Source organism: Schistocerca piceifrons, chromosome 4 (genome assembly GCF_021461385.2).
Source record: "Schistocerca piceifrons isolate TAMUIC-IGC-003096 chromosome 4, iqSchPice1.1, whole genome shotgun sequence".
In the NCBI taxonomy this organism is placed as follows: Eukaryota; Metazoa; Arthropoda; class Insecta; order Orthoptera; family Acrididae; genus Schistocerca; species Schistocerca piceifrons.
Genome location: NC_060141.1, coordinates 256,676,305 through 256,748,393, shown reverse-complemented (window position 1 = coordinate 256,748,393; position 72,089 = coordinate 256,676,305).

Sequence of the window (72,089 nt, the reverse complement as noted above, 5' to 3'; positions counted from 1 at the left end):
TACTCTCACAGAAAGCTGGACATCACGTGGTGTAAATTATGCTGCTCCCACAACACACAGGATGGTTGAAATAAAAGACAAAGGTGGTATTTCTTATTGACAAAAATGTGGAGGGCACCACAACGTGTGAAAACTGAAAGAGTTTCTGGCATCGTGGAGCATTTCCAAACAGCTGTCCAAAGGTGACGACCTTTTCATTTAATCTCATCTTCCACAGTGACAAGGTACAGATGTCTAGATGTTCCGTTTTGAAAAGACTAAGAGCATTCATTCCTCATACTGCAACCATGCACGCAACAATTGTTTCGGTGCTGACCATCCCCAGAAGGTGTTGCTCCCACCAAGTATCTCTCAAGCTCAGACAAGTGGTGTTAGTCAGTCATTATGTGGTAATAAACAGTGTACCATTGGATGGATTAGATGGAAAAGACACCGTCGATATGGGGCGATGTACTGTAATAAGCACTGCAGTTGATGGTTCAATCAATTTTCGCTATTTTACCAGTTTTTCTGTAATTTCAACACTGACCAATGACACGACAGGAAGCTTTCCAGTTTCTGTATTATTGCTAAACCACCCCTCCACTACTTTGCATGTACCATGTACTAGACTGCAAATGTGGATAGATGACTGTGCAGTACAGCCATTCATGGTTAATTCATGGACATATGCAAAGAAGTATACCAGATAGTGTCCTATATGGACACAGTTAGGAAAGCATCAAATACAGCAATCAACTTGCATGTGTCACTATTACCTCAACAGATATACAGTAGAATGTTCTTAAAAAAAAAAAAAAAACATGCAGCAATTGTTCTGTAACGTGCTTGGTTGTGATTGGTAGAGAGTGCAGCGAAGCACATTGTAAATACTGTTTTTAGGGTTTAAAACATGTAAACAGTCCTGCACAGTGTCTAACACATGATCCATTCTGTAATTGTATATTACAGTCCCCCAGCTGGTAATATAACGCTCCTTAGCTAAGGACACTTTATAAAAATCTATACGGTGATTGCCGATAACTTTAGGGTCATACCTGGGCTTGTGATCCAACATATATAAATTTATTACTCTACATATGGTGGTCATCCAAATTAATTATTCTATTGCAGCCGTCTTATCGCTGTCGACGAAAAATGTCTGTTTCCCTGTTTCCCAATATTTACATGTCAACATTTTCTCGTATTTCTCTTGCTGTCACATACTCATTCCCATGTAGAAGAACTGTTCTGCATCAAGCAGAAGACATACAAGTACTCCCTCATTGCCCCCACATTTTCCCTCAATTTATACATTTTTTCCACTAATTTTCATAATTTTATCAATTTTATGTCACTTCTGCCCTTGCGATAATGACATCACTTCTCACCACGTATTATAAAATTGCTTGTAAATGTAGTACAGTTGTTAACACGTAGCGCAAACACACTATTTTTCTGGTCAGACAGTATGGTACAGCACTGTACTCGAATGCATTCTCGGAATTGTTCATTCCATCGTCTAATGCTCTATGCTGTAGGAAGATCCACACCACATCTAGTGCGAAAGTCACGCTTAACAATTATTATTGACCTGCACTGCGCAAAACGTAGAACACAAAAAGCTTTCTGTTGTCCCGACGTCATTTTTACTAGAACTGAAGAGGGCGCGCACTACTGTTACCTAGTGGGAACCATGACAAATTCGAGCGTTCGCTCTTCCCAACAGTACGGTGTTCACGCACATATCTCAAATAACATAATAGTTATGATTTTTTTTAAATCGGATCATTGTTTTTGATACCCCCAGCATATCAAATACCAGTCCACATGTAACGAAGTGTAAATGGTAATGCACGATTTCTGTACAGGATTCTGTATGTCCGTATGTCTTTAATCACATATAAATGGCAAGTTATTTTTATAGATCATACATTTTATGAATTTGTAAACCCTATACATGCGATCGTATGTGTAAAGATACAGATTGCCTAATACACGTCAAATGATTCGACGACAAATATCAAGGTGCAGAGAACAAATGCAATCCAAATTAGGCCAAGATCGAGGTGCTACATACGCGATGGAGCATGGAGTAAGGTACATAACAGGTTAAGTGCTTCATACGAGAGAAGCACTTATTAAGATTATCATGCTTGACATCCCATTATGTATGTAACACGTACACCTTAAGCTACATTTGGATTATACACTGTCCAGTCGCATTAATGTTACCACCTCTGAAAAAAAAGCCTGAATAACAACATTTTCGGTCGCGGACCGCTGCGAGACGTGCAGTACAAGACTCAGTAAGGTTCTGAAAGGTACAGACAGAGTCGTGCAGCCATGCCGACTATAGTGCCGTGGGGACCTGCGGTAGGTTTCTCGGTTGAGGATCCATGGCATGAACAGCCGTTTTGAGGTGGCCTCGCAGATTCTAGATTGGGTTTTAATCCGGTAAGGTTGATGGTCAGAAGAGTACAGTGAACTCATCGTGGTACTCTTAGAACAACGCATTTAGATTGCGAGCTGAGAGACGCGTTGCCATCGAGCAGAGGGAAACAAACTGCATTTAGGTATCGATAGACGTGTACTTGTCTCTAGATCATAACGCTAGCGCCTCCAGCCTGGAGGCATCCGACGACTGTTGTGGGGTGCCTGCTTTCAGACGTTTCACGCCTAATACGATATACGCCAACGGCCATCTGTCCAATGTAGCATAAAACTTGATTCGTCTGTAAAGGCCATCTATCGGCATTCAGTGGTCGTCCATCTTCGGTACTGCAGTATAAATTCTGTCCTTCGTCGCCGATGAATAGCCTTCAGTATGGATACAATAATCAGGCCGCCGCTGCGGAGGTCCATATGCAGCAACGTTTGCTGAACGGTCATTGAGGATAAAATGATGGTAGCCTCTTGGTTCATTAGGGAGGTCAGTTGCTCAACAGCTGCACGCCAGTTCGCTTGTATACATCCTGCAGACATCGCTCACCCCTGTGGTTTATGTCCCGCAGTAGCACCACAGTTGCCTAGGTGCCGGTTTTGGATAGTATCATTTTGTCATGAACGGTATAATTAACCACGGCGGCATGGGAACAATTTAGAAACGTAGCCCTTTCGGAAATGCTTCTACTCATGCCCAGAAAGCCAACGAACATGCCCTTTTGGATGTACGATAAATCGTTCCGTCTCCGCATTACGACAACGACGTCGACATCGGATATCGGTGGTGATCACATTAATGTGACTGGACTCTGTATATTTTTCTACATCTTCTGGAGCCTGTTCTTCGGATATGACTGACTTTACGAACATGTATTGCAAAATAAGGAATTTTGTGCTTATTGTTAAACTTGTGCCTTGACATGTACAGTTTCTGCTATCAGGGTGCTATATTCTGTAGAAAATACTTAGGCATAAGGTACTATGATTATATCCATGAATTACGATTTTTGAAACCTGATATGATGTAACACAGAACGCCTTTAGATGTTATTCAATTATTTACTAGTTTACAACCATAGCCACATACAGTGCTGGTTATATTTGGCACCCGGACGTCACCAGTGGATGATGCTGCAAATGGACCTCTACAACAGGCGCATGGTCCATGCACCCACGGTGACTACTGCTTGTCGGCGATGAAGGCTGGAATTTGCACGCCAATAGCGAGGTATTACATCGCCTTAGCTATATGTTTGTTGATCGTTGATGATATTCATACTTTTCTGCATCCAAAAATATTATTCTTTTTGAATGGGAACTTTGTGTTACGTTTCTTCTCCTTCAGTATTTCCTGGTCTTGTACTACTCAACGAACACCTAACGTTCGGTATGTGTTTACTATAGACCTAGTGAATTGGAACGTAGTTTCCTCCATCTTATGTAATGTAAATCTACTAGAAGTTTCCAGATTGAGATTTTCATTCTGCAGCGGAGTGTGCGCTGATATGAAACTTCCTGGCAGATTAAAACTGTGTGCCGAACCGAGACTCGAACTCGGGAACTTTGCCTTCCGCGGGCAAGTGGTCTACCAACTGAGCTACCCAAGCACGACTCACGACCCTCCTCACAGCTGTACTTCCGCCAGTACCTCGTCTCCTACCTTTCAAACTTTACAGAAGCTCTCCTGCGAACCTAGCAGGACTCTGCAGAGTGAAAATCTCATTCTGGAAACGTCACCCAGGCTGTGGCTACGCCATGTCTCCGCAATATCCTTTCTTTCAGGTGCGCTAGTTCTGCTAGGTTCGCAGGGGATCTTCTGTAAAGTTTGGAAGGTAGGAGACGAGGTACTGGCGGAAGTAGAGCTGTGAGGACAGGTCGTGAGTCGTGCTTTGATAGCTCAGTTGGTAGAGCACTTGCTCGCGAAAGGCAAAGATCCCGAGTTCGAGTCTCGATCCGGCACACAGTTTTAATCTGCCAGGAAGTCTCTTACTGGAAGTTTCGTTATTTGCCATTCTTTGTCTTATTATACATTTATGACTTGATGAAAATAATCGGTTGATAGCGGGATCTGGCAGTGAGTGTTTTCGTGGAGTGATGGCTGCGTATCGTCCAGTTCTCTGACAGCCGAGTGCAGTCACTTGGGAATGATACATCTTGTTTACATCCGCATATGGACAAAGTAATTGTTACCGCTTTCAGTCACTTTGTACTGTCACACAAGTGTGGCAATATGAACACTGGATCTGCACTGATGAGCCAAAACAATACAACCACCTGCTTGATAGCTTGTTTGTCCGTCTTTGGAACGAAATACATCACTTAATCTGCATATTATTGGTAGGTTTGTGGAGGTATGTGGCATTACATGTCTATCAACAGGTCATGTAATTCGCATAAATAAAGGGCCGCTGATTTGCGTACTTGGTGATGGCCCCCGATAGCGACCAAGATGGGTCCCATAGGATTTACATCAGGCGAATTTGATCGCCGAGACGTCAACGTGAGTTCACTATAATGCTCCTCAAACCACTGTAGCATGGTTTTGGCTCCGAGACAAGTACAGTTATACTGCTGAAAGATGACATCTTCGTTGCGGAAGACGTAAGAATGCAGGTGGTTCAAAGCTGTCAGCGTGCCTTCGATTATTACCACAGATGCCATTCAAGCGCAGGAGACTATCTCCCATATCGTAATACTGCTCCCATCAACCTGCGTCGGTGGCACGCTGCACGTTTCGAGCAGCCATTCACCTCGGGGACGGCTTTTAAGGAGACGATCGTCTATCTAGTGCAGCAAGACTGTGATTAACTCGAATAGCTGACATGCTTCCCGTGGTGTCACCGCCAGACACCACACTTGCTAGGTGGTAGCCTTTAAATCGGCCGCGGTCCGTTAGTATACGTCGGACCCGCGTGTCGCCACTGTCAGTGATTGCAGACCGAGCGCCACCACACGGCAGGTCTAGAGAGACTTCCTAGCACTCGCCCAGTTGTACAGCAGAGTTTGCCAGAGATGGATCACTGACAATTACGCTCTCATTTGCCGAGACGATAGTTAGCATAGCCTTCAACTACGTCATTTGCTACGACCTAGCAAGGCTCCATTACCAGTTTATAGTGAGATTATAACATGTACCGTCAAGAGCGATGTACACCAATTGTGGATTAAAGTTAAGTATTATATCAACTACGTACTTTATTTGCTACTAAAAATTCCCTTAAATGTTCCAGACCTCACGCCAGTCTGCGTGAGCTAAAAGCGTGCATTTCGGCCTCCTCTAGCAACACGGTGTTGGCTCTTCTGCCAACACTTCACTTCCATTGATCGAAGTTCGAATCCCGATGGTCCTGTGCCCACTGCAATCGTAACTGACGATGTCGCTGGGTCAACATGTGAACATGTAGGTGTGGTCTGCTGCGGAGCTAAATGCGCAACAATGTGCAATGAACGGTGCCCCACGAAACGTGTGTGCACCAGTATAGTGTTCTTTCGGGAGATATGTCCTACTTTACAGAGCAGAGCAAACAAGCGTCCTAACCCTAGGTTCTGTGAAGAGTCGTGGACGTCCAGCCAATTAGCGCCTGGTGGTGATTTCACTGTCCTGTCTCTTTCCGTAGCACGACAGAAGCACGTGAACATTCGACCAGCTTCGCCGTTCTCGAGACACTTGTTCACAGGCTCTGCTAACAATAATCGCCCCTTTGTGAAAGTCGCTTATCTCAGTGGATTTCCTCGTTTGGAGCTCACATCTTCGCTAGAGTGATCCACCCTAGTAGTCTACCACGCCACGTGCCCGCACGCCACCATGAGGCATCCAACGTCGCGGTGGGCAATGGTCAAAATGTTTTGGCTTATCAGTAAACTCGTAAAAATTGTTTCTAAACAATGACAACCTTTTACTTTAGGTAAGATAACAATCTGATATCACTTACACAGCATAATTTTGTATGTCTTTATTTTAGTCATTATGTAATATTTTCCAGTAGGTACATGCATAGACGATCCTTCCCTTTAATAAAATTGATTCATCTCAACAAATAACAACGACGTGTAGTGGATGGTGGTTGATACATACTGAACTAAATAAGAATTTCATATTGGGAAGCCCAATACTAAATGTATCTCGTTATTGTTCACTTATTTTAAGGAATTTTCTGTATTGTAGATCTGAAGATAGCTCGTCAGTGAGTTGAAACTAGTTATCAATAAAGGTATTTTTGCTATCTTGACGTAGGATTTTTAATCCATAAAAAAATGGCTCTGAGCACTATGGGTCTTAACATCTATGGTCATCAGTCCCCTAGAACTTAGAACTACTTAAACCTAAATAACCTAAGGACATCACACAACACCCAGTCATCACGAGGCAGAGAAAATCCCTGACCCCGCCGGGAATCGAACCCCGGAACCCGGGCGCTGGAAGCGAGAACGCTACCGCACGACCACGAGCTGCTGACTTTAATCCACACATTTTAGCGCAACAGACCCCTTGTCTCCCTGTTTGACACTGTCAAATAACAACAAAACATTGTCTTTTATTAACTTGCTTATATGATCATTCCAAATCGTTGATCCCCTTTTAGAGTATTTCTTTTTCCTCATTCCTAATGCTTGCGTTATAATTTCTTTAATGGTATTACACAACTTAAATAGAGGTTGGAATACTATTAAAGCAATTATAACGTCCGCAGCCTCTGAAGAATTAGCAATGAGGGTTACCAATTTGGAATGACCGTATTAGCAAGTTAATAAAAGACGAAAGTGAAGCGTATCTAAAAACTTTGTTATCCCCTAATAATGTGAATTACAGAGAGGATTATAAAAGTAAATCAGCTTTAGTAAAGGAAGAAATACGAAAAATTGAACGGAGAAGTTGGGACCAATACGAGTGAAGTAGAACATGATATTCATGAAAGACAAAACAAAGCATACAAGATTTTGAAGCACTTGATTAAACAACAACGAGAGACTTAACAATTGAATGTAATACCTGAAAAAAATGGATAAATACTTCAAATGTCTGTGGACTGGTAATGAAGAAGAACCAGAACTAAGTACCAACATCAGTGACTCTGTACACCTGATAACAGTGGAAGATCTACAAAATGTGATCAAAGGCACAAAAATGAAACGACGCCTGGCACTAAGATATAAACATGGAGCTGATTAAAGATGCATCTGCTCAATTAAAACATAGACTCTTAAATTTTATGATTGATTGCTGTCTGATTGGACATATACCAGACGAATGGAATGTAGCTTTGCCCTATTTACAATAAAGACAATCAATCACAGTTGGCAAAATACCGTGGAATAAGTCTACTATATTCCTGTATAAACTATATACTAAAATTATAAACGAAAGATAATACAAGTAGCAATAGCGTGCTGGCTTTCAAAATAACTACGTACCCTCCGACTCAGTGTTGAAATATTAAAAGTTTTGGCTGGTTTCGGGGTTGGGATACGTAGTTGCCGCATTACAGGCCAAATACTGCTGCGTCTACAGTATACGATAAGAATACACACATGAATCGAATGGACGAAGGTTTCTATCACTCGGCAATTGTGAATTATGAATGTAACATATAAATTTATAAATGAAAGAATGCAATTAAATAAAATCTGCAAGTACTATCTTAATGACTTTCAATGATGAGTATGATCGTACAAGTACTTTTGAGAATGAAGTATATTTCTGCAAAACACTTATTGGTGTTGATGGTCTAGCAATTAAATAAAATATAAGCTGAATAACAGGGAAACAATAGATTCCTACTGCACGTAATTAGCCATGAACGTCGACCGCGGTGGCCGTGCGGTTCTCGGCGCTTCAGTCCGGATCCGCGTGACTGCTACGGTGGCAGGTTCGAATCCTGCCTCGGGCATGGATGTGTGTGATGTGCTTAGGTTAGTTAGGTTTAAGTAGTTCTAAGTTCTAGGGGACTGATGACCTGAGATGTTAAGTCCCATAGTGCTCAGAGCCATTTGAATCATTTTTTTTAGTCATGAACAACAACATAGCTCGTGAGATAGTCGCTTCTAAACGCATACTACGACTTCACTGCAGAAGCCACGGAAATCACACAAGAGCACGGGTCGGCACTCCGAAGTATTTGTATCTCTGGCGGCCACGCGCAAACCGCTCCGCACTCCAGGTCTCTCTCCGCCGACTCCGCGGCCGTCGCGCCCCGCGCCCAGCACATCCCGTGTCGTGCGCCGTACTTTCCCGGACTCCCGTGTCCTTTCCGGAAACCGTGCTCTCCTCCCACTTCCATCCAGTCTCCCCATTCACGAGCGCTGCGATTGGCTAGAGCGCTACCGCCATATCTTCAAGCGAACGCACATTCACAAACATAATGAAACACTTTCTAAATACTGGATTTACATTTAAATAACTTGAAATTAATTAAATATTCCTACGGCTGGACCATAAACACGTTCTAACACACATTGGATACATAAACAAATTAAATAAACATATGTCAAAGGGGTAGGACAAAAGGTAGGCCAGTAGCCTAATGTCTCTGTGCTTTCTGAAACACAGTAAATAATTGACCAGTTTCTTCACGAATAGTATATATCGGATAAAAACAAAGACACAGATGAAGAAATGTATTTATAAGCATGCTGCTACCATTTTGTTTTTTTCCGTGTAACTGTGGAGTGCTTATGGCCTGAAGCGATCGACAGTAATCGGTCACTTTGACCTCCAATAACTCTTCTACTACTCAAGTTACATGCCTGTAATTTATACCAATTTAGGTTTACACTCATAGCTTTTCTTAGACACGTCGATCGACGAAATCGGATGAAGAGTTTACATTTTGGAAATTCGTTGCTGGGTGTTACTTGTCTAATTTAGAGTCACATATTACACGTTAAACTAATAAAGATATTGAAAATCTGATTAGACCATCAGAATCGTCGTGCAAATAATTGTTCAAAAAATGGCTCTCAGCACTATGGGACTTAACTTCTGAGATCATCAGTCCCCTAGACCTTGGAACTACTTAAAACCTAACTAACCTAAGCACAGCAGACACATCCATGCCCGAGGCAGGATTCGAACCTGCGACCGTAGCGGTCGCGCAGTTCCAGACTGTAGCACCTAGAAGCGCTCGGCCACCTCGACCGGCCAAATAATAGTAATGTACATGTTTCTTTTTGAGGTGTCATGATTCATCTGGCTACTATTAATTTCTATACGCACTGTGAAATGTTTGCTATTATGGTTTCACAAAGTCCGCCATCTTTGGCACTCCCGGCGTGTCACCTTCACCGACTCAGCGTCACTATGGAATTCGCAGCCACGCGCCGGATGGACCACATGGTCTGGCCATTGTGCGGCGTCATGCGGTTACTAACGAGCCACGGCTTGCCCAGAGGCCCGAGCCGTGGCCGCTTTTTTAAATGACGCATTAAGAAGTGATAACTTTAAATTTATGATGAGGCCATCTGCTGATAAGATCATAACGGGAGGATGTGAAGAACAGTTTCAAATTTCAGTACACAAATTGAGGAAAATTGCCGCTAAATGCGGAGTGAGGATATCAAGAGATAAAACAAAAGTGTTGGCATTTCAAGGACTGGAGCCAAAGTTGTTGTAGATGGACAAATAATTGAACAAATAAAAGAATATAAATATTTCGCGTGCAATTTTAAATTTCCTAGGTCAGATGATGGAGATCTAAAATTGGCCAGATTTAGAACTATGTGGCTTACGTTAAAACACAGCATACGGGAAGAAACATTAATTAAATTCTATGAAGTAATGGCGTTACTTTTCCTGCTGTATGGTAACGAAGTTGGACCCTAACAACAAATCGATTACGACGAATCGAATCATTGGAGATGAAGTTCCGCAGGATATTCATTGCTGGACCATGAAAGGAATACCAATATGTTGTTGTTGTTGTGGTCTTCAGTCCTGAGACTGGTTTGATGCAGCTCTCCATGCTACTCTATCCTGTGCAAGCTTCTTCATCTCCCAGTACTTACTGCAGCCTACATCCTCCTGGATCTGCTTAGTGTATTCATCTCTGGGTCTCCCTCTACGATGTTTACCCTCCACGCTGCCCTCCAATACTAAATTGGTGGTCCCTCGATGTCTCAGAACATGTCCTACCAACCGATCCCTTCTTCTAGTAAAGTTGTGCCACAAGCTTCTCTTCTCCCCAATTCTATTCAATACCTCCTCATCAGTTATGTGATCTACCCATCTAATCTTCAGCATTCTTCAGTAACACCACATTTTGAAAGCTTCTATTCTCTTCTTGTCTAAACTATTTATCGTCCACGAATACCAATATAGAAAAGAACTAAATGTTCAATCTATTACAAATAGAGTGAAGAAAGCTTGAAGAGTCGTATTGCAAACATGATTGAAAAATATTGACTGAACTGGAAAGGCCGTGTCCAGTGCATGTCTAATGATAGAATAACTGAAGCGGCAGTGCAGTATAACCCACCCGGTGGGAGGAACGTTGGATGTCCGTTGAAGAGATGGCGTGAACGATACTGAGGGGGAGCAGATCTAATCGCTGAAGATAATGATGATGACATTGCGTTTTTTCTCGCTTTTACAGATGTGGAAGTTTGTATATCCATATAGGATAGAAATATGAAGTAGACCCCAGATGTTCGTCGTTTCCTCTTGTAGTACAGAGGAAACTACAAAAGGGGAAGAAAAGCAGACTGGCTGCCGTTTGGTGTCTTATTGCAATAACTTCCTCAATAAAGTTAGCGTCTCCGCCCGTCTCTGCGGCGGCAACAAGATAGCAACAACGGACGCAGCAGTTCGCACTGACTAGCCCTGCCGGAGCAGAAACAAGCAAGTTGGTGCCGGCTGCGCCAGTTCACACTGCAGCCGTTATTACAGATAAGAGGGCCTCCAGTCTTGCAGACGCGCTAACTTACCGGCGCGGGCTGCGAACGCATCAGAGTTGCTGTATATTGGAGAAAAGAGGTACGTAATGTTCCGCACATCGTCGAAAATTACCGAAAATTTTGTGAACCGTTAACTCGAGAGCCTGCACGTGATGTTTTAATTACTCCTTTTCCAAGTAATCAGTACTAAATTGCAGTGCCACAGAAAATTAATTTAGTACTACTTTTTCGATGTGAAACTGCCGGACAGGTGCGATAGTTCACAACTGCGTGCAGTCTCCGAACGAACGTAGTCGTACTTGAAGTTACACTAGCCCGTGATTCAGGTTAGCATTAATTGTACGATCGTGCTGTAATATATGTGCACCCTGCGTCGAAGATAAGTATAAGCTTCAAATTTGTGCGATTTTTAATTAGTTGTTAAAAGTTTTACTTCGCAGAAAATTACTATTGTTTGAACTGTATTAACTTTCGGTACTTGGTCAAACATCAATTATTGCATTAAAACAACTTTTCTATGTAACTACTTACCAAACTTTTATTTTTGAAAGAACAAGATAGTAAGCTCATTTTCTAGCAACACAAGTAAGGCTGCTGTTGCAGTATTTTAGTATGTAAAAACAAATTAGGTGTTAAGCGTATTGTGTGCTTTATAAGAAAACGAAAATTTTAAAAACCAATATTAAACGTAAACGTTTATTGGTTGGTTGATAGATTTGGGGGAGGGGACCAAACAGCGAGGTCATCGGTCGCATAGGATTAGGGAAGGAGGGGAAGGAAGCAGGCCGTGCCCTTTCAAAGGAACCATCCCGACACTTGCCCGAAGCGATTTATGGAAATCACAGAAAACCTAAACCACGATGGCTGGACTCGGGTTTCGACCGTGGTCCTCCAGAATACTAGTCCAGTGTGCTAGCCACTGCGTCATTTCGCTCGGTAAATATTTAGATTAGGTAAGATTTTATTACAGAGTGGCACGATAATGACGTGGAAGTCCAAATTATGATCACAGTAATTCTATGGTTGTTCGTTAAAAATGATTCAAATGGCCACCTTTTGCAGCACGGATCGTTGCGAAATGTGCAGTAAGAACATCAGTGAGGAATGTACCCACAGGAATATAGAGCTATGAGCCATTCCGTCTCCTGTGCCATGGCCGGCTGTGCCAGATTTCTCGGTTGACGATCAAGTGGTTCAAATGGCTCTAAGTACTATGCGACTTAACATCTGAGGTCATCAGTCCTCTAGACTCAGAACTACTTAAACCTAACTAACCTAAGGACATCACAAATATCCATGCCCGAGGCAGGATTCGAACCTGCGACCGTAGCAGCAGCGCGGTTCTGGACTGAAGCGCCTAGAACCGCTCGACCACAGCGGCCAGCTGGTTGGTTGTTAACCCGGTATTATATTTTGCTGTTTTTAGTGCATCCACAAGTAGTCATTAAATGTTACGCATGGGTTCTGATGTACTCTGCAATATTGCCAGGTACTCCAATCAATCCAGGTTCTCTTTTCTCTCCCTGCAGCACAGCCATATGACTCATGGGAAAAGAATGAAGGATGGGCGACATAGGTCTTTTGTGGTGTATAAAAATTCAAGATGGTGGAAAATAGGTCACGTTTCTCGTGTATAAGTGGAGAAAAACTATTATTTTATCAGATAAACTAAAAAAAAGTACGTTATGTTCAAATGACAGGAGGATACAATTCCGCGAAGTTAAAAGGTCTGAGAACAAGTTAAGATGGCGAAAGTAGATAATATTTCCTATACAAAATGCAGCAATTTTCAATTTCGCGCAGAAAATTCTTAATTCATTCTAGATTAGACTGATTATGGTTTGACTTACGTTGAACATGTTCAAGTTTTGTGTTGAACTGATTAGGGACGTAGAAACGACGGTTCGCCCCCCCCCCCCCCCCCCGCGGACCCGCCCCCCCCTTTTTCACCCACCCCCCTCCCCGCCACCCCCCCGGGAACGTCTCACACCAGACGAGTGTAATCCCAAGTGTTTGCGTGGTAGAATAATTATGGTGTACACGTAGGTGGGGATAGTGTTTGCGCAGCAATAGCAGACATAGTGCAACTGAGGCGGAATAAGGGGAACCAGCCCGCATTCGCCGAGACAGATGGAAAACCGCCTTAAAAACTATCCACAGACTGACCGGCACACCGGACTTCGACACTAATCTGCCAGGCGGATTCGTGTCGGGGACCGGGCAAGCCGTCCCGCCCGGAAAGCAGTGCGTTAGACCGAACGGCTAACCGGGCGGGATAAGTTTCAAGGTACTCCAGACTAGCAGTAGTAATGAGAGAAAAATCTGACAAGAGATGTGACTGCATTAAGATATGCGAATATAATGCGGAGAGTTTTATTTTGTGCTGTAGGTCTCAAAGGAAACAGGCGACTTCATTTTAGATACATGAATGTGTTATGAATTACTACCGCTGTTCTTATTTACACTACTGTATTGAAATTTAACTCTTCTCGTGAATCATTATGTATGGCGGTTAGTCTGCAAACCGATAGGGAAAATACTGAAATATTGAGAACTCTCGACCAAATTGCAGAGTTGACGCTGTGTGAAGGTGATATCCTCAATGGAGACAATTTTTCTATTTAATTGTGCTGTATGCGCACGATCTAGATGAATTTTTGTAGATATTCTACTGAAAGAAATTGCAAATGATAGAACACAGAACTGCAAACGCTGATCAGTGATCGATAGTGAAAGGTGTTGTTGTTTACTATTGACAGAATTTTAAATCTGGAAAACAAAAAAATGGTTCAAATGGCTCTGAGCACTATGGGACTTGACATCTATGGTCATCAGTCCCCTAAAACTTAGAACTACTTAAACCTAACTAACCTAAGGACATCACACAACACCCAGTCATCACGAGGCAGAGAAAATCCCTGGCCCCGCCGGGAATCGAACCCGGGCGCGGGAAGCGAGAACGCTACCGCACGACCACGAGCTGCGGATCTGGAGAACAAGTCAGATGAATTCCTTACATATGAACACCGTATTTGCAACGTAAGAAGAAAACTGACAATTGAAGTAATTAGGATATACATTACACGAAAACTGTGAATGATCAACGCCGTTGAAAAAAGGGAAAACGGCACAAACTACCGCATTTTTCAGAGTGCATGAGATATTTTTGGAAGCATGGTGGCTCGCAAAGAATAGCTAACTTGGGTGGTCATGACTACATCTAAATATTTTTATACATATTTGTGTGCATTGGGCAGAGGTATATATATATATATATATATATATATATATATATATATATATATATATATATATATATATATGTGGTGGGACTAATAAAAGTGGCCCAAACGGGAGGATACGATGGAACGTGAATTTATGCATATATCTGAGGTGAAAAAATCTACAGTTATGGCCAACCTGATGGAGCAAATGCCTATACAACCAGCCGAACCTTGGGGCACATTTACACAATCTTCACGCCTGACAGGGTTTTTACAGAGGTCGGTCTCGTCGCGGCCCTATCTAGGTACCTTGGTCACCTGAGTTGTCACTGTGCAAAGAGCCCTCATGTCTAAGATGTATCATAACAATCCTCAGAATCTTCAAGAACTGCATCAGAACATTTCAGATGACATTGCAGCAATTCCAGCTGTCCAGCTTCGATCCGCCTTGAGAGACTTGCTGACCAGGGCCCAAAAATGCCAAGAGATGAATAATGATGTTCACTTTCAGCATTTGCCAAAGTTAGGTTCGTACTGCATTTCCTTTTCTCTGCTGCGTCCTCTTTGTTTCCCGGTACTCTGTTCTCTGGGCCACCCCCTTTCGTAGACTGTGTTTCTTTGCATCTTGGAACTATGTTCTCGGGACCACTTTCACTTACCCCATCCTCCTCTTCGTGTGTCTGTATGCTTATATATATACAATGAATACGTTCCACTATTTCTAGTGTAAGACCCCTACTATTATCATGGAGATGTAGAAGAGAGAATCGTTGTTTTCTGAAATGCTACGTTTTCATCGCAAAAGTAGGTACTGTCACGTTGTTTCAAAAGCAACTGATTCGCAAACCGTGGTGCATGCGACATGACATGCTTATGTAACTCGTATCAAATGTAGCACCAGCTGTTTGTTATAGAACCCAGGTAACAAGAGGGGGACGACGTTTCAAAGTGTCAAAGTTATTGGTCCACAGTCCAACTGGAATAATCCATATATCTGGCAAAATCAGCTTTCGCTAGAGAGTGAGTGAGGGGGAGAGAAATATAAGCCGCGTAAATACCGCGGCAGGGGTATCTGAACGGCTGCTTTTAGCGAGCGCTTATATTTAACAAATGTATGACAGCGAATAATGAAAAAATTAATAAATAAAATAAAATGCAGAACACTCTGGATGACAGTATGAAGGCTTTCACGACCGGATGACATATCTTCTGGTAAACCTTCCGAGGTTGTAAGGTCGTGGTCCATGAAACTCTTCAGCTCCTAACGTTTCGTCCAGAGCTGCGCTGGATATCTTCAGAGGGGTGTTTCTCCTCCGGTGAGTCTTGCCGATTGACGGGTCGGACGTCTGAGACAGTAGCACTACAGAATTGCTAGACAGTTTTATCCGTGACGAGATTACGATCGATAGTTAAGTTTTATCTCTGACAAAGATTATCTCTGCATATCACGTGTAACTCTGGTCACGCCCACTTTCTACGATATATAAGTCGCTCTCAGACGTCCGACCCGTCAGTCGGCAAGACTCACCGGAGGAGAAACACCCCTCTGAAGATGTCCAGCGCAGCTCTGGACGAAACGTTAGGAGCTGAAGAGTTTCATGGACCACGACCTTACATCCCGGAAGGTTTACCAGAAGATACTCTGGATGATAAACCAAAAACTGAAGTAATCCTCACTATAGCGCGGTGTTTCATTTTACAGGAGTCGAAGTACGCGTTACCGCCATGAGCGAGCTGTGACCACGATCTCCTACGGCTGATGTTAGTGTTGTATCCTTGGTTTGTAAGGTCGTTAGGCTAACTGGTGCCGTCCTGCTGGTACGTAGTCCTTAGACTATCGCAGAACCGAATTCAACTGGCAACAAATCATTTTCACATGTTTCCAAACAAATGTAATCCAGTTAGATTCTGACATCTACATAAATACTCCGCAAACCACTATACGGTGCGTGGTGGAGGGTACCTCGTACCACAACTAATATCTTCTCTCCCTGTTCCACTCCCAAACAGAACGAGGGAAAAATGACTGCCTGTTTGCCTCTGTACGAGCCTTAATCTCTGTTATCTTATCTTTGTGGTCTTTCCGCGAAATTCTCTAAATTTCCTCAGTAGCGATTCACGAAAAGAACGCCTCCTTTCCTCCAGAGACTCCCACCCGAACTCCTGAAGCATTTCCGTAACACTCGCGTGATGATCAAACCTACCAGTAACAAACCTAGCAGCCCGCCTCTGAATTTCTTCATCATTCACTTATTGCTGGCTCTATGATTATTTCAATGCGGAATCTTGAATTCCGACATCATTATGATTCATTTACTGTGGGCTCTATAATTATTTCAGTACGGAATCTTGATCCGCTAAACTTTGTACCGGAGTTGAGGTGTAGACAAGAAAGGCGCTGCTTTTTTCGACTGCAGGTATTACGTTAACAGACAATAAGAGTGCAAAGTAGATTTTATTCCACGAGTACCGTTCATTTCATGAACCTCGTTTTCCACTTCCAGAAAATGTAATTGTTAGAGTTCATCATGTGAGGTGTGTGTATATACGGGGTGATTCCATGATGATGTTACAAGCTTTCAAGGATGTTGGAGAAGGATAAATGTGTCAGTTTGAGGTAAGGATTCCTATACCCGGAAACGAACGAGTCGAAATTTACAAGCAAAAATCATTATGTTACCTTTGACAGTGGAACACATGTATCAGTACTATTGTTGTAAAGAATTTAGGGTATGCAACTTTCAAAGGTGGTAGTGTGGACCAGAAAAAGAAAAAAATCGTAGTAAACATGAGCTCTAAAATGCATACCTAAGCAGCTATGAGCGCTTGTTGATCTTCGCTAGCGTGAAACACATCTAGTCTGTCGAAGCTCTTAAGGTAAGTGTTGTAGTGTGGTCCAGGCCACCATCTCGAAAGTTGCCTACCCTACTATCTGAGCAACAACAGTACCAGCACATGTATTCCAATGGTAGAGGTATCAGAACGGCTTACTTTATAACTTCCGACTTTTTCGTTTCCGGCACAGGAATCCTTACCTGAAATTGATACGTTTATCCTCCATCATCCTTAAAAGTTTGTAACATCAGCACGGAATCGCCCTGTATGTACATACATTTACAGGCACTGAAACCTATAATTCGAGACTCTGTAGCGTCGTTGGATGACATTTCCAGACATGGATTCCTATTCAAAATATTATGTACTCACTTACCTCTGTAAGTTCTAGAAGTTTGTAACGGGAATTTCCGAACGATGGAATATACGATCGTGAAAGCGAGGAGTAGAAGATAATACTAACGTTGCTATTTTTCGCACATATTTCTAGTGCTTCATTGAAACAGTTAATGTATGGAATAAAACCTTTACGAATAATGAAGCGCAAAGGAAACAAGATGTTATTTAATCGGATGACAAACGTAAGACGTACTTACGCTAGTCAAATGGTTCTAATGGCTCTGAGCACTATGCGACTTAACTTCTGAGGTCATCAGTCGCCTAGAACTTAGAACTAATTAAACCTAACTGACCTAAGGACATCACACACATCTATGCCCGAGGCAGGATTCGAACCTGCGACCATAGCGGTCGCCGGGTTCCAGACTGTAGCGCCTAGAATCGCACGGCCACTCCGGCCGATCTTACGCTAGTCCGTGCTCTTGTTCGTCACTAATGTTATTTCCACCAAAGCAGTGCCCAGAAAAACGTGCGAAGCAGCGAGAATGATCCCGCCTTCTAAAGGTGGAAACGGTTTGCTTGGAATGAGCTCTCTCAGTAAGTCAGTACTTATAAGTTTTGCACTGACAAGACATAATGTGATGTCGACTCACGCAACACGTTTATTCGTCGTTAAATTGGGTGAGAGAGTAATCGTTTCCTAGTTTGATCTGTTACTCCCAAAACGATGACATGGCCTACGGCGTAATTAGCGTTTGGTACATTCAGGACACCGACAAGCTTCCTCTTACTCGGTTAGTCGTTTGCCAATGAATGGTTGCAGCTAACCATACCTGCTCTGTGTGCGTCTGACGCGGTACACATCGGGATCTTTAAGCCGTCGGCACACGGACCGTGCTGTCGAACGTCAACGTTGAGCGTGCTGAGTTCAACGTGCTGCCGAACGCTCAGGAACGACGCGACTTGTGCATACGGTACGTGGGCCCCAACGTGGTATACGCGATCACAACGTACTCCAGCGGCTGTTGCGGGATGTTTCTAGCTCGTAAATCACACTGTTTAACTCTATTACAACGCACACTTCCTCCATTGTCCATACGCGAGTCACGTTGTTCTATATGTAATATGTTATTGTTGTTGTGGTCTTCAGTCCTGAGACTGGTTTGATGCAGCTCTCCATGCTACTCTATCCTGTGCAAGCTTCTTCATCTCCCAGTACTTACTGCAACCTACATCCTTCTGAATCTGCTTAGAGTATTCATCTCTTGGTCTCCCTCTACGATTTTTACCCTCCACGCTACCCTCCAATGCTAAATTTGTGATCCCTTGAGCCTCAAAACATGTCCTACCAACCGGTCCCTTCTTTTTGTCAAGTTGTGCCACAAACTCCCTTTCTCCCCAATTCTATTCAATACCTCCTCATTAGTTATGTGACCTACCCATGTAATCTTCAGCGTTCTTCTGTAGCAGCACATTTCGAAAGCTTCTATTCTCTTCTTGTCCAAACTATTTATCGTCCATGTTTCACTTCCATACATGGCTACACTCCATACAAATACTTTCAGAAATGACTTCCTGACACTTAAATCTATACTCGATGTTAACAAATTTCTCTTCTTCAGAAACGATTTCCTTGCCATTGCCAGTCTACATTTTATATCCTCTCTACTTCGACCATCATCAGTTATTTTACTCCCTAAATAGCAAAACTCCTTTACTACTTTAAGTGCCTCATTTCCTAATCTAATTCTCTTAGCATCACCCGATTTAATTTGACTACATTCCATTATCCTCGTTTTGCTTTTGTTGATGTTCATCTTATATCCTCCTTTCAAGACACTGTCCATTCCGTTCAACTGCACTTTAAAATCCTTTGCTGTTTCTGACAGAATTACACTGTCATCAGCGAACCTCAAAGTTTTTATTTCTTCTCCATGAATTTTAATACCTACTCCGAATTTTTCTTTTGTTTCCTTTACTGCTTGCTCAATATACAGATTGAATAACATCGGGAAGAGGCTACAACCCTGTCTCACTCCCTTCCCAACCACTGCTTCCCTTTCATGCCCCTCGACTCTTATAACTGCCATCTGGTTTCTGTACAAATTGTAAATAGCCTTTCGCTCCCTGTATTTTACCTCTGCCACCTTCAGAATTTGAAAGAGAGTATTCCAGTTAACATTGTCAAAAGCTTTCTCTAAGTTTACAAATGCTAGAAACGTAGGTTTGCCTTTCCTTAATCTGGCTTCTAAGATAAGTCGTAAGGTTAGTATTGCCTCACGTGTTCCAACATTTCTACGGAATCCAAACTGATATTCCCCGAGGTCCGCTTCTACCAGTTTTTCCATTCGTCTGTAAAGAATTCGCGTTAGTATTTTGCAGCTGTGACTTATTAAACTGATAGTCCGGTAATTATCACATCTGTCAACACCTGTTTTCTTTGGGATTGGAATTATTATATTCTTCTTGTAGTCTGAGGGTATTTCGCCTGTCTCTCATCATGACTGGCTCTCCCAAACCCGTCAGTAGTTCTAATGGAATGTTGTCTACTCCCGGGGCCTTGTTTCGATTCAGGTCTTTCAGTGCTCTGTCAAACTCTTCACGCAGTATCGTATCTCCCATTTCGTCTTCATCTACATCCTCTTCCATTTCCATAATATTGTCCTCAAGTACATCGCCCTAGTATAGATCCTCTATATATTCCTTCCACCTTTCTGCTTTCCTTTCTTTGCTTAGAACTGGGTTTCCATCTGAGCTCTTGATACTCATACAAGTGGCTCTCTTTCCTCCAAAGGTCTCTTTAATTTTCCTGTAGGCAGTATCTATCTTACCCCTAGTGAGATAAGCCTCTATATCCTTACATTTGTCCTCTAGCCATCCCTGCTTAGCCATTTTGCACTTCCTGTCGATCTCATTTTTGAGACGTTTGTATTCCTTTTTGCCTGCTTCACTTACTGCATTTTTATATTTTCTCCTTTCATCAATTAAATTCAATATTTCTTCTGTTATCCAATGATTTCTGTTAGCCCTCGTCTTTTTACCTACTTGATCGTCTGCTGCCTTCACTACTTCATCCCTCAGAGCTACCCATTCTTCTTCTACTGTATTTCTTTCTCCCATTCCTGTCAATTGTTCCCTTATGCTCTCCCTGAAATATGTAATATACACAAATAAAAACTTCAATATCCATGTACATGTTTTAAGACGAAAAGGAAAGTACCAAGTCCAATCAATAAGGCCACAGTTATATTACAAACAGTGCGATACGAATTTGCAATACTTTTCCACATAAGATAAGCATTATTTCATCATTCCCGCATTTTAGTAAAACCCCAAGGTCATTCTTACTTGATCACTGTTCCTACCCAGTAGCAGAATCTTTGCAACGTGTGAATTACGAAACATAAAAGAGTAGCGCAAGCTGTCCTGTAGATTAAACCAATCGAACAAATTCACTCCTCACAAAAATGTGAACTTTTATTACATAACATCAAATACTATAGCATGTACTTATATTAAACTAGTAATAAAGCATCAGAACCCATTACGCGAATGTTTGGAAAAAGATTTAGACATGGCGAGACGCGAATCACCGTCATTTCATTCAGTTTGAGAGGAATCGGTAACGCTACTCACTATGCTAAACCGTCAACATCTGTTATTTACCCAATCCTACAATGTTGACAGTTGCTAAACTCTTTAATCGTGGCTATATTGCTAATTGAAATTTAATTATAACAAATTTTACCAAGAACAATGCGTTTTTGGTGGATTCAGTGTGTAGTTGCCTTCAGATAGCATACTCTCATAACACGCAAGTTACAATAATACTTTTGCCGCGAATGAGATGTTTCTCATTATTTTATTGCAACGAATCACACAGTTAATAACGGGGTTTCGAGTGATTCTCAATTTGCTGGTGCTCAGAAACGGCATATATACGTATAGGCTTGAAATAAATGCCAATATGACGCCTCACATCTTTGTGCTGAAGCGAGATGGCGTGCATGTGACGTAGGTGGCGTTGTGCCATCTCATTGGTCAACGCTCACACGCACGCTCAGAATATCTGACATGCTAGATATTGCCCTGCACGTTCGGAAAGAACGTGCTTTTCCACGCTATGACGTCAGAAATTCGGCACGTTCAACGCTCAACGTTCGGATGCACGGTCCCTGTGCCGACGGCTTTAGAGGGCGCCTCACACCAAGTACTAACAGCGTGGCTCGTCACATACGACTCCTGAATGGTGCACATACCAAGAACTAATTTGCACTTCCGCACAAGACTTTGAAATAGGCCAGTCGTCCAACGATAATGGCGCCTGCCAACAAAGAGAGTGCTGAAGCTCTGAACTATTTGATACATCCTCCAAATAGGTCACAGTATGACACTCATACGCTGAGCGGATGATTTAAGCGACCACACGCCGACACTCGGCCGGTTACTACCCAGTTCCCGCTCACTTATCGGCCAGTTCCAGCAGTTATCACCCAGTTCCAGTTCTTCAGTTCTACAGCCGCGCGCAAGTTACCTACAGCGCCCATCAATCGAGCCATAGGACTGCTGACGCCGAGTATCTAACACTATTCGAAGTGATAGTCAAAATGTTTAATTATTGAGAGACTGAACTTAACCTCTCTAAAACTGTAGTCGATATGAAACTTCAGTTAGTTTTGTTAGTAATCATCTACTGTATTAGCTTAGCTGCAGAACTCTGCATCAGTGCTATGTCTTCTCTAAAAGCCAAAGCTGTGTATACTTTGTTCTAACTCACTTCAATAAATGAGTATATTTGTTTCTCGTGTACTGCCTAGTGTTGCCTAGTTGCCTGTGTTTCCCTATTTTAGAGATGTTGCCCTGTGAAGAGTTAGTAGTTAACATGCCAACAAGGTACTTCCATTTGTCAGAGGGTTCGCTTAGTGCTACTTTTAATTTGGCTACCTACCTTTAGTGAACACAACAACGTCGGCTTCAAGCAAAAGACACTATCGTGCGGGAAGTTTTTCGTAGCTCGATACAGCTACTCTGCGCTACTGTAACGTAAGAAGCTCGTAGAGTCAATATGGAAGATAAGGCCATTCTCTGCAATATATTAAAACTGATGCAACTGCGGTATCAAAATCCAGAGCAGGAAATGTAGGCAGCGAACAAACCATAAAAATAACGGTCATGCAGGGCTGCTGAGAGCCAGGACTGCGGCCGGGGCAGGATACGTAGTTGGGCTCCACGTCCAAATATAGCAATCCAATTTTATTGTTATTTTAAAGAATGTTTGAAATGATGTAAACCCTAACACAGTTTCGGCATATTAAAAAAAAACACAAAAAGTCCTCACAGGGATGAAATAAAGAGTAAATTCAATAATTTATTATTAAACACCAAACATATTACAACAATGTATCCATTTTACGGGATGCTGAGCTCCGTGGTCTTGATTTATATTATTTTAGTAAACGCAGCAAACAGTCACTTAGTTATGCATTTTTATTTCAGCTAATACGCGTTTAGGGCTTCCCATCTTCAATTAGCGCAGTACATATTTGAATCTTCAGTCAGTACGTATTTACAACATCGACAGAAAATTCGATGCAGCAGCTGTCCTTGTGCAAAATAACAATTTTATTTAGCTACTAGATATCGCGAGCTGTATAATTACGATTTACTGCTTTTTAGGTTACTACAAGCAGAGTAGAAAGTAAGTACAGTTGGAAAGCAACATATCGCAGATACACAACTCGCGAAGTGTAGTAGCTAAACAAATTGTTATCTTGCACAAGGACAGCAGCAGCATCCAATTTTCTGTCGGTGTTGTAACTATCTACTGACTGAAGACTCAAATACACTACTCGACATTAAAATTGCTACACCAAGAAGAGATGCAGATGATAAACTGGTATTCAATGGACAAATATATTATACTAGAAGTGACATGTGATTACATTTTCACGCAATTTGGGTGCACACATCCTGAGAAATCAGTACCCAGAACCACCACCTCTGGCCGTAATAACGGCCATGATACGCCTGTGCATTGAGTCAAATAGAGTTTGGATGGTGTGTACAGGTACATCTGCCCATGCAGCTTCAACACGATACCACATTTCATCAAGAGCAGTGACGGCGTATTATGACGAGCCAGTTGCTTGGCCACCATTGACCAGACGTTTTCAATTGGTGAGAGATCTGCAGAATGTGCTGGCCAGGGCAGCAGTCGAACATTTTCTGTATCCAGAAAGGCCCGTACAGGACCTGCAACATGCAGTCCTGCATTATCCTGCTGAAATGTAGGGTTTCGCAGGGATCGAATGAAGGGTAAAGCCACGAGTCGTATCACATCTGAAATGCAATGTCCACTGTTCAAAGTGCCGTCAATACGAACAAGAGGGGACCGAGACGTGTAACCAGTGGCACCCCATACCATCACGCAGGGTGATGCGCCAGTATGGCGATGACGAATACACGCTTCCAATGTGCGTTCACCGCGATGTCGCCAAACACGGATCATGATGTAGTAAACAGAACCTGGATTCATCCGAAAAAATGACGTTTTGTCATTCGTGCACTCAGGTTCATCGTTGAGTACACCATCGCAGGCGCTCCTGTCTGCGATGCGGCGTCAAGGGTAACCGCAGCCATGGTCTCCGAGCTGATAGTCGATGCTGCTGCAAACGTGGTCGTACTGTTCGTGCAGATGGTTGTTGTCTTGCAAACGTCCCCATCTGTTGACTCAGGGATCGAGACGTGGCTGCACGACCGGTTCAGGCATGCGGATAAGATGCCTGTCCTCTCTACTGCTAGTGATACGAGGCCGTTGGGATCCAGCACCGCGTTCCCTATTACCCTCCTGAACCCACCGATTCCATATTCTGCTAACAGTAATTGGATCTCGACCAACGCAAGCAGCAGTGTCGCGATACGATAAACCGCAATCGCGATAGGCTACAATCCGACCTTTATCAAAGTCGGAAACGTGATGGTACGCATTTCTCCTCCTTACACGAGACATCACAACAACGTTTCACCAGGCAACGCCGGTCAACTGCTGTTTGTGTATGCGAAATCGGTTGGAAACTTTCCTCATGTCAGCACGTTGTAGGTGTCGCTACCGGCACCAACCTTGTGTGAATGCTCTGAAAAGCTAATCATTTGCATATCACAGCATCTTCTTCCTGTCGGTTAAATTTCGCGTATGTAGCACGTTATCTTCGTGGTGTAGCAATTTTAATGGCCAGTAGTGTATGTATGACGCTAAATAGAGATGGGTGAAGGACCGAAACGCGAATTAGCTTAAATAAAAATACGTAATAAAGTCGTTGGTTGCTGCATTTATTAAAATAACTGAACGTATATTCACAAATGCGATGTATACAATGACATTATAAACTGAGCCAGTATTTCCGGTGGAATTCGACCAAACTAAATGTTGTTCATAGCGCAAGTAATGGAATCAGAGCACGCGGTGTTATAACCACGTGTACCATCGATCAACTATTAACGGCATCAAGTTCGATTGTACTATGGATGCAGTGTTATCCTGTATTACAGAGGCTGTAAACTTTCAGGGAAACTACACAAACTGTGACATGTCATTGCGCTGATGAAGAACGATGGACCACCACAGCTAGTGTACTGGATAATAGCCTGACCGAGATTTGCATGGCAAAGAGAGAAAGCTGATACCTCTGATGAACTTCCAAGTTTGACTTCTGATGCCTCTCAGTAATGAATTACTGTAAGACGTGTGTACGCTACATTCAATTTAATTTTTTTAAAAATTGGTTTAATTTACTTTCACTTTACATTGAAACAAAAGGCTAGTTATTATAATGTTTTGTACACTGACGAACGTCTGGTGTCAGGAACACTGTTCTGTCTCCGCTCGTTGTCTGAGATGCCCATACATTTCAGTACAAAGACATCTACATTTTCATCTACACACTGTTACCCTATACCACTACTTGTCATTTCCTGTGCTGTTCCACTTGCAAATAGAGCGAGGAAAAACGACTGTCTGTATGCCTCCGTATGAGCCCTAATTTCTCGTATCTAATCTTTGTGGTCCGTACGCGCAGTGTATATTGGCGGCAACAGAATCATTCATCAGTCAGCTTCAAATGCCGGTTCTCTAAATTTTCTCAATAGTGGTTCTCGAAAAAAAAGAATAACGTCGCTTTCCCTCCAGGGATTCCAATTTGAGTTTGCGAAACATCACCGTAACACGTGTTGTTTGAACCTACCGGTAACAAAACTAGCAACCCGCCTCTGAATTGCATCTATGTTCCTACAATACAATCTGGTATGGATTCCGAGCACTCGAGCAGTAATCAAAACAGGTCGCACCAGCGTCCTATATGCGATCTCCTTTACAGGTGAACCACTCTCTCCTAAAGTTGTCCCAATAAACCGAAGTCGAGCATTCGCCTTCCCTGCCATAATTCTCACCTGCTCGTTCCACTTCATATCACTTTGCCACACTATACCCAGATATTTAAATGAATTGAATGTGTCAAACAGGACACTAGTAGTACTGTACCCGAACGTTACAGGTTTGATCTTCCTACTCATCCACGTTAACTTATATTTTTCCACATTTAGGATTGGCTACCATTCATCACATTTTATCTGAGTCGTCTTGTATCTTCCTACAATCACTCAACTTCGACACTTTACCGTACACCACGGGATTATCAGCAAACAACCTCAGATTGATGCCCACTCTGTCAGCCAAATTATTTATGTGTATAGAGAACAACAGTGGTCCTATAACACTTCCCTGCGGCACTCGTGATGACGTCAGCGAACTCGTTTGCAAACCGCAACGAATTGTGTAACAGGTAGCACACAGTAACTTAGTTACCTATAACCTGCAAATGGCACTTTGCGAGCCTTTCGTTCAACAAATTTTTGAATCACACCATCGAAGTGTACTTGGTTGTCAACTTATATCTAGTTGCCAAGGTCCCAAAATCTGAGAAACTTTGTTGGTGTACAGTTGATCTGAGACAGTTTTGAACACTAACCAGAGTTAGGAATCACCTTTCTGCTTCAGCTACAGCCGCAGAAGTGAGTAAAAGATGCGCACAGCTACACATACATTCAGAAAAAATTTGAAATTTTAAGCTCGTGCATCTTATTCAACAGGTCTAATTGTTCCAAAGCAATGTATTCAAAGTTTCAAGTATGAATAGTTCCCAAATATTTAATTTCTTCTTACAAATCTGTTGTGACTCCTTATGGTATTCATTCATTAATAACTCACATGCCTCAGCGACCTAATCTTCGGTCATATTTGAGTATTTCTGTGGTGTCACCGCCAGACACCACACTTGCTAGGTGGTAGCTTAAATCGGCCGCGGTCCATTTAGTACATGTCGGACCCGCGTGTCGCCACTGTGTAATCGCAGACCTAGCGCCACCACCAAGGCAGGTCTCGTGATACGAGAGAGCACTCGCCCCAGTTGTACGAGAACCTAGCTACCGACCAGATGTACGAAGCCTTTCTCTCTCATTAGCCGAGAGACAGAATAGCCATCAGCTAAGTTAATGGCTACGAACTAGCAAGGCGCCATTAGCCATACAGTGATTGTACTTAAAGTCTTCTGTGTATCGTCAAGATCGATGTACCACAAGGAATGAGTAAAGTTAAGTATTAAACCTGCTCCGTACTTTTCTTCCTAACATTAATTACGTATCCTGTTCCAGTACTTCACGCCCGTCTGCGTTAGTCTAGCTTGCCTTTTCAGCCATCTCCACTTCACGGTGTCGGCCCAGCTACCGACACAACATTGGCGACGATTTAAAGTGTTCTTTCTGATTGCTTACATTTAATTGTGTCATGGCTTCGCCACATTCTCCAGATGTACTGTCCGAATTTTATAGCTTGCAGAATCAGCAGACGCAGGCGTTACTGGATGCCCTTGGACAGCTCGTCCAGGGTCAACGTACCATTCAAACCGATGCGGCCGCCGCCGCTTCTTCGCTACCGCTGCCACTGAACGCTGTTGCACCTCCCTTTCGACCATACGTGGCAGCCGATGAGACCTGGCACGAGTGGTCTCGCCAGTTCAACTTTCATCTAGCAGCCTACAGAATTCAAGGTAAAGAGCGGCAGCCGTTTTTGCTTTCTTGTGTCGGTGTGTCCACATACCGTATGATAGTGAAATTGTTTCCCCGACGCGACGTAGCAACTCTGTCCTACGAGGAAATTTTGTCTGCATTAGATGCCTATTTCAAAGAAACAGTTAATGTGGTTGCCAAACGGTATACGTTCTTTCGTACAAAACGTACGGCCGGTCAAACTAATAGGGAGTGGGTAGCAACATTGCAAGGACTTACTAGGGACTGTGCCTTTGAATGTGACTGTGGTCTTTCTTATTCAGATACAATGGTGCGTGATGCAATTGCACAGAACGTTTCTGATGTTCGCATACGGGAGCAAATTTTGAAACTAGTTAATCCCTCCCTTCAACAAGTGATAGACATATTGGATAGACAGGACACACTTGCCTGTGCTCAGGAATCTTTTGAAACTTCGCCAGCCGTGTGTAACATTAACCGGCCCGCTGGACGCGCTGCGCGGCCCGGTAACCGGGCCTCGCGCACGTCCGCACAGCTGCCGCCGCGCGCTAAGCCACGTGTGCCGCGCCAGCCCACAACTGTAGTGAAATCGTGCCCGCGGTGTGCTACTAGACATTCGCGTGAACATTGCCCGTCACGCCAAGCTATTTGCTTTTTCTGCAATAAGAAAGGATATGTTCAGTGTTTGCCAGAAAAAGCTCAGATCAGACAATCACAATCATTCCAGGCCCTTTGCTTCGCGCCGGAATCGAACCCAGGACACTCAGGCTCGTGGACCTTCGCCTATGGACATTCATGTCGTTAATTCCACTTCGTCCAGTGACACTTTCTCTAACAGTAACTGTGTTCGTCCCACAAAAACTGTGCGTCGACGTCGCCGGAAATCACGTCAATTAGCAAGTGATTCTGTACCAGTGTCTGTTCCAATTGCACAAAACAGTCGCTCTTGTCGTCAGCAGAACAATAAACTTTTTGTGGACTTAGACTTTGAAGGCAAAGTGATACCATTCCAGCTCGATACCGGAGCTGCAGTTTCATTGCTCAATCATGACACGTACAAACAACTGGGCAAACCTCCGTTGCGTTCCGCAAATGTTAAGCTAACTACATATTCCGGACAGACAATTCCTGTGTTAGGACAGTGCAGCCTTCTTGCAACATACAAGGGACAAACAAAACTTGTGTCATTTTACGTTCTTCGTTCTTCTTCTGCAGTGAACTTGTTTGGTCTAGATTTATTTCAGTTGTTTAACATGTCTATTGTCAATCAGGTCCTATCAGTGAATCAGACTGTGCCTACAGACAGTGTTTCTCGGCTGTGTGATGAATTTGCAGACATTTTTGCACCGGGCTTAGGTTGCGCTAAAAACTATGAAGCACATTTAGAACTGAAGGTAAATGCGCAACCGAAATTTTTCAGGGCGCGCAATGTTCCCCACGCATTGCGTGATGAGGTCGCAAGAACGTTACACGATCTCGAATCACAGGGTGTAATTGAACGTGTGCAAGCTTCTCTCTGGGCCTCACCCTTAGTAATTTTGCCAAAACCTTCCGGAAAATTGAGACTTTGCGTGGACTTCAAGGCCACAGTGAATCCACAGCTAGTGACTGCTACTTTTCCTTTGCCCCGCCCGGAAGATCTTTTTGCTAAACTGTGCCCGGGAAAATATTTTTCAAAGTTGGACCTAGCCGATGCGTACTTGCAAATACCGGTGGACGACGAATCCCAGCGCGTATTGGTGGTTAACACGCATCTTGGATTGTACCGCTTCAAAAGACTGCCTTTCGGGTGTGCATCCGCCCCTGCCTTGTTTCAGCAATATTTACAAACTATTTGTGCGTCGGTCCCTACTGCAGCAAACTATCTGGACGATATAGTGATCTCCGGACAGACAGAAGAAGATCATCTTGCGAACTTACGAACATTATTTCAGGTCTTGCGGCAAAATGGTCTTCGCTTGAGGAAGGACAAATGTGTGTTTTTTGCTCGTGACTTACCATACCTGGGACATGTCATTAATGCCCAAGGCATACATCCGAGTCCAGAGCACCTCCGTGCCATACAAGAATTGCCTTCCCCTCAAAATGTGAAACAGCTACAGAGTGTGTTGGGTAAAATTAATTATTACCATAAATATGTGCGCAATGCCTCTTCCATTTCAGCTCCGCTTCATCGCTTACGCCGTAAAGGTGTTCCGTTCGTCTGGACGACGGAATGTGAACGCGCCTTTCGCCAGTTGAAATCGGCGTTGCTTTCTAATACTTGCCTTACGCCATTCGATCCCCAGAAACCCCTTTTGTTGATGGTAGATGCATCGGATTTCGGGATCGGTGCTGTGCTTGCGCACAAAGTTGGCTCGCATGATCGCCCTATTGCCTTTGCGTCCAAATTGCTCTCGTCTGCGCAAAGAAATTATTCACAAATAGAGAAAGAAGCTTTGGCTCTCGTGTTTGGTGTTACTAAGTTCCATGATTTCTTGTATGGTCGTCACTTTACCATCATCACAGACCACAAACCTTTGACATCGCTTTTTCATCCGACCAAGCCTGTACCTCCACGTACAGCGCAGAAATTCATTCGCTGGTCTATTTTCCTCTCGCAGTACCGCTACGATATCTTGTATCGGTCCACTGCTAAGCACGGAAACGCCGATGCGTTGTCCCGTTTGCCTGTTGCTGAGGATCAAGCATTCGATTCTTCCGAACTTGCTTGCATGTTCATTGATTCGGAAACCGATGAAGTGGTCGAATCGTTTCCGATTGATTTTCGTCGTGTCGCTACAGCCACAGCTGCTGACCCTGTCCTTGCTTCTGTTTTACGTTTTGTTGCTACGCAATGGCCTTTGTCAAAGTCTCGGATCGAGGATCCGTTGGTTCGCCGATTTTTTGCTCACAAGGAGAGACTTTTTGTTCGACGTGGTGTTTTGTTGTTGCGTTCTGATAATGATCAGTCCAGAATCGTGGTCCCACGTTCGTTACAGTCCTCTGTTTTACGGCTTCTTCACCAAGGACATTGGGGTATAGTGCGAACGAAACAACTTGCTCGTCAGCACTGTACTTGGTTCGGAATCGATGCTGCGATTACGAATATGTGTTCTTCTTGCATGGCGTGTGCCAAACAACAGTCCGCACCGCCGCGGAAAGTCTTTGCATGGCCAAAAGCCACTTCCCCTTGGCAACGCTTGCACATTGATTTTGCTGGTCCATTCTGGAATGCTCGATGGTTGGTTCTGGTCGATGCCTTCAGTAATTTTCCTTTTGTTGTCCGGATGTCTTCCACGACGTCCTCCGCCACCATCCAAGCGTTGTCTGCTATATTTTGCATTGAAGGTCTTCCGCAGACTATTGTTTCCGACAATGGCCCACAATTCATGTCCGCAGAATTTCAGTCATTCTGCAAGGCCAATGGTATTCAACATCTGACATCCGCGCCGTTTTCGCCTCAGTCCAACGGTGCCGCTGAACGATTGGTCCGGACTTTCAAGTCACAGATGTTGAAATTGAAAGAGTCGCATTCTCGGGAGGACGCATTGTTGCTCTTTTTGTCTTCGTATCGCTCTCAGCCCCGAGATGGTCGCTCGCCGGCTGAGTTGCTCCACGGTCGTCCTCATCGCACCTTGATGTCTTTGCTGCATCCGCCGCATCAGGTTCCTGTGCAGCGGCAGACTCCTGCTTTTGCTCCAGGCGACGTTGTATTTTATCGCAACTATCGAGGTTCACGGCGTTGGCTCGCAGGGCGCATTCTTCGCTGCCTCGGCCGCGCGATGTATGTGGTTTTGGGGGCCTCTGGTGAGGTGCGTCGGCATCTCAATCAGCTGCGCCTCTGTCGTCGCTCGGGTTCTGCCGCTCCCCGTCTGCTTTCAGCGACGGTGCCGTCCGGTCAGCGCCCTGGGGACCCATCTACTGGCTCGCCTCATCCCCAGGTGTTACCGACGATGCCTTCCATTTTGCCCCATGGCCACGCGCCGCCGCCGCTGCAGCAGCAGCAGCCGCCGCCGCCGCCGCTTGTTCTCCCGCCGGCGCCGCCCGCATTCGACGCTTCGTTGCAGCCGCCAAGCGCCTCCCAGGGTCACGCGCCGCCGATCGCTTCCCGTGACCAGCTGTCCTCCGCCATGGAACTCCCGCCCGCTCCGGACCACATGACGTCATCGCGCGTCGGCTACCCCGACGCAATGGAGGTTGATCCTTCGGTCCCTCCTGTCTCTTTACGGGCGCATACACTGCATGTTGACGTGCACCCTGGACTAGTTTTTCAGGCGTTTCCTAGCTCCCCTCGGGCCGAATGGCCGGGTGCGGGTGGCACAGCCTCGCCTGTTGTTAGGCTCCCCACCTCATCGCATACGTCAACATGTGGTCCTTCCCACGGCGGGCGGAAGCCTTATCACACGACCGTTCGCCGATTTGCGGGGGAGGAATGTGGTGTCACCGCCAGACACCACACTTGCTAGGTGGTAGCTTAAATCGGCCGCGGTCCATTTAGTACATGTCGGACCCGCGTGTCGCCACTGTGTAATCGCAGACCTAGCGCCACCACCAAGGCAGGTCTCGTGATACGAGAGAGCACTCGCCCCAGTTGTACGAGAACCTAGCTACCGACCAGATGTACGAAGCCTTTCTCTCTCATTAGCCGAGAGACAGAATAGCCATCAGCTAAGTTAATGGCTACGAACTAGCAAGGCGCCATTAGCCATACAGTGATTGTACTTAAAGTCTTCTGTGTATCGTCAAGATCGATGTACCACAAGGAATGAGTAAAGTTAAGTATTAAACCTGCTCCGTACTTTTCTTCCTAACATTAATTACGTATCCTGTTCCAGTACTTCACGCCCGTCTGCGTTAGTCTAGCTTGCCTTTTCAGCCATCTCCACTTCACGGTGTCGGCCCAGCTACCGACACAACAATTTCTATAAAAAGTCTTATCTTTCGTCTATAATCTTCCCTGATTCGTATCAGGTTTTCAAGTTTGACACTAGACTGTCAGTGATAACATAAAAATACTTATCTCGAATTAATGTTCTGACTTTACACCTGCCACTTCATATCTGGTTTCATCTCGGAATGATTTCCTCTTCTTAGTACGCGAACTCGGTGATTCAGGATCGTATTAATGGCACCGGCAACAACCTTAGATTCTGGGAGAATGGTTTCCTAATTTTCGCAAAAACATTTTAAATTATTTTATAAGCTTTCAAAATGTCGTACGTCAATAACAGTAGTAGCATTTCGGGCTCGTAGTGATTCGATTTTCTAGTCAACTAACTTTAGCCAAATACACCCCATGCCACACCATGCCATATCGCTTGCCGGGCGTAGTGACCGTGCGGTTCTAGGCGCCGCAGTCAGGAGCCGAGCGACGGTCGCAGGTTCGAATCCTGCCTCGGGCATGGATGTGTGTGATGTCCTTAGGTTAGTTAGGTTTAATTAGTTCTAAGTTCTAGTCGGCTGATGACCTCAGAGTTACGTCGCATAGTGCTCAGAGCCATTTGAACCAATTAAACTCTTGGAAGATCTCACAAAATCTAAAAAAAAAAAAAAAAAGAACCGTACGACAGAATTTGTGACAATTTTAACCAAATGAGCTGCAGTTGTTCTTACAGCGTCGAAATGAGCAGTTCAATTAGTCCCAGCCGTGGAATATAAAGAATTTCCAAAACATTGTTTCAGAATTTCTCATCGTTGTGGACTGCAATTGAACAGAGTATAAGGAAGTTGAATCATTTAAAAATAAGTGTATGCTTCACGACAATTCTCAGATGCATATATTTCACAAAACGCTATGACAGCACACAGAGGTTTTACGCGAGGATTCCACCAAAGACAATACGTCTGAGGTCCTTTATAACTCCGTCTCATGTCACTTACGTTAATATAACCTTGTCCGCGACACACGCTTGTAGCAGCTAAGTCATTCACAGGTACTGATCGGCTTGGATGTGCAATAGCAACTCCTATTTTATAGTCTACGAATTACAAATCCGTTCTTTTATTTCTTGTTTATCACTTTCCTTATTGAAGTAAATGTAACGCAAGACGAATGTTGGCTCTTCAACAAATTTTGCATCAGGAATTGCATCAGAAAGAATTGAGGAATATTTCTTATTTTCTATCTGTTACAAGACGGCACTCCTGGCATGAAGCGCACATCTAGAAAGAGATTCATTCTGAATATCAGTTGACAGATAATGCACTAATAAAACGCTCTCCAGCTTCTTGTCCGTTTCTGAGCTTGCATATGTGTTTTGCAAGCGGTGGATCGTAGTGCCTGAGAAGCTCTAATAAATGGTTCAAATGGCTCTATGCACTATGGGACTTAATACCTGTGGTCATCAGTCTCCTAGACTTAGAATTACGTAAACCCAACTAACCTAAGGACACCACACACGTCCATGCCCGAGGCAGGATTCGAACCTGCGACGGTAGCATCTGCGTGGTTCAGGACTGAAGCTTGTAGAACCGCTCGACCACAGCGGCCAGCAAGCTCTAATATTCCGAAGAAATGTCCATTACTTGTAACTACAATTTTCTGAGGTGAACCTCTGAAGGCCAAGTTTTTTAGATCAAGAAATAATGTCACATCAAATAACATAATGGTTCCCATCTGAATAGGCTATTCTTTGAGGAACAAAATAAGAACACTAACTCTTTACTTCTCAGCATTAGCATAACAAATGTACCTCTTTTATGTTATTTCATTCCTACACTTCTACGTTTCATCCGGGACAATTGTATACTGACGAGGCAAAACATTTTGACCGTTGCCCATGGCGACGTTGGATGCCGCCTGGTGGTGTTGCGGCACGTGACGCGGTAACAAATGTATGTAAGCGGAGCTGACACGGAAGGGGGATCATCCTAGTGAAGATATGGGCTGCAAATAGGGAAACCCATTGAGATGACAGACTTTGACAAAAGGCAGATTATTATTACGCAGAACCTGCGAAAGAGTATCTCGAAAACGGCGGAGCTGGTCGAATGTTCACGGGCTACTGTTGTGAACATCTAAGGAAAGAGGTAGAAGGACAGCGAAAGAACCAGTAGGCACTAAATGGTTGGACGCCCACGGCTCTTCACAGAATGTGAGGTTCAGAGGCTTGTCTCCTCTGTAAAGTAGGATAGATGATGATCTGTGACATATCTGCCGAAAGAGCACAACGCTGGTGTACCTACAAGTATTTCAGATCACATCGTTTATCGTAAATGGTTGGACATGGAGCTCCTCAGCAGATCACACCTCAGTGTTCAAATGTTGACCGAACGACATGGGTTTCATCCGAATAGACGACACGTTCCATTGATCGACGGTCGAATTCCGATTGTCCCGTGCCCATTGCAGTCGTAATAGGGCGTGTTCCATTGATCGACGGTCGGATTCCAATTGTCCCGTGCACACTGCAGTCGTAATCGTGTCGGCTATTTGGATAAATCACATTTGAGCCGTGGTAAAAAAAATTGCTGTTTTGAAGAGCGCGCCGCAGCGCGTTGTGTGAAACTGTCGCCCTCCATTTCTGGCGGTGGCACCGCTGTGGTAATCGCAGCTTTGGTGTCTTCCTCTGGTGCGAAAGGGGAAAGGTTGCCTGTTCACGTGCATTTAAGGGGCGCTATGAGCTCTGTAGAGGTGAGTCGGTCAGTCGAGGCGAGTCTAGTCAGTTGGTCAGTCTTGCCACTCCGCCAGTAACAGAATTCAGCTAGTGGTCGCCCAGCTGAGTTGCTGCATCTGAGTCTGCGCGTTAGGCCGCCAGTCTGCTTGAGTTGCTCGGGCAACGGTCATCGGCGGTTGTATCGATCGGTTGGTTGGTCGCGCACTGAGACACGAGATGACTTGTCCGTCTCGAGCGTCGGCGCATGTGAGATCCCCACGTGAGTCCAGTGGGCAGCGCCGTATAGAAAGGGGTAGTGGCTTCGCGGTTCGCAAGAGAGCAACAGGAGCGGAACCACATCGGGCTGGTCGGTGCGAGCTGCGACGCCGTGCGACGGGAGATCGTCGCGCCTTCCTGCGTCCGTTGAAGCGGCTGGCAGCGGACGGTTCGGGAGAGCGATTTGGGGGTGCTGCGCCAGGTCTTCGCCACAAATCACAGTTTATTAGAAGTTAAGGGATTGGAGATATGTTGTTTCATTTATTTGTTAAATTCTACTTGTTTTCTTGGTGAGGTCACCAGCCGCTTTGTTTAGGGGTCGTCCCACCATTCTTCTTCGTTTGCCCACCAGCGGGAAGGTGGTTATTGTAAATTGGGTAGTCCGTTTCTCCCATGTGGAATTGAGGAGGTTTACAGCAATCTGCGGTTCGGGTTGTTTAGTAACCCCCCCCCCTGTCAATCTGCCATACGTTAATAGCTGCCTCTGTCATGTTTGTCGGATTCGGTGTTAACGAATTTATTGCTTAAAGGCCGAATTCTTTAAATATGTTTCTATCTTGCTTATCATCTTGCGAGGTGGTATATGTGTAATGTAGAGCATCTTGTACATTTTATGTAAGTCTGCATTTTATGGGTTTTATTTAAATAGTCATTTTAGGTTATAAGATTGCCACCCTTACACCATAAGAGTCCTTTAAAAATAAATAAAAAAACAAATTGCACTTTCGGTGGCAAATAATTTGAGGGTTGTACCATTTCCATTCCTCTTACGGGGTGCATAGTTTAGACGTTTTATGAATTGTTAAAATTTTGTTTAAAGTAATCTCGTGTGTTGCACGTTTGCACCAGTGTACTCTTTCAGAGGTTGTTGTGAGCGGTCATGACTACCGCCGTGTTGAGAGGGAGCAGGCAAGCTTCTCAGCCCGAAGGCCCCTACTGTTAATATTGTTCTTGCCTCTAAATAAAACTGTAATTTGATATTTCGAGGGTGATTTTTTGCTTATAATTTTAAATCTGTTTTGAAAAGGCTTTTAGGGATAAAATTCACATTCATTAAATTGTGACTTGATATTTCGAGTGGGCTTTTCTGCTTATAATTTTAAATCTGTTGTGAAAAGGCTTTTAGGAATAAATTCACATTTGTTAAAGGTAATTTTCCATCAGTTACTTCATGGCATCTACTTCCAAGCTCACCTAGTATGATTAAATGTGCCAATGTTATTACCGAGCGAGGTGGCGCAGTGGCTAGCACACTGGACTCGGATTCGGGAGGACGACGGTTCAATCCCGTGTCCGGCCATCCTGATTTAGGTTTTCCGTGATTTCCCTAAATCGCTCCAGGCAAATGCCGGGATGGTTCCTTCGAAAGGGCACGGCCGACTTCCTGTTCTAATCCGATGAGACCGATGACCTCGCTGTCTGGTCTCCTCCCCCAAAACAACCCAACCCCAACTACCCCTTACCGACTGAGAGAGAGAGAGAGAGCAGCAGAGCCAATGTTATTGATGAATCGCCCTAAATAAAGTAGTTCTTTAAGAAAAGATTTTGAAAGTAAATCCACGGTTCAACATTTTTTTGCTATAGTAGGTCGATGGTCGTCGCCACAAACCCCGTCATCGAGGTGAACGTTGACTCGAAACGAGCAGCGCGCCGCGGATGAAGGCCGTTGGGAGCAGTGTTATACTATGGGAGACATCGTCCTTCGCTTGCATGGGACCTGCGATCTTAATAGAAGACACGCTGACAGCTGCGAACCACTTGTATTCCTCCGTGCTCGATGTCGTTCCCGACGGCGATGTCGTCTTTCAGCAGTATAATTGTCATGCCTCGGAGACAGAACCATGCTACAGTGATTTGAAGAGCAGAGCATGATGGTGAAATCATGTTGGTGTCTTCGCCAACAGATTCGTCTGATGTGAATTCGGTGGAACCCTGTGGGTCGTTATCGGGCGCCATCACCGCGCATGCAAATCAGCGGCCCGTTATTTACGCGAATAGTGAGTAGACATCTAATGCGACATACCTCCAAAAACCTACCAACAAATTGTCGGTTCCCTAATGCGCAAAATCAGTGATGTATTTCGTTCGAATGACGAACAAACAAACTATTAAGCAGGTTGTCTTAATGTTTTGCCTTGTCAGTGCACACGCACTTGGAACACTGAAAAACAACACAGTGACAAAACCATGTAGTGTCTGAACAGTGGGAACACGTACAGTGTATTATATTGTAGCGCTTTTGCGTTTCACCCAGAAGATTGTCTGGGCAGACGGTGAGATCAAATGAGACACATTATGACTCGCAGTTCACATTTATGTGGGACGTGTTTCACCGACTGCGTGTCCTCCGGCAGTCGCAACATAAAATGTGGCGAAGGCAAGTGGCTCCAAATATTTTCCTGCTGAGGTGCTCATGAGAAACGGCCCCTGCGGCACGAAACATTAACTACATCCTGAAGTTTAATAAAAAGGGCTTCTAAATCATGGTAGACCGAAAGTACAGCAATACAGAAAACATATTCCGAATCTTAACAGTCTATTTCCTAGTTACGGTTAGTGTTTTACTCGAATAGGCTAATGCAATTTATTTCATATGTTTGGTTCTTGTCTTTTTCATGCAACCCAAGAGCCTTCCATGGAACGTTAAAATTCCACACATCGTAAAGTTAATCGGTAGTTGACTGTCACGTAACTACGTTTTAGTGCTTCGTATGACATTTATTACTGAGGCGTCTTTCATTTCGCCAGTAATTCATTACCAAATTAGCAAAAAATTTTAAAACACATTTTCTGATATAAGTTTACAGAAACAATACAAACGTTTTCCTAAATAGTACTACATAGGAGAAAATATACAAATAATATTTATGCTAATATTTAATGTACAGTATAAAGAGGCAATTTACTGCGAGCTGCCTCAAATTACAAAATATTTTGCACACGCTAAACCTTATGAGATTTAGAAATCAGATGACCTTTCGTGCCTGCGTTATTATCTGAGACGATTGGGGAGAGACGGGTGGATGAGTCACTTTTAGAGGAAGGAAGTGAATGAATCTGTCATTATGCTGCCATCAGTAGTACTGTGATGACATTTCGTATAAGCAATAACATTTCATGAAAGTTGAAGGAAATTTAAGGATGGGGGGAGGGGGGGGGGAGGATGCTAGAAATTTGAATTTTGAATGTGTGGAGGAAAGTGGAAAATCTCGAGAGAGATATGAACTGGCTGAGTTGGCGAAGTGAAAAAAGAGGGAAGACGAAGAAGACACGCTTAAGTCACGCCAGGGAATGGATTAAACGACTATGAGCTAAACATTGATAGAAGTGTGACCTCTAATGGTGATCAACGTTTCATATGCGCACGCCCGACGGAAAAGTGAAGCACACTCAGGGGAAGGGAGAGGGGGGGGGGGACGTTGAGAGGGTAAGTGTTGTTATTTCAGTGATTACAAATCGAGATAAATTTACAAGCAAGGTGGTGGTATAAGCCCACCTGTCAGTAAGATGTTGCACTCTCTCTGGTCTGAATGCGTGCTATGATTATGGTGGGAATGGTGTCATAAGGTCTTTGTATACTCTCTTGAGGCAAGCTGGCTCACAAATGTTTAATTGGTTCCTGATATACTGGATACAAGTGCTAGGACGATGTTGATTTCGGAGCTGGTGCCAAACATGTTGTATTGGGGACAGAACCAGGGATCTTACTGGCCCCGCAAGCAGACAATTCGTGGACACACGTTCGATGTATGGACGAGAACTGTCCTGTTGAAAAACCGCAGCACGGTACTGTCGCAGGACAAGTCCACGCAGTTGTGCGACTGTATACGTGATTTCTTGTCAGAAAGGTCACAGTTCACAGTAATTGTAAAAAGTCATCGAGAATATCGGAAGACATGTCTGGCGTTTCCTCTATATAAAAGATTTATGAGTCAATTTGAACAGCCCTCTTAGACTGGTTGCAGATGTTACTATTTTCCGTCTCGTAAAGTCTTCAGAAGAGTAAAACCAACTGCAAAATTATTTAGACAAGATATCTCTATGGACTGAAAAGTGGCAACTGACTCTAAATAATGAAAAGTGTGAAGCCATCCACACGAGTACTAAAAGAAATCCACTAAATCTCGGTGAAACGATTAATCACATAATTCTAAAGCCTTAGCATTCAACTAAATATTTAGAGATTACATCTGCAACGATCACATAGACAATGCTGTGAGGAAAGATAACCGAAGACGGCGTTTTCTTAGCAGGGAGCTTGGAAGATGTAACAAATCCACTAAAGAGACTTCCTATGTTATTCTTGTCCCTCATCTTCTCCATACTGCTGCGCGATATGGGATTTGCATCAGATAGGATTTACGAAGAACACTCGAAACTAGTGACAGATGCACTCAAACTCTACCCTTTATGTACAAGCTGGCGGGAAAAAGGCAGGGATGTTAGGTACCATCTATATTTTTTTGGTGGGAAATATATTCAACTGCCAAGATGCTGGTGACAGAGAGGGGTTCAATAAGTATACTACCTGTAAGCATACAGCTGAGGACTGTATCTATCGTTGTTTGACGGCAGAGTTTGCTACAGATGCCTGATCGACAATCATTTTGCAGCCCAGGTAATCAAAGCCAATACATGCTACCACAACTGATGGAAAATGCATCACTGTCCTAATTACACATCGAAATTTTAATGAAAAAAACCAACACTCATTTTGAATGGGTCACAATGCAGCACATGTGCCAAGGAAAATCGTTGTCCCAAAAGACTGAAAGAGGGGGAGGGTAGTTGAACATGCGTTCCCATCGATGGGTGCTGATGAACTAACCAACTTCTTGGAGGCAGTGAAACGTCCCCTTAGAAAAATTATTGAATTACTGTGCTGATAAACCTCTTACATTATCTGATTTTCAAACAGCTGAACAGAACTGAACGTACTCAGACATTTCGCTCTTTACCTATTCTGATCAACACTAAACTGACACACAATATTTTTAGCGCAACGGAATCTGGCTTTCAATAATCCCTACAAAAGAAAAGACGAGAACTTAAACTCTGAAGAAAAAACATCTATGTTAAATAATTTTTTCACATTTTTGGAAAAATTTACATGATCTGAAACGTCTCTCGCATTCAAATCAGTGTCTGCAAATAAACTGTCATGCACATTTGTATTACAAACATTTCAGACACATGAAGTAACATTAGAGAATAGAACCTTTCACACCATCAGCTCACATGTCGGGAAAAAACACAATCATTTTACTTTCGACAACAAGAAACTTTAATTCAAAACATTGTGGGGCTGCGCAGATTGGCGGTGCGATTTGAGGCGCCATGTCACGGACTGCATGGCCTCTCCCGCCAGAGGTTCGAGTCCTCCCTCGGGCATTGATGCCTATGTTGTTCTTAGCATAAGTTAGTTTAAGTAGTGTGTAAGTCTAGAGACTGAAGACCTCAGCAGTTTGGTCCCTCAGGAATTCACACACATTTGAACATTTTTACATTGTGGGTTTTGCACACTATGAAAGTTCTGTTTTACCAATGTGGTGTTATAACACACCTGCGTTTACGATACAAATCGTGAGAGCCTGTCTAGTAACAGGACCTCCTATAAAATTTACCAAATTTTTCTCTCTTCCATTGCATAGAAACTAATTACCATCTGCAACCTTACATTTGACATTTCTGATCCATAACCTTTACCGACATGTTTGTAAAGTTTGTATCATACAGCTGATTCTTTCATTCTAGTTTTGTAATCAATCTGATCAGCCTGTTTCACACAATCTACTCACATGCCGGGAAAAAACCCTATAATTTCTAGGTTCCACAACAAGCTAGAATTCAGATAATGTCTACTTTATAATTAGAGGTTATGAAGTATGAAATAACACAGGACTTGCGGTAACATCTATTTTTAAACATGCAGTCATGACAATAATAATAAAGACAGTCATGAAATGAAATGAAATCTTATGTGGTTAGGGCCTCTCGTCAGGTAGACCAATCGTCTGGTACAAGCCTTTTTAGTTGGCGCCACTTCGGCAACTTGCGCGTCGATGGGGGTGAGATGACGATGAGAAAGACAACACATCACCCAGTCTCTGAGCGGAGAAAATCTCCGACCCACCGTGAATCGAACCCGGGCCCCTTGGCATTGCAGTCCGTCGCGCTGACCACTCAGCTATCGAGGCGGACTAAAACAGCCATGGTTCCACGAGAATAGATAAAGCCGATTTCTATAAGTTTTATGAGCAAAATCGATGTAGTTTTGAGAGAACTATCTGCTTCAAAACTTTAACCAGTCACACCACTCCTAGTGATACCATCTCTTATAAGATTTTACCCTGTCTCTCTCTTCCAATATATCGAAAAAACAAATACCTTCTGCGCGTTGACATCAAGCATATTACATACACAAGTATCGCTCCACTGGCGCAGGTAGCCAATGATCGAAGTCGCTTGCACAGACCTGTGTAAAGTTTTGTTGACTGTACTGGATAAGACCATATCCAACAGACTATAAATCAGAAGAGAGGGTTCCTGTATTGTTCCTTCATAAACAGTTTAATATATTGTTTTTTCGGCTGTAACACACCCAGTCAGTGCACAACTACAGCTTTGTACACCGCCATTCTGTTGGTTTTTCTACCATGACATCAGGGTCTGTGTCAGGTGCTAAACCAACATTAACATGTTTAGATCCTTTGGCTCTCACAGAAAGCTGAACATTACATGGTGTAAACTATGCAGCTCCCACCAACACACAGGTTATTAGAAACAAAACACAGAGGCGATGTTTCTTATTGACAAAGTTGTGAAAGACCTGGCAATATTCGTAACTGGAAAATTTTGCAGCATTATAGAGCATTTCCAAATATCATCCAAAGCGATGGGGTAGCAGATGTCTCGATGTTCCTTTTTCATTGTTTTCACATTTTGCAGTCATGTATATGATTTCTGTTCCAGCGTTGACCATCGTTTTCATTGTTTTCACATTTTGCAGTCATGTACATGATTTCTGTTCCAGCGTTGACCATCGCCGGAAGGTGCTGTTCATAACACAAAAGAGGCAATAGAAATAAAAAGAGGTACTCTTATCTTATTGGTGAAAAGAGAAAACATGTGGAGGGTATCGCAACACATGAAAATTGGATGAGTCTGCAGCATAGAGGAACACTTCCAAACAATTGCCTGAAAGTGATGACCTCTACATTTAATACCGTGCTACCCAGAGACAAGTAGCAGATATCCAGTGTTCTTCCAAGGCTATCTCCATCTCAACGAAGCGGTTTCAGTCAGTCATTATGTGGTAATCAACAGCCTACCAGTGGACAGACAAGATGGGAAAGACACCGTTGATATGGAGCAATGTACTGTGATGCACATCGTAGTTGACAGCTTTAACAGTTTTAGTAATTTTGCCAGTTGTTTCACAATTTCAGTGCCAGCCAGTGACATGGTAGAATGCTTCACAATTTCCGCATCATTGCTAAATAACCCCTCCACTACCCTGCAAAGTACCATGTACTACATTGCGAAGTAGATAGATAAATATGCAGTACAGACATTCAGCCATGTGCACCAAAGTTTACCAAACAGCGTCCTATACCGATGCACGTAAGTTATTTACATACTTCCAGCACATCGATCATATTGCACCATTTACTATTATGTCGGGCCATCGTTCCTTGTGTGGATGGCAATCACAGAGTTTTCTCGTATTTGTGGGGATAAGGTCAGAGATCGACCAATCCCTCCCACTCTGTCCTAGAAAAGGTCTCCCTGTGACACCAGTCTTACCCATGGCACCCATCCAAAACCACAAGATCTCTTCAGATGAATTATTGTTGAGGAAGGTAGCACCTCTTATTGGTGCATAGTAGACATGAGAGTGTTTCGGTGATATAACAGATCGTTAAGAAGAAACGTTTGGTTTATACATGATGGAGCTCCAGACGCATGAAATTTGAAACTGGAGCCAGTACCAGGAAGGTACCGGCATGAGAGAAATGATTGTAGAATATGAACACACAGTCCAATGGTTACACAGTTATGCACCTAAAAAAACTACACTACTGGCCATTAAAATTGCTACACCACGAAGATGACGTGCTACAGACGTGAAATTTAACCGACAGGAAGAAGATGCTGTGATATGCAAATGATTAGCTTTTCAGAGCATTCACACAAGGTTGGTGCCGGTGGTGACACCTACAACGTGCTGACGTGAGGAAAGTTTCCAATCGATTTCTCATACACAAACAGCAGTTGACCGGCGCTGCCTGGTGAAACGTTGTTGTGATACCTCGTGTAAGGAGGAGAAATGCGTACCATCACGTTTCCGACTTTGATAAAGGTCGAATTGTAGCCTATCGCGATTGCGGTTTATCGTATCACGACATTGCTGCTCGCGTTGGTCGAGATCCAATAATTGTTAGCAGAATATGGAATCGGTGGGTTCAGGAGGGTAATAGGGAACGCTGTGCTGGATCCCAACGGCCTCGTATCACTAGCAGTCGAGATGACAGGCATCTTATCCGCATGGCAGTAACGGATCGTGCAGCCATATCTCGATCCCTGAGTCAACAGATGGGGACGTTTGCAAGAGAACAACCAGGTGCACGAACAGTACGACGACGTTTGCAGCAGGATATTTGAAGATATTTGCGCATCCTACGTGGTGTCACCACCAGACACCACACTTGCTAGGTGGTAGCTTTAAATCGGCCGCGGTACATTAGTACATGTCGGACCCGCGTGTCGCCACTGTCAGTGATCGCAGACCGAGCGCCACCACACGGCAGGTCTCGAGAGACTGACTAGCACTCGCCCCAGTTGTACAGACGACGTAGCTAGCGATGCACACTGACGAAGCCTCGCTCATCTGCAGAGCAGGTAGTTAGAATAGCCTTCAGCTAAGTCAATGGCTACGACCTAGCAAGGCGCCATTAGCCTTACATAGCTTGTATCTAAAGAGTCTCACTTGTATCGTCAAGAGCGATGTACCACAAGGATGGATTAAAGTTAAGTATCCTAACAGCTACGTACTTTTCTTTATAGCATTCATTACGTATCCTGTTTCAGACCTATCTACTAGCCTGCGTGAGTTAACACGTGCCTTTCGGCTACTTCCGAGTGGCGTGGCTGTCTTGTTACGCCACAACAGTTGGCGACGAGAGTAAAAGCGGTCTTCTTCTTTATACTTAATTTGCTTACATTTGCTTGTGTCATGGCTTCGCCACAATCTCCAGATGTACTGTCCGAATTTTATCGCTTGCAGAATCAGCAGACGCAGGCGTTATTGGATGCCCTTGGACAGCTCGTTCAGGGTCAACGTGCAATGCAAAACGATGCGGCAGCCGCCGCTTCACAGCTACCGCAGCCACAACATGTTGTAGCACCCCCGTTCCGGCCATTTGACCCAGCTAAGGAAAGCTGGACGGAGTGGTCACGCCAATTTGGATTCCATCTCTCCGCCTACAGAATTCAAGGTAACGAGCGGCAGCCTTTTTTATTGGCCTGTGTAGGTGTGTCCACCTACCGTGTGATAGTGAAATTGTTTCCCCGACGTGACGTAGCGACTTTGTCCTACGAAGAAATTTTGTCGGCGTTAGATGCCTATTTCAAAGAAACAGTAAATGTCGTTGCAAAAAGGTATACGTTCTTTCGTACAAAATGTATGGCCGGTCAGACTAATAGAGAGTGGGTTGCAACTTTGCAAGGCCTTACTAGGGATTGTGCTTTTGAGTGTGAATGTGGACTCCCTTATTCAGATACAATGGTACGTGATGCAATTGCACAGAACGTTTCTGATGTTCGTATACGGGAGCAAGTTTTGAAACTAGTCAATCCCTCCCTTCAACAAGTGATAGACATATTAGACAGGCAAGACACACTTGACTTTGCACAGGAATCATTTGAAACTTCGCCAGCCGTGTGTCACATTAACCGGCCCGCCGGGCCCGCTGCACAGAACGATAAACAGCCCTCGCGCTCGTCCGCGCAGCTGCCGCCTAGCTCTCCACGTGTGCCCCGTAAGCGAGCAAATGCAGTGAAATCATGCCCGTGGTGTGCAACTAGACATTCGCGTGACAATTGCCCGTCACGTCAGGCTATTTGCTTTTACTGTAATAAGAAAGGACATGTTCAAAGTGTTTGCCAGAAAAAGCAGAATTTGAAGCAGCTACAGAGTGTGTTGGGAAAAATTAACTATTATCATAACTTTATCCCGCATGCCTCTTCCATTTCAGCTCCGCTTCATCGCTTACGCCGTAAAGGTGTTCCGTTCGTCTGGACGACGGAATGCGAATGCGCCTTTCGCCAGTTGAAATCGGCGTTGCTTTCTAATACTTGCCTTACGCCATTCGATCCCCAGAAACCCCTTTTGTTGATGGTAGCTGCATCGGATTTCGGGATCGGTGCTGTGCTTGCGCACAAAGATGGATCGCTTGATCGCCCTATTGCCTTTGCGTCAAAATTGCTCTCGTCTGCGCAAAGAAATTATTCACAGATAGAGAAAGAAGCTTTGGCTCTCGTATTTGGTGTTACTAAGTTCCATGATTTCTTGTATGGTCGTCATTTTACCATCATCACAGACCACAAACCTTTGACATCGCTTTTTCATCCGAACAAGCCTGTCCCTCCACGTACAGTGCAGAAATTCATTCGCTGGTCTATTTTCCTCTCGCAGTACCACTACAATATCTTGTATCGGTCCACTGCTCAGCACGGAAACGCTGATGCGTTGTCCCGTTTGCCTGTTGCTGAGGATAAAGCATTCGATTCTTCCGAACTTGCTTGCATGTTCATTGATGCGGAAACCGATGACGTGGTCGAATCGTTTCCGATTGATTTTCGTCGTGTAGCTACAGCCACAGCTGCTGACCCTGTCCTTGCTACGGTTTTCCGTTTCGTTGCTACGCAATGGCCCTTGTCAAAGTCACGGATCGAGGATCCGTTGTTTCGCCGATTTTTTGCTCACAAGGAGAGACTTTTTGTACGACGTGGTGTTTTGTTGTTGCGTTCTGATAATGATCAGTCCAGAGTCGTGGTCCCACGTTCGTTGCAGTCCTCTGTCTTACGGCTTCTCCATCAAGGACATTGGGGTATAGTGCGAATGAAACAACTTGTTCGTCAGCACTGTACTTGGTTCGGCATCGATGCTGCGATTACGAATATGTGCTCTTCTTGCATGGCGTGTGCCGAACAACAATCCGCACCGCCGCGGAAATTCTTTGCATGGCCGCGAGCCACTTCCCCTTGGCAACGATTGCACATCGATTTTGCTGGTCCGTTCTGGAATGCTCGATGGTTGGTTGTGGTGGATTCCTTCAGTAATTTTCCTTTTGTTGTCCGGATGTCTTCCACGACGTCTTCTGCCACCATCCAAGCGTTGTCTGCTATCTTTTGCATTGAAGGCCTTCCACAGACTATTGTTTCCGACAATGGCCCACAATTCATGTCCGCAGAATTTCAGTCATTCTGCACGGCCAATGGTATTCAACATCCGACATCCGCGCCGTTTTCGCCTCAGTCACACGGTGCCGCTGAAAGATTGGTCCGGACTTTCAAGTCACAGATGTTGAAGTTGAAAGAGTCGCATTCTCGGGAGGACGCGTTGTTGCTCTTTTTGTCTTCGTATCGCTCTCAGTCCCGAGATGGTCGCTCGCCGGCTGAGTTGCTCCACGGTCGTCCTCATCGAACCTTGATGTCTTTGCTGCATCCGCCGCATTAGGTTCCTGTGCAGCGGCAGCCACCTGCTTTTGCTCCAGGCGACGTTGTATTCTATCGCAACTATAGAGGTTCACGGCGTTGGCTCGCAGGGCGCATTCTTCGCTGCCTCGGCCGCGCGATGTATTTGGTTTTGGGGGCCTCTGGTGAGGTGCGTCGGCATCTCAATCAGCTGCGCCTCTGTCGTCGCCCGGGTTCTGCCGCTCCCCGTCTGCTTTCAGCGACGGTGCCGTCCGGTCAGCGCCCTGGGGACCCATCTACTGGCTCGCCTCATCCCCAGGTGTTACCGACGCTGCCTTCCATTTTGCCTCATGGCGACGCGCCGCCGCCTGTTCTCCCGCTGGCGCCGCCCGCAGTGGACGCGTCGCTGCAGCCGCCAAGCGCCTCCCTGGGTCACGCGCCGCCGATCGCTTCCCGTGACCAGCAGTCCTCCGCCATGGAACTCTTGCCCGCTCCGGACCACATGGCGTCTTCGCGCGCCGGGTGCCCCGACCACATGGAGGTCGACCCTTCGGCCCCTCCTGTATCTCTAAGGGCGCATACACCGCATGTTGACGTGCACCCTGGACTAGGTTTTCAGGCGTTTCCTAGCTCCCCTCGGACCGAATGGCCGGGTGCGGGTGGCACGGCCTCGCCTGTTGTTAGGCTCCCCACCTCATCGTATGCGTCACCATGGGGTCCTCCCCACGGCGAGCGGAAGCCTTATGACACGACCGTTCGCCGATTTGCGGGGGAGGAATGTGGTGTCACCGCCAGACACCACACTTGCTAGGTGGTAGCTTTAAATCGGCCGCGGTCCATTAGTACATGTCGGACCCGCGTGTCGCCACTGTCAGTGATCGCAGACCGAGCGCCACCACACGGCAGGTCTCGAGAGACTGACTAGCGCTCGCCCCAGTTGTACGGACGACGTAGCTAGCGATGCACACTGGCGAAGCCTCGCTCATTTGCAGAGCAGGTAGTTAGAATAGCCTTCAGCTAAGTCAATGGCTACGACCTAGCAAGGCGCCATTAGCCTTACATAGCTTGTATCTAAAGAGTCTCACTTGTATCGTCAAGAGCGATGTACCACAAGGATGGATTAAAGTTAAGTATTCCAACAGCTACGTACTTTTCTTTATAGCATTCATTACGTATCCTGTTTCAGACCTATCTACTAGCCTGCGTGAGTTAACGCGTGCCTTTCGGCTACTTCCGAGTGGCGTGGCTGTCTTGTTACGCCACAACATCCTATACATCAGCCTACTAAGAAGTCCTAAGAATTACCATCTTCCCAGTGATCTACAAGCATGCATTTTGGATAGGCAGATGATGAAAAGTAGTAAAACTCGCCTTGTACCTGGATGAGACTCAGCGGGTAGTGCAGATTGGAAACTTGTAGTCTGGAAACAAATCTGTGTAGTGCTACAGCACATCAGAGAGCGTGTCTGCAGACTCACGTAGCAACACACTTGGTGAAAGCTCAAAGTCTGGCACACTGTTACATGTTCAATTGACTCCTGTTCTACCGTGTAGGGATCTACAACAGGGAGCTGACATGTGTACAGTGTTCATATCTGCTGCTGCTCTGGTAATATTTCCCAGTCTATGCTATTATTGCTTCCCAGATGTGTTTCGCTACTTTTGTTTACACCTCCCGACTCTGATACGTTCCCACAGCCATGCCAAGACATCTACAAACTGTGGATTTCGGGTGTTTTTTTGACCTAGTAATAAGATATTCGTTAGTTGACAGTGTGTCGACTGCACTAGGCATCCTGGAGAGTGAGAGTTTCCCCTCCCTGTACTACAGAGTGCGCACCACTGGGCAACGTAATTTACGGATAACAGTAAGTTACACATTGTGATCAAAAGTATACAGACATCTGGTTGAGAATGACTTACAAGTTCATGGCGCCCTGCATCGGTAGTGCTGGATTTCACTATGAGATTGGCCCACCCTTAGCCTTCATGACAGATTCCACTCTCGCAGGCATACGTTCAATCAGCTGCTGGAAGATTTCTTGGGGAATGGCAGCCCATTCTTCACGGAGGGCTGTACTGAGGAGAGGTATCGATGTCAATCGGTGAGGCCTGGCACGAAGTCGACGTTCCAAACATCCCAAAGGTGTTTTATAGGGGTCAGGTCAGGAATCTGTGCAGGACAGTCCATTACAGGCATGTTATTGTAGTGTAACTACTCCGCCACAGGTTGTGCATGATGAACAGGTGCTCGATCGTGTTGAAAGATGCAATCATCATTCCTGAATTGCTCTTCAACAGTGGGAAGCAAGAAGGTGCTTAAAACATCAGTATAGGCCTGTGATGTGACAGTGCCACCGAAAACAACAAGGTTGGCAAGCCTCCTCCATGAAAAACACGACCACACCATAACACCGACGTCTCCAAATTTTACTATTGGCACTACACATGCTGGCAGATGACGTTCACTGGGCATTCGCCATAACCGCACCCTGCCATCGGATCGCCACATTTTGTACCGTGATTCGTGATTCCACACAACGTTTCTCCACTGATCGTCCAATGTTTACGCCCCTTACACCAAGCGAGGTATCATTTAGCATTTACCGGCGTGATGTGTGGCTTATGAGCAGCCACTCGACCATGAAATCCAAGTTTTCTCACCTCCCGCCTAACTGTCATAATACTTGCAGTGGATCCTGATCCAATGAGGAATTCCTGTGTGATGATCTGGACAGATGTCTGCCTATTACACATTATGGCCCTCTTCAACTGTCGGCGGTCTCTGTCAATCAACAGACGAGGTCGGCCTGTACGTTTCTGCTGTACATGCCCTTTCACGTTTCCACTTTAATATCACATCGTAAACAGTGGACCTAGGGATGTTCAGGAATGTGGAAATCTCGCATACAGACGTATGACACAAGTGACACCCAATCACCTGACCACATTCTAAATCCGTGAGTTCCACAGAGTGTCCCATTCTGCTCTCTCGCGATGTCTAATGACTACTGAGGTCGCTGATATGGAGTACCTGGCAGTTAGTGGCAGCACAATGCACCTAATATGAAAAACGTATGTTTTTGGGAGTGTCAGGATACTTTTGATCGCATCGTGTATGCATTCAAACTGCAACTGTCCGCTGCTGAGAGCTCTACACCCATACATATAGAGACTAAGCATGCATATTACCAGTCATGAAGTCACGACTTCAACCGTTGTACGTTATTTTCGACAGTGATATAGCCCCACAAATAGCGAAAACTCTTCGCAAAACAGTTCTGTAAAGAATGTAAGTACATTTAAATTCATCGGGCTAAAGAGCATAATATCTTTGGTGCAAGTTATACCACCGATATTTCGTAACAATATTTTCTAGATTCTAAAGTATTAATAATGAACCATGGCATCCTACTGTGCCTGTCATACCTCCTTTTATACTATTAAAGACCCATGACAACAGCACACAGTCATCCCAATTCCGCTATTTAGTCTGCTAGATGTCCGTCGTCCGTCAGAAGGATAGAGACAGACCTTCCTTAGTATTATTCTTATGTATGGTACAGAACGACATATTATTCGGGCTTGGTCCTGGTGTTTGAGGAACAGGTCACAGCTATGGGGGAGAAAATAATTCTGGGACAAACATCCTTTGTTTTCTGGCAAGTGGCTGTAGAACTGGACGCTGCTGCTAGGTTTAGAAAAGCACTCTTTATTCATTCTGAGGCTAATAGACAGCTTGACACTTCTGACGTCAGCTGCATCCCTGAAAATACTTGTTGTTGTTAGTCAGGGTACAGCTGTGTGTGTGTGTGGGGGGGGGGGGGGGGGTGCAGGTGGCTGCTGTGGCGTACAAAAAATTCTGAGAAACAGATAAAGGCCTCTTATGAAAACATTGTTTGCCTGCAAGTGGATGAAAAATAGAACGCATCTGCTATTTTTGGAAAAACACCCTTTGTTCATACTGAGACAGATCGATACCCTGGTAGGCCCAGTGCCAGCTGCATCCGTCGAAATACATGTTCTTGTTTTAGTTAGGACACAGCTATGGGAGGAAGATGCAAACCTTCGAAAACAAATCTACTAATCGTGGTAGATGCTCGCCTTGAGATCAGCATTGTACATTACAATCATCTGCCGATTTTCAGCTGCTGGCTGCAATCCGCCCCCTCACCGCGGCACGGAAGTCGAGGTCTGGTGGTCTATTATCTAAGGCCGCTGAACAGTTACGCGCGCGCATGTCGTGGCGCCCTCTCATCACAATCTCCCGAGCAGGGCAGGAGGCAGTAGGGGGTCAGGTGACCCAATAAACCCGACAAAATCTTCCCGCTGGTGGATTCACCGTACATTATAACAAGAACAGTGTCTAGAGGACGTTCCGCAATACATTACGTCTGGGATGGGTTTGAAGGCAGATCCACCAGCGAGAGGACTGGATGAGGTTTATGACAGCCATTGATAATAGCCGCATAGACATATACAGAAAAGTAGAACAAATGCACTGCATCTGTAGAATGTATAGTTGTACACTCCAGTATAGTGCTATATCAGCCGACTAACTTGTTGTTCTGTACCACGCACAAGAATATTACAAAGAACTGTGTCCACTCTCCCGATGGACATCTAGCAGACTAGATAGCGAAATGGGATGAATCTGTGCCGCTATCATGCATCTGTACGAGTATGAAAGGAGGTATGAGCAGCTTCCCATGGTTTGTTGTTATTACTGGAGAATCTAGACAACATTGTTACGAATCATCGATAATATACACTACTGGCCATTAACATTGCTACACCACGAAGATGACGTGCTACAGACGCGATATTTAACCGACAGAAAGAAGATGCTGTGATATGCAAATGATTAGCTTTTCAGAGCATTCACACTAGATTGGCGCCGATGCCGACACCTACAACGCGCTGACATGAGGAAAGTTACCAACCGATTTCTCATACACAAACAGGAGTTGACCGTCGTTGCCTGGTGAAACGTTGTTGTGATGCCTCGTGTAAGGAGGAGAAATGCGTACCATCACGTTTCCGACTTTGATAAAGGTCGGACTGTAGCCTATCGCGATTGCGGTTTATCGTATCGCGACACTGCTGCTTGCGTTGGTCGAGATCCAATGACCGTTAGCAGAATAAGGGATCGGTGGGTTCAGGAGGGTAATAGGGAACGCGGTGCTGGATCCCAACGGCCTCGTATCACTAGCAGTAGAGATGACAGGCATCTTTCGCATGGCTGTAACGGATCGTGCAGCCACGTCTCGATCCCTGAGTCAACAGATTGGGACGTTTGCAAGAGAACAACCATCTGCACGAACAGTACGACCACGTTTGCAGCAGCATCGACTATCAGCTCGGAGACCATGACTGCGGTTAACCTTGACGCTGTATCACACACAGAAGCGCCTGCTATGGTGTATTCAACGACGAACCTGGGTACACCAATGACAAAACGACATTTTTTCGGATGAATCCAGGTTCTGTTTACAGCATCATGATGGTCGCAGTCGTCTTTGGCGACATACTGGCGTATCACCCGGAGTGATGGTATGGGGTGCCATTGGTTACACGTCTCGGTCACCTCTTGTTCGCATTGATGGCACTTTGAACAGTGGACGTTACATTTCACTTGTGTTACGACCCGTGGCTCTACCCTTCATTCGATCCCTGTGAAACCCTACATTTCAGCAGGATAATGCACGACCGCGTGTTTCTGGATACAGAAAATGTTCGCCTGCTGCCCTGTCCAGCACATTCTCCAGATTTCTCACCAATTGAAAACGTCTGGTCAATGGTGGCCGAGCAACTGGCTCGTCACAATACACCAGTCACTACTCTCGATGAACCGTGGTATCGTGTTGAAGCTGCATGGGCAGCTGTACCTGTACACGTCATCCAAGCTCTGTTTGACTCAATGCCCAGGCGTATCAAGGCCGTTATTACGTCCAGAGGTGGTTTTCCTTGGTACTGATTTCTCAGGATCTATGCACCCAAATTGCTTAAAAATGTAATCACATGTCAGTTCTAGTGTAATATATTTGTCCAATGAATACCCGTTTATCATCAGCATTTCTTCTTGGAGTAGCAATTTTAATGGTCAGTAGTGTAGCTTGCATCGTAGATGTTATGCTAGTTAGCAGGATGGACTTAAATGTGCTTACATTCCCTACAGAAACGTTTTGTGAAAAGTTTTTCGCTATTTTCGGGGCTGTAGCACTGTCGAAAATAACGTACAAGTGATTGAAATCAAGAGTTTGCGATTGATAATATGCATACATGGTATCTATATCTATGTGAGTAGAGCTATCGGATGTGAACGGTTGCGGTTCGAAAGCATACCTTGCAAATTGTTCGTCTGTTAACTACATTGCCAGGGTGTGCGCACTCTGTGGGCATGGGGGGAGGAAACTCTCACTCTCTAGCATGCTAAGTGCAGTTGACACACTTATTACTAAGATAAAGAGAAATACCCGAAATCTACAGTTTTTAGATGTCCTGGCATGGCAGTGGGGACGTATCAGTGTTGGAAAGTGTAAACAAAAGTAGCGAAACTCACCTGGGAAGTAATAAGAGCATAGACTTATGGGACAAAATATCAGAGCAGCAGCAGAAATGAACTCTGTACACATATCATCACCGTTTGTAGGTCCCTACACGCTAGAATGTGAGTCAGATGAACATGTAACAGTGTGCCAGACTTTGAGTTTCCATCAAGTGTACCGAGCGAGGTGGCGCAGTGGTTAGCACACTGGACTCGCATTCGGGAGGACGACGGTTCAATCCCGTCTCCGGCCACCCTGATTTAGGTTTTCCGTGATTTCCCTAAATCGTTTCAGGCAAATGCCGGGATGGTTCCTTTGAAAGGGCACGGCTGATTTCCTTCCCCATCCTTCCCTAACCCGAGCTTGCGCTCCGTCTCTAATGACCTCGTTGTCGACGGGACGTTAAACACCACTAACCCAACCTAGCCATCAAGTGTGTTGCTACATGAGTCTGCAGACAAGCTCTCTGATGTGCTGTAGCAGTACACAGATTTGCTTCCAGACTACAAGTTTCCAATCTGCACCACTCGTTGCGTCTCATCTAGGTACTAGGCGAGTGTTACTACTTTTCATCATCTCCCTATCAAAAATGCATGCTTGTTGATCACAGGGAAGAGGGTAATTCTTAGGACTTTTTAGTAGGCTGGTGTACAGGTTACGCAAATATCCTCATATAAAATCAAATAACCCATGTGTATGCCGACAATATGACCATATACACACGGAAAAACATCAAAATACGAAACAAATGAGAAAAAATTGTAAAAAATCGAGGAAAACCTGGTATAATTACGACAAATTGATGGTAAATGCGTAAAATTGAGGGAAATATGACAAAATACGTATATTCACGGAAAAAACTTGCAAAAAATTCCTTAAATTGACTGAGATTAGAGAAAAATTACCACGAAATGCGGGGAATTGAGGTGCGTTGGATTTACCCCGACACTCTAGCCGAGAACAGCTTAAAATATTACGCTCTGGCTGCACTCACTTTCAACCCTCCCCTCCCTTCCCGTGTAAACTACGTGGGTTTTCTTAACACGTATTCTAATAAAGGCACCATAAGTATTACACAGAGGCGCCATATTGAAGAAGGCAAAATATGTTTCACACTGCATAACTGTGTTCTAATACATGGACTCGAATATGGATACTTCCGAATTACGGCTAATTTTCACAATCAGTGCTGTTCCTTAAGCATTAAGGAGAAGAATCAATACATTTATCAAACTTAAGGCATTCCATAGAGTGTTCTGTAGGAGAGTGGACCGATGTCACATATATCACCTTTAATAGTGTGACTGGGGGTGTACTCGAGACATGTGGTGTGAGAACGAAATTGCTATATTATCGTACACATGAGCAAAGATACCTAACATGACAACAGGACTTCTTTAGGCAAGAAGAATGCTACCAGAGCTGTGGTAATGCTACTGCAAACAACAATAAGATTGTTACATCTCCTTTGGCTACTGATCATGGTGCTTACTCCCTTGTAAGAAGTTGCTGCTTCTTCATGTGCATTTTAGTGCAACAGGGTGTGGGTGGTACCTCAATCTATGAGCTATCAAAAATATTCATGTCGGTCTTACTTCTCTCTATTTCCTAGTGAGACACAGCTGCATCCATCCAAACCAATACTACTACAAGCAGCTCAAGCGGTTGATATACACTGATGATGCCCTCCTAGGGCACCAGAATGGTGTATAAGGAAGAAGCTGTATCATTTTAAAGTTAGGCACTGTAGTGATTAGGGTAGGAAAGTTATAGAGTGGTTGTATGTCTGAAGCTGGAAAAATATATCCTGCATTAGAGTAAAAGCATTGCAGTCTGCAGGACTAATTCTTCAGAAACTGTATGGATTTAACAATATAGCATTTCTAGATGCAGAACCGCGTACCCATTGGACTGTGTGTTTATGCTCTACCATCATTTCTCTCATGCCAGTACCTTCCTGGTACTGATTCCAGAGAGTGAAGTAATGCTTCGGAATTAATTGCACGGTTTATTTACATGAAATGTTACTAAGTATCTGTTTGGAGTTCCATCATGTGTTAACCATACATTTCTTCTTAACCGTCTGTCATATCTCCACAAGACTCTCATGTCTACTATACAGCAGCAAGAGGTGCTACCCTCCTCAACTTGCAAGCATCTGGTGAGATCTCGTTCTTCTGGATGGGTGCCATGGGTAAGATTGAGGTCGCAGGGTATCCTACACTATGATCGATGCGCCGAAATCATGTAGGTAACCTAACTGCATAGACATTGGATGTTGTCTGGTATACTTTTGTGAATGTGGTCAAATGGACATACTGCATAGTCAAGTAATTGCATCGCCATCTAATGTTTGGTACTTGCAGAGCAATGGAGGAGTGATTTAGCGATGATGCAGAAACTGAGAAGCTTTCTATGGTGTCAATGGCTGGCGTCGAAATTACGGAACAACTGGTATATTTTGATGTATATGACCGAATAGACATACTGCATAGTCATCGATCTGCATTTGCAATGTAGTATATGGTACGTGCAGCGTAGTGGATGTGTGATTTAGCGATGATGCAGAAATTGGGAAGCATTCTACCATGTCATTGGCTGGATTTGAAATTACAGAAAAGCTAGTAAAATAGCTAAAATTCATCGTGCTATTACTTGTGATTCGCATTACACTACATTGTCCTATATCAACTGTGTCTTTCCCAAATGGCTCTGAGCACTATGGGACTTAACATCTGAGATCATCAGCCCCCTAGAACTTAGAACTACTTGAACCTATCTAAACTATGGACATCACACACATCCATGCCCAAGGCAGGATTCGAACCTGCGACCGTAGCAGTCACGCGGTTCCGGACTGAAGCGCCTAGAACCGCTCGGCCACAGTGGCCGGCTGTCTTTCCCATCTCGTCTGTCAACTGCTACGCTGCTGATTACCACATAACGGTTGACTGAAACCCCTTGGTTGAAATGGAGATAGCCTTGGCGAAACACTGGATATCTGCCATGTGTCACTGTGGAGCATGATATTAAATGTAGATTCCATCACTTTCAGGCAGGTGTTTGGAAACGTTCCTCAATGCTGCAGACTCGTCCTGTTTACTTATACTGCTATACTCTCCACGTGTGTTCTATTTTCACCAATAAAATAAGAGTACCTGTTTTTATTTCTGCAACCTAATGCACATCGTGAACAGCACTTTCCAGCGATGGTTAACACTGGAATAGTAATCAAGTATATGACTGCTAAATGAGGAAACAATGCTCTTTGAAACAGAACATCAAGACGTCCACTACCCCGTCTCTGTTTGGATAGCACTTAGAATTGCTCTACAATGCCACAAACTCTTCCAGTTTCCATATATTGCGATGCCTTCCACATTTTTGTCAATGAGAAACATCGCCTCTGCATTTTATTTTTACCAGCCTATGTGTTTTGGGAGCTGTATTGTTTACATCATGCAATGTTCAGCTTTCTGTGAGAACCAAAGGACCGAAATGTGTTAATGTCGGTTTAGCACTTGACGTGGACCTCGAAGTCATGGTAGATAAACGAAGTGTATAGCAGTGTACAGAGCTGTAGTCATACACTGTTTGTATATGTTATAGCCGAAACAACAATGTATTAAAGTGTTTATAAAGGAATAATGCAGGAACCCTCTCTTGTTATTAATTGTCTGTTGCATATGGGATTCATCGAATATAGTCAACAAAACTGTAAGCAGGTCTGTGCAAACGTTTTCGATCACTGGGAAAATGCTCCAGTGGAGCCATACTTGTATAGGTAATTTGCCTGATGTCAACACACAGATGGTATTTGTTTTTCGGTATCTTGGAAGAGAGAGACACGGTAAAATGTTGTAGGAGGTTGTATTACAAGGAGTGGTATGATTGGTTAAATTTCGGATGCAGACAGTTCTCCCAAAACTACTTCGATACTGCTCATAAAACTAATAGAAATCAGCTGTATCTATTCTCATGAAATCATGACTGTTTTTATTATTGTCATCATGATTACATGTTTAAAATAGATATTACCGAAAGTTCTGTGTTATTTCATACTTCATAAACTCTAATTATAAAGTAGGCAGCACTTGAATTATAGCTTGTTGTGGAAACTAGAAATGATAGTGTTTTTTTGGGTCAAATGGCTCTGAGCACTATGGGACTTAACATCTATGGTCATCAGTCCCCTAGAACTTAGAACTACTTAAATCTAACTAACCTAAGGACATCACACAACACCCAGTCATCACGAGGCAGAGAAAATCCCTGACCCCGCCGGGAATCGAACCCGGGAACCCGGGCGCTGGAAGCGAGAACGCTACCGCACGACCACGAGCTGCGGACGATAGTATTTTTTCCTGGCATGTTAGTTGACTGTGTGAAACAGGCTGTGAATGCCAAATTGCTTACAAAACTAGAAGGCAAGAATCAGCTGTATGATAGAAACTTCACAGAAATGTCGGAAGAGGAAAGTTAGGGATCAAAAATGTCAAATGGAAGCATGCTGATGGTAACTGGTTTCGATGTAATGAAAGAGAGAGAAAGAGAGAGACGCAGCAGAATCTTACAGGAGGTTCTATTATGAGACAGGCTCTCAAGATTTATTTCATAAATGCAGGTGTGATATAGCACTGCATTGGCAAAACAGGCCTTGGTACAGTGTACAAAACAGGGACGTCATTTTGAATTATACCTTGTTGTTGTCGAACACAAAATGATTACTCTTTTTCTGACAAGTGAGCTAATGGCTTGAAAGATTGTATTCTCTAATGTTATTTCAAATGTCTGAAATGTTTGTAATACACACTTGCATAGCAGTTTATTTACAGACACTGATTTCAACGCGAGAGATGCTCTCATGTCGTGCAATCTGTCCATGAAGTGGAAATAAATTGTTTGACATAAATGTTTGTCCTTGGGAGTTTAAATTCTCGCTTTTTCTTTACTCTGATGATGGTTTCAAAATAATGTAGACATTAAGAGGTGATCGGTAACTTTCGTAACAAAATTGTGAAGCTTTTTTCCCAATTTTACGCAGGATGGACAAATATAAGCTTCTGCAGTCTGATCATTTGTAATCGGCGACGGTGCACTTTGTCAGATGACGCAAAATACCGAGATGCGAATTGTATCCGGCTGTCGAACATAAAAATTATACCAATTTTGCTCATAAACTAAAATAAAATGGACTGATCCTATTTTCATGGAAAGATGAAATTTATTATTGTTGCGATTGTGTTTTCTTTTATAAAAGCCTCTTGATGATAGAGGCGTGTCAATATTAAGTAAAAGCTGTCACTTGCAGTGGGGCAGTGTGGTGGAAGGTCAAGTTTGTGTGAAATCGCCGATGCAGTTGCGCATGGCTAGAAGGTGGCGTGTAGGGCGGGACAGTGCCGTTAAATTTATCTTTTGTGTTAGCAAAGAACAGCCGAATTGAGCATCCGGCCATGTGCCCTGCCCTGGTGGCTGCTCCGGCCGCAGCTGACGAAGACTCTGCTCTCAGATAGGACGGGGGCTGTGGCCGGCAGAGGCGGCAGTGACAGTCTGCGTGCTCTCTTAACATCGGACGTTTGACAAAGCTGTCTGGAGAGTTCTCGGGAATTTCGTTGCTGTTCCAGGAGGTACCAGTCTTTCCGAGAAGTAAGTTTAACAGATTTGTAAGAAGTGCCCACTTCTTGACTTTCTTCTACCTGTGCCTGATTTTCGCAGACTGGAGATAGTATAATGATGCCTTTATGGATCATCCGAGTAAAGATAGAACAGTCCTCTATCCTTACCTACGATGAGGAGAGGGTGGGAAGGAGGGGGTGGCAGGGTGGGGGGTGGGTGGGTTAGTGTGTCTCCAAGTTGGTTAGTTTGTGAGCGCCCATCAAGGAGAACGCATGTTTGACTTCTGTGCCCTCTGCAGTCTTTTGGAACAACGATTTTCCCAAGCACATTTGTTGCATTATGACCCGTTCGTTACGAGTGCTGTTTTTTTTTTCACGACAATTTCGATATTTAAGTAGGACAGTGGTGCATTTTCCATCAGTTGCGGTAGTGTGTATTGGCTTTGATTAACTGGGGTGCTTGAGCAAGAAGGTGGGGATCACAGCCACAGAAGAGAGGAAAAAAAAGTAAAACACAGTATGCAAAGGTTGGACGGTCCTCCACATTAGGAGAAGTGGATTGGTCCTACCAGCGCCCTCCGAAAAAGACAAAATAGTTCTGTCAGTAAATAATTAAGGTAAAACAGGAGGCAGTGACAAAATTTATTCGGAGTTGTAACTCCGTAATTCGAATGCTAGCATGAGCACGTTTAATTTCATGGGAAAGATGGTGGCTGACGTTACACTGGTGCAGTAAGAGGAAAGGGCAGCAGGAACGCCATTGTTCGACGCTTGGAATTATGCAGGTGAATGGGACCAGTGGCCGTCAGTGCAACTCGCCTAAAAGCTGGAAGTAAGCTTTGAATTTTGCTTAGACAGAGCCAGAGTGTGTGGAGTAATTTGCGTAGGTTGTGCAAGTTTATAACTGTCATTTGAAGTTTAAGACTGTGACAATGATGGAGGTGTAGATGGACATAGTTCACTCAGCAAAGCTTATACTGTCAGACATGGCGTCAGCTATTGGGCTTTCTTCTTTGGGGTCAAACAGCAGTCGACGATAACTATTTGGTTAAAGTCGCTACTGTTTTGGATTGTGGAACTTTTAAAGGACAGGGCTGTCTAGTTCTGTATTTTTTCTTTCGAAAAGATCCTAGCATTGTGTGGGCAAGACCTGCAAGACGACAAGAGCACTATCTTCATGAGAGAGCAACTAGAATTAGCCTAATCGTGGAAAGATGCCTTACAAATTTTTACTGGCCGAGAGGTTGCACAAGTGGCGCAAGTGGCGCAGAGAGACGTAACCACATTTCCACCAGAACTTTGTTACTTTCTTTAGTAGTGGCAAACCTTCACTTCCGTGGATTAGTCTTACAGTTTCTTAGAGTAACAGAATTCACAGAATAGCATAAAAGGCAAGAGCGGGTGCACTGCAGGTAAGGGTGGGTGGGTTACAGATCGAGAATGTGCGGAGGGCGGGCAACACTGCTAATGTGCAGGTAAGTCAGACAAGATCCGCCATGAGTCTGTGTAAATCTATTACCACAGCAGTCAGTCAGTGTGGTCCCTCTGCGTTGCTATGTATGGACTGTCATTGATCGTTTCGTCCCTTCTCCTTCTGGGATGCTGATGTTAAGTCTTATTGTGTTTTTAGCCAACAACCAAGAGTAAGGTGTTCCCCTACAGAGAGCTGGGCATAATACAATATTAAATCTGGGTGGAGTAGTAGAACTGCCTAACATGTGCTCACTGTTGCTCGCCGAGAAAATGCAAAAGTCACTGTTTGTTATAGCGAGGATATTTCAGAAAAGCCGACAAATGTAGTTGGTCGTTAAATACGCGTAGAGATTAACGAACTGAAAATAAAATCAGAAACCAAGGTGAAGTCACATCATCATGAAACAGAACCCATAGCAGTAATTTGCAAGCTCGTGAACGTAATCAGGAAGGGAAAGCCGGATCATTAAACTGGCAGTGGAATGTCTCATTACTGGACGCAATTACTGCTGTAAATGTCAGTGATTTGCACCCTAGCACAAATTGGCTGTTTGTCAGAGGGCATCAGTATGTGCCTCACCTACCAGGCTTCACTCAGAGGTTTCGAAAGACATCATCTATGATACCGCTAATGTATCTTTATTGTATCAGAGTCGGTGTCAGAGTCATATGATAACAATACTAAATACCTCCCTTTTTTAATCAGCACATTGAACTGAAATGACCATGATGGTACTGGGGTTGACATGATGGGGGAACAGAATGGCACTAACCTCCTTCTGCAGTCTGGTGTCACATGCAGTTGGTTGCAGAGTGGTGGGCGTGCTGTGACTGATAACCTACACGTCGCTAGGGGTAGTGGGTCACAGGGCATACGAGCAAGAATTTTGCAGACATCAAAGTCAGCACTTTCTTATCTTTGAGGTCACTACTCAGGTAACTGTGCTTGTTACATTTCGCTGACAAGAACATCAGCACTTTGTTATCACAAAAAACATTCCCAGAATTCTGCCATCATTGCATCTAACCACTTGCACCACGGCCATTGTTGGAATTCTGACATCAGCATCAGCACTTCATTATCATCAAGGCAACCCTCTCCACATCAGTCCTTCCATACGCCAAACCCGCCCCCACCCTGAGTTACCTCTTGTCTCCATTCAGCCAATCGCATGCAATTTTAATTTGTGTGCTGTTAGCCAGTGAAGTGCAAATCCAGATTAGAGCAGGATATATAGGTATTTTATGACCGATTATTATTTGAGCTATGAGATCAACAGCAAACATATACAACCCAAGCAGCCACATATACAGTGCTAGCAGGACTGCTGGACCAGAACATTATGTGTTCCACAGCATAGCAGTGCCTGAACCAGTAAACGCAGTAAACGCAGTAAAAGCAAGCATATGCTGCCCAAAGGGTTTCGGATTCAATACTAACAGCTCTGCCAGATGGAGATACACTACTTCTGGAGTCGCAACATACAAATTTAGGAGATGCTTAATTTGATTGGGTGCTCGAATAAAATGAGTGCTTTGCACATTATGCAGGAAGCAGGGCCAACTGGCAAGTGATTGCCGCCAATGCGCATGATTGGAGCTGCAAAGAGAAGGAAAGAACTAATAACTGAAGAGGTTTACAATGTGCATATATTGGTAAATAAATAGACATCCTGTAAAATCTTTTTTTAATCCTTTCGTTTAATAAAACACACAGTTAAACTTACAGCAGTAGCATCTTTTAACTGCGACATTTTTTTAACGGATTGGAAACTGACAATTTGATAGGTTAGCGAAAAATTGAATGCTTTATGTTGATGTGTTTGTATGTGCCTACTCTAAATGCACTCCATGAGAGCTGTTTTGATTTATTTATAAATCATGCACTGTGGCTATAGGACTCCACAGTTTCTAGACAATATGTTCTGTAGTGTCTGATGATGTAAGTGACTTTAACCATGCGAAATAATGACATCATAGCATGGTCTGCACTCGAACAACATCAGAACTGGGAATTGGTGGTTCTAGTATTATAATTGGTAAATTGAGTACGCTCACATAACACTAGCATGACGTGCTGACACAAGATGTCATTGTACACCTAACAGGCCAATGACGTGGCGTCTCCTCGAAGAGAAATGGACCGAGGATGAAGGAGTTTGTGAAACCACACCACACAGTCAGGTAAGCTGAGCTGCCTGCAGTGAATGTTCCTGCACAACATGTGGCGTAGTAGAACCCCATATGCGACAGATCTTTGAATTCATGGCATAGTGCAGAGCAAGATATGCCTCATTTGTCCAAAGAATATTCTCCAACCACAAGTCATTCATATCCATATGTACCAAAAAAGGCAGGCAAAGTAATGACGTTGTGGCCCATCTTGTGGTATCATTTGGCGCACTTTATGAATTTTGTAGGGACACCAGTGTAAAATGTGCCGCAAAATTCTTTGAACCGTTGACCAGTGGAGAGACAACTCCTAGAACACAGCTCGAGCACTGGCTGCGGAGTTAAACGCATGTGCTGCACGATCGGATGTAGCTGCAGCAACTTCAGCGATATGGGAATGAGCTGCTTCCCTCTTCCTGTTGCACCACCTAATTCATATGTTTCTTCAGATATCTTGATCATACTCTTTAACCCATTTATTGACATGGGGCCTACTTGCAGCTGTTATTTCGGCAATATTCCCGCAATGCAGTGCTGTGTAAGGTGGTTTAATTATTCATGTGGCGCAACCCTACGTATTTTATTCATATTTTCTATGCTGTAATAGTACTTCCAACCTCTGTTAACGAAATGAATTGGTAATTCGTATTCATAATTCGTATTACTTCTTGCAAAATGCATACATAATTCCACATGTTTTCTTCGATCAAACTAGGAATTGGATTAGCTGTCCACTTCAGTTTGAGAGTAGCACAGTTGCCTAGCAGAGAGAGGCAGCAGAGGGACGAAAGCATTCTACCTTCGCTAAAGCCATAAACACGTAGCTTTAAGTGGTTTTCAGGACCGATGCAGCCTCCATCCTCGCGCTTCCCTTGACCCGGGGCTGGCCATGTAAACACGACGGGAGGTGAAGCGCCAGGGTGCTTGAAAGCGTTCATGCGAAGAGGCTATGCCTACATGGAGCAATGGCTCCTTTACTTAAAGAAAGCGGTGGTAGGAAGTTTTCCATGGGAACTTTAAGACACAGCATCTCAACGACTGCTTAGGAACGGCTTCTAGAAAGACGGTTAGCTTCTAACTATGCCCCCCCCCCCCTCCTCACAAAATAAGGAAACACCTCACTTTTGCTGGTGCTCTGTCGTAATCTTGAAATTTCATTGAGGCTGTGGTGACAATCTCGGCGAAACTTGGCTAGAGATTGGACGGCGCTCCGAGTCATTACCCTCATTGGTGGATGACTTGGAGTTCTTCCAAAATTTCAGAGAGAGTCAGAATTTCAGTTTAGACACACTCTGTCACCTGCCTTCACGAATGATGGCTTTGCAGCACCTCGTGGGCAGTACATGCAAAGATATGTCGAGTACACTATTGACTGCTGCTCACAGCTGGCGCGCACGTTACTAACAAGGGAAACTCCCCGTAGCACGCCCCTCCAACAACCCCCGACCCCAGATTTATTGGTAAGAGGGCCCAGTGGACAGTCCATCAAAAGCTGAACACAAATCGATCATGAAAACAGGAGAAAGATGTACTGAGTGAGATCTGGTACCAAAGAAGGCAGGATTGGCTTACGATTGTGGACGCGGCTGTAATCAATTGCTTTTGGTTAGTTTATTTTTTCAATCACGTACAATTTATTTGGAAACAACAACAAATAAAAGGCGACAATAAATTAAGAAGTGTTCTACGGCTGAAGGCCTTAATGAGAACAAATTCAAAACTATTTCTAAGCCGAAGGTCCCAATAGCGATAATTTAAAACTGTTTCACGGCAGAAGGCCTGAATAGCAATCTAAAGAACCAGTTAACCTGCTTCAACCTGCAATTACAGTTATTAAAATATTTTTAAAAGAACAATCATCAAAATGTCAGTGCTAGAAAACAATTGTCTAATTAAAATTTTTAAGATAAGTAACACCCACAGCGGAAGACCTTAATTACAACAAATTCAAACGAGTAATAATTTAAAACTGTTTCACAGCTTAAGGCCTGAATAGCAATCTTTCAAGAACCAGTTAACTTCTTGAACTTGCAATTACAGTTATTAAAATATTTATAAAAGAACACTCATAGAGATCTTTCACGCGTCTAGCAATATGGGGTGGTTTTAATAAAACACCATGTCATTCCAACCATGTGTGTCAATTTTTACCTCTCTATCTACATTATTCCGTGGTTTATTAAGTTTTCAAATTTATACTGACTTTTTGATCACCTGGTACTTTACCATTTCAACATGCACTTGAGAATGGCTATGAAACCGAAATCATGATTTTGTAAAATATACGAACAGTCATATGGCGGAAATTTATTTTAAAAAGTTCTACATGACGGTGGTGCCGTACGAACGAGAGATCAAATCATCAGACATCGCCAAGCGACAAACAGCATACTGGCTTCAAAACAGGAAACACTTCATATTCTGACCGCTTACAGCGCCATATTTTCGGCTGTAGGCAGAAAGTGGAACTACTATGTTTTCACGAGATTTCGTAAGCTCACTGGTTAATGAGCATACCTACGATGTTCCAGCATCCTGCGATGTATACATCCCGACTGCTGCACTCGGAACACCGTCAGTTCAGTTATAACCACGCGGTGTATACTTGTCAGTGTCACGGCAAGCCATTGTGTCAGGAGGTAGGTGGCGTAGGTCCCTAAAGAGTAGAGGAGCATAAAGCGTATGTCCCTCCTCCTCCTCCTCCTCCTCCTCCTCTTCCCATTATCTTCGACAATCGCTCCTCGTCCAGTGTCTCCCGTTGGTCAGTTAACTGCGTCCAGGACCGCCCGAGCGACAGTGTGGCGCCCGGCTCGCCGGCGACAGGGGACGCAGGTGGAGGCGCCGGCCTGCACCACAGGAACGCGCGCGTGATGGATGGCGGGGCGTGAATTTGACGCCTGCGGCATTCAGCGCTGACCCCAATGTCAGCCGGCGGTCAGTCGAAGCGGCCGCAGATGGCAGGCTGTGTCGTGGCTGGACAAAGGCACGCTGCTGCCTGCACACTCCATCAGCAACGTTCGCGGCTGCCTGGCTTAGACAACGGTATGGAAAGACTGTCATTCCAGTAGTACCATAAACCGTAACATCTTCCTAACCCCCAAATAATTCCCCACAACAGTATTCTCAGACAATGTCACTTCTTGATACTAGGGTTTGGTATTTTGCTGAGTTTTCTCATGTTGAGAAATTAAAAGGAGCTATCTTTCTGCAGCCAAGTTGAAACCTCCCCTTTGAAAAATTAGCGAATTACTGTGCTGATAAGCCCCTTACGTTATTTGATTTTCAAACAGCTGAGCAGAACTGAACGTACTCAGACATTTCGCTCTACTTATCCTGATCAACACCAAACTGACACACAATATTCTTAGCGCAACGCAATCTGACTTTCAATAATCCCTACAAAAGAATGGCCCTTACTAACAATAACCTATAAGTTTCATGAATCACTTACCTCACAAAAATCTTCGTTAGTCGAACTACTGCAATACAGCGAGCGCCAATACTGTCAGCTAAATAAAAGCTTCTAACTACTGAAAGCATTAACTACTGATAGGCATAGTTAGTAAATGAAAGATTTTGATAGAGAACAAACAATGTATTTACCTTAATAGTGTTCAAAAGTCATAATATATATAGCAGTTCATGACATCCATTCTTACAAATGTACTGTTTCTGATGGACACACGTCCAGATCATCCGCTCTCAAAAATCCGCCATTTCACTTCCCCACATCCACCACTGCTGGCGGCTCACCTCCAACTGCCCAACGCTACGCGCTGTTAACAGCCAACAGCCCAACGTTACAATAGCGAATATTACAACAATGCCACAGCACAGCCAGTGATTTTCATACAGAGCGCTACGTGGCGTTACCAATATAAAAACCTAAACTGCCTACTTACAAAGTTCGTACAAAAACTGTCTTTAGTTTCGACAACCGGTTTCGGTGTACTACGCTGTCATCTTCTGGTCTCGCAAAAAGTTTTGTTACTAAACGTGTTCATTGTGAATTAGAACGTTATTACAAGTTGTCATATTACTGGATAAAATGTAACACCTACGAAGGTTTGTCAGAAATAAAACATTTGCACACAAAAAAGCCCTTATGCACATGGCCATGTCCGTATATGTAGTGCTCACAGATGATTGTTAAGTCTTAAAAATCACAAGAGACAGTGAAATACACACTAACACATTTGTTTACGTTAAGCTGACAGTTCCATTCATTGTTGATCTACTTTGTACCATGTACGCCGCCTAAGGTGGTAAACAGATGTGCTAGTGTGCATTTTACTGTATATTGTGCTTTTGAAGACTTAACAATCACCTGTGGGCGGCACATATATGCACATGACCATGTGCACAAGGTGCTTTTTGAGCATAAATGTTTTATTTCTGACAGACCTTTGAATAAAGTGTTACATTTTATCCAGTAATACAACAAACTGGTATGTGGTTCTAACACACAATAAACACGTTTTGTAACCAAAATTTTTGAAAACCAGAAGATGACAGTGAAGTCTGTTGAAACGGTAGTCTTCAACGCCAACTAGGGGCCCCTTCTTCAGAAGAAACTGTTACCTTACCTGTGTTGATGATTTTTTTCCTTACATCTGTATATTTGGATACAGCCTTGGATACTTGGGCAGGTAAAAATCTTAATGTTTTGAACATGGCTGTGATCAGCAACCGTAATTAATTACAGTGTTACAAACTTCCGGCCAACCGGTTACAAAAAGAATTTAAAATTCTTTAACTAGTTTTCAACGCCAACTAGCGGCGAAAATAAAAGAAGTATTTATGGGATCTTGGCTAAAGGAAGTTTTTTACTTGATATTTTGAGAGTCTTTTCCGCAGGAACAACATGTATTCAGTGTGTCAGAAAGTCAACTAAAATCCCTCAACTTTTGAAAGACATCTGGGCTGAACGAGAGATACTCGAAACAATACGTAAGAGAACTTGCCCTATTTCTAGCAGCATGTCATCCTAGGTTATCCTAGGTCTTTCTACGAAGCAAGTGGGGAAAGGGGCGACTAGTTCCCCTTTTTCTAGAAGGCACAAAATTATAGGGCTATAACGCTAACGTAAATCTGTTATAGAGTTATGCAACATGTTTTATGCTCAAGAACTATGATTTTTTGGAGAATGAAAATTTCCTCTGTGCAAATCAAGATGGTCTCCGTGAACAGAAAGGTCGTAAAACTCAACTCATCCTGTTCGTCCATGAAAATCATAGCGCGCAGTCTGATGCAGTGTTCGTTGATTTCCTGAGGGCATTCAGTACTGTTCTGCACGCTCATTTAGTGAACAAGCTTATCGAATGTCGGACTTCTTTGCAGACGGAAGTCAACACGTTGGTCATAATGCGACGAAAAATCGGGGAATGTAATTAAGTGTGTCCCAGGAGAGTGTTATAGGGCCGTCACTGTTTACATTTTGTACAAATGATGTAGTTCCTTACGTCTGAGGATGCGTGAAACATTTCGCACACTATGCAGTTGTCTGTACTGTGGTCGCAACGTCAGATGGCTGTAGTGAAATGCAGGAAGACCAGCCGAGAACCGATGATTGGTGTAGGGAGTGGTAAAGGTAAATAAATGTGACGTATTTGTCATAAATAGCGGCAGATGCGGGCTGTAAACTAAAATAATAGCATATGCACAAGATCATGGAAACAGAACAGCTGAGAGGCATTTCGACCCTCCAGCATCAGGAAAAACTATTTGCAATTTTCAGGCTAACAAAGAAGAAAAAAATAAAATTAAAAAATGAGGAAGACTAAATGTGCAAATAGAGGACTGAATGTAAAATGGCCAAAACTAGAAGATGACCTTCTGAAATGGATTCAAGGACATCGTAAAAATGGCATAGGAATTAATACAAAAATAAATAAAAAAACTCATTAGCTATCTCAGAAAATGCCACAAGAATATGCAGAGAAAATATTATCTTTCCACGTTCTTTTATTCAACATTGAAAGAAAACCAATGTACAGCTATCCCAAATAGCGAATAAGGACGAAACGCCTCTGATGTTTTATGTGTCGAATAACAGAACTGTTGCCACGAAAGGTGCTAAAACTGTAATTATTACAAGAAGAGGACATGAAAAAATGCAGCACACTGTTGTCCTTTCGTGTTGTGCTGACGATACTAAACTTAATCCAATGATCATTTTCAAGCACAAAAAAATGCCAAAACATTATGAGATATCGTAAGGTGTTGTCCACGACATGCCAAGGGTTGGATGGAGGAGGCTGGTATGAAATTATGGATCAACAGTGTGTGGGATGGAAGGAAAGTTGCTTTATAGAAAGCAGAGTTTTCTCTTTTTGTGGTAGATCGATTTGGTAGTCATTTGAAAAACTCTGTGAAAGAGAAGTTGAGACAGGGAAATAAAGAGCTTCCTGTTATTCCTGGAGGACTTACTTCACAACTGCAACCCCTTGGTGTCTCGATATATAAACCATTTAAAGTGCATACGAGAGAGGATGGAACAAACGGATGAAGGATGAAACCCAACATGTATTCACGCCGAAGGGAGCTTTAAACAATCAGACTAGTTAGTGGATGAAACAGTCGAGGTCTAGAGTGACACTACGGTCGCAGGTTCGAGTCCTGCCTCGGGCTTGGGTGTGTGTGATGTCCTTAGGTTAGTTAGGTTTAAGTAGTTCTAAGTTCTAGGGGACTGATGACCTCAGAAGTTAAGGGCCATAGTGCTCAGAGCCATTTCAACCGTTTTTTGTCTAGAGTGAGAGAAGACATTATTGTTAAATCTTTCAAGAAGGACGACATAAGTAACGCTCTCGAGGACAGTGAAGACGACGAGGAGGATGAAGAAAAAGAAGAAGAAGATAGTTCAGATGACGCTTTTCAGGAATTTTAAAGGTCGTCTGCATAAACTAAGAATTTTTCTCTCGTCTAACTTTGCAATATAGTCATAAAATGGTAAAAATGCGATCTAAAAAATTTAAGGTGGGTATTATAGTCAATAGCGTCTTATAGTCCGTAAACTCTACATCTACATCCATATCATACTCCGCTAGCACCTACTCGTGTGTGGCGGAGGGTACTTTCTGTACTACTAACTGAGGCCTCCAACCATGTTCCAGTCGCAAATAGTGCGTGGGAAGAATTATTGTAGGTACGCCTCTGTGTTGGCTCTAATTTGTCGAATTTTCTCCTCACGGTCATTACGCGAGGCGTATGTAGGAGGAAGTAATATGTTGTCCGACTCTTCCCAGAAAGTGCTCTATCGAAATTTCAACAGTATATCTCTTCGTGGTGCGCAACTCCTCTCTTGTAACGTATGCCAGTGGGGTTTGTTGGGCATCTCCCTATCGTTCTCGTGCCGACTAACGATCCTGTGACGAAACGTCCCACTCTTCGTAGGATCTTCTCTAACTCTTCGATAAGCCCTATCTGTTAGCGATCCCAGATAGATGAACAATACTCAAGAATCTGTCGAACAAGCTCATTATAAGCCACTTCCTTCGTGGACGAGTTACATTTCCTTGAAATTCTTCCTATGGATCTGAGTCCAGGATGAGCTTATCCAAATATTTGCTTTTCATTATCATTCCACTAAAGATCGCTCTTGATAGTTACTCCTAGATATTTTCAAATGGTTCAAATGACTCTGAGCACTATGGGACTCAACTGCTGTGGTCATAAGTCCCCTAGAACTTAGAACTACTTAAACCTAACTAACCTAAGGACATCACACACATCCATGCCGAGGCAGGATTCGAACCTGCGACCGTAGCAGTCGCACGGTTCCGGACTGCGCGCCTAGAACCACGAGACCACCGCGGCCGGCCCTAGATATTTTACGGCAGACACTGTTTCCAGCTGTTTGTCATCAATAGTATAGTTATAAGGTAGTGGACTGCTTTTTCCTAAGTATGCGCATCGTTACATTTAGTTAAGTTCAGAGCAAATTGCCAGAGACTCCGCAAATCGTTACTGTCTTCTGGCATTGCTACTTTGTTATAGACTACTGCCAATTTGCGAACAGCCCTAAAGAGCATCCGCCGCTAACTACTAGATCATTTACATACATGCATCGAAAAAAGTTTTGCATCACATCGGTTCTCAGAACTTCTGAAGATAGACGTCGACTGTGGATATTCTATCACAGACACAGTTCCCTTGACTGTTCAGAGATGTCACTAAACCAGCCCAAAGAAGCAAACAACCACGCATGAGCAGTGCCTATTAGACGGAGGGGGTACGACAGCCGATCAGTTCCAGTCATTCCACCAGGAATTTGTCTGTAGTTCAACCATGCCTGGACGGTCAATACCGCGGGTCGATCGCGTCCGCATTGTTACTTTATGCAAGGAAGGGCTCTCAACAAGGGAAGTGTCCAGGCGCCTCGGAATGAACTACAGCAATCTTGTTCGGACATGGAGTAGATACAGAGACACAGGAACTGTTGATGACATGCCTCGCTCAGGCCGCCCAAGGGCTACTACTGCAGTGGATGATCACAACCTACGGTTCTCAGAAGTCCTGAAGGTAGACGTTGACTGTGGGTATTGTATCACAGACACAGTTCCCTTGACTGTTCAGAGATGTCACTAAACCAGACCAAAGAAGTAAACAACCACGCATGAGCAGCGCCTATTACACGGAGGGGGTACGACAGCCGATCAGTTCCAGTCATTCCACCAGAAATTTGTCTGTAGTTCAACCATGCCTAGACGGTCAATACCCTGACAGCAATGCTACCATGTTGAATAATGCTTTTCAGCCACAGGACGTCGTGTTACGACTCAAACTGTGCGTAATAGGCTGCATGATGCGCAACTACACTCCCAACGCCCATGGCGAGGTCCATCTTTGCAATCACGACACCATATAGTGCGGTACAGATGGGCCCAACAACATGCGGAATGGACCGCTCAGGATTGACATATTGACATCACGTTCTTTTCA